Source organism: Myodes glareolus, chromosome 14 (genome assembly GCF_982192425.1).
Source record: "Myodes glareolus chromosome 14, mMyoGla1.1, whole genome shotgun sequence".
Lineage (NCBI taxonomy): Eukaryota > Metazoa > Chordata > Mammalia > Rodentia > Cricetidae > Myodes > Myodes glareolus.
The window spans coordinates 67573319-67645407 of NC_142039.1; the positions used below are offsets into that span (position 1 = coordinate 67573319).

At 47.5% G+C, this 72089-nt stretch overlaps 2 long non-coding RNA genes across 2 annotated transcripts; one reads left to right on the forward strand and one right to left on the reverse strand.

The window, feature by feature from the left end:
* Positions 1–14210: 14210 nt before the first annotated feature.
* LOC148119907 (uncharacterized) lies at positions 14211–15361 on the reverse strand. Its single transcript, XR_015734948.1, has 2 exons — positions 15082–15361; positions 14211–14536 (listed from the first exon to the last, which is right to left on the reverse strand). It is a non-coding gene; the product is annotated as an uncharacterized LOC148119907 (long non-coding RNA).
* Positions 15362–18625: 3264 nt separating this feature from the next.
* Positions 18626–40732, forward strand: LOC146892085 (uncharacterized). The gene is made up of 5 exons (XR_015004980.2): positions 18626–18737; positions 19386–19614; positions 21932–22017; positions 36528–36822; positions 38269–40732. It is a non-coding gene; the product is annotated as an uncharacterized LOC146892085 (long non-coding RNA).
* Positions 40733–72089: the final 31357 nt, after the last annotated feature.

The following is a 72089-nucleotide window of genomic DNA, read 5'->3' on the forward strand; positions in this document are numbered from 1 at the left end:
GCTGTGGTTGCTGTGCACAGGTGTTTTGACCACTGACACATCCTGCATTATATGGAAGAGGGGAAAGGATACCAATTTTGTCTCTCTAGTTCTATCACAGCTCATTTCTTCCTTCAGTTCTTTGCCTGTGCAGAGAACATAGGCAACTTTCCTGCATCGTTCTTAATGGCCACAGTTCCAAAAGGATGTATTATTTGTGTGTGTGACATCTGGGTACCTGTGTGAGTGTATGTGCATTGCGTGTATGAGTGTGCCTGCAGCGCATGTGCATGTGCAGAGGCCAGAAGAAAGCAACTCCCTCAGAGCTGGAGTTACAAATGTTTGCTAGGCTTGTTCCATGGGTGCTGGGTCCCATCGCTAGTCCTCATGGTTGGGCAGCAAGCACTCTGGAATATCTCTCCAGCCCTGTTGACTATGCTTTGGTGACCACAGAGCAGTCCAGGAGGAGGGGTTCTCTAGGAGGTTTTCCTTCCAACTGTATTACTAGATCATTAAGTTGGTTTGTGGCATCTGATCAGCCTTCGATAAAATAATGGCACAGGATGGTGTTGTGGTTTGAGTATGAAATGTTCTCACGTGGACATGTGTTTGAATACGTGGTTCCTAGCTGGTGGTTCTATTTGGGGGAGATTGTGGAACCTTTTGAAGGTGGAGCCTTTCTGAAGGAAGTGGATTGTTATTGATGGGCCCTGGAATTTTACAGACCAGTCCAACTTCCCGTCCTGTCTCTGTTTCCTAGTCTTTCTAGCTATGAGCAGACAGCCCCATGCCCCTGCTCCCAAACCCTCCTCAGCACAATGATCGTAAAACTCTTCAAACCATCAACCTAAATAAATCTTCCTCCATTAAACTGTATTTTGAGGGGTATTTGAACACAGCAATTAGAAAAGAACACAGCTGGAGATGGGAATGGGGGATTGCATTTACTCCTATGTTGGTTGTCCATCTCATTTAAACTAAGTCCAGGATGGCACGCGTCCCCACCAGGCCTAGATGGTCAGGATGGGACAGCCTAGCCTCTCCCGCCTGCACCATATCTCAGCTCCGAATCCAGCCCTCACTCAAAGCCTTCTGCTTCCCATATCATGAGGCGCCTTCATCGCTGTGTCTGACTTTGTAGAGCTTTTCTGCCTCCCAACTTCCTATGTCTCTTATTCTGTGGTTTATCTCAGGTATCATCTCAGAAGTCTCTCTCCACCCCAGCCCTCTGCTTGGACCCTGGAGTCCTGCTCTGTTGTTCTCTGAGGCACTCAGCTTTACAGGACTGAACACTATCCCTTGCCTTACTTGGCTATGACTCTCCCCCGGCCCCTGAGGCTGTTTCCTTCACTGAGCAGGGACATCCTCAGGTGGAGTGTTTGCTATCTAGAACTGACTGCTGTTCAGTCATATGCAGTAAATATGCATTGTCAGTAAAGAAGTAAGGGGAGCATGAGATTAGCCACTGTCCTCACGTCACCGAGTGGTAGTGACATCAGGGAACTGAACCCAGTGCTCAGGCCAAAGTGAGCACCAGCAATTACCAGCTACCATACTGCTTCCAAGTCCATGAAATCTCAGGCTATTCCTTACTTTCTGAAATGTCTTTCTGACAGAGAAACTCATCCTGTGTTTCAAACTGAGCTGGTGTTTCTGAGGAGGAATCCTGGTGCTTTTGACAGCTGAAACTGGAAATGTGTTTCTCTGCGAGCAGCTGTGTGGATGAGCTGGGAAGGGAATCTGCAACCGTGCTCAGCCGGCGAGCCGTGAGAGGACTGTGCAGGTGGCAGCCCCTGCGTGTCCTTGTGGTCACAGGATCCTACGTTTCAGAGTTCAGGGTTCCTTTCCTGTACCTCATGGGAGAGGCATCTCAAACATGGCTGGATAGTTTCCAAACCATGCATTCTTTGGGATCCCCTCAGCTCATTTTTAGAGCTTTCCTATTTAGGGTGGATCTGGGCACAGGAGTTCCTGCATGCCAGGAGCAGCTGTGTGTCACGGGGGAAATATTTATCTCTTGTCAGTTTAATAATAGAAGCCCTGCACATTCACAGAACTGGCTGCTAAACTTAGCTGGTGTTCTCACAGCTCGCTCCTGGAAGATGAGGTTGTCCACCTGGAAGGGGCCAAGGCAGAAACCCAGGCATCCGAAGAATGTACTTAGGGAGCTCTGGAACACTCCAGCAGAACCAGAGATTTGTTTCCACGCGGCAGGGCAAAAGCAGAGTTCAACTAAGCAGGCAGCAGTAGCTCCCTTCAACTTGGTGTAGTGAATTTTACTGGCCAAGAGAGGAAATAGTTCTCAGCATCACCACCCCCGCCCCCGGATATGTGCTCCAAACAAACTTCTGAACAAAATACCAAAGTTGAAGACAGCTCAAGAAAGAAATTGGCTGCATCATGTAAATATCAGAAGGATGGCCCATCTGTGCACATCTACAGAGGTGTGTGTGTGTGTGTGTGTGTGTGTGAGAGAGAGAGAGAGAGAGAGAGAGAGAGAGAGAGAGAGAGAGAGAGAGAGATCAGTCATTTTGTTTCTTCCATTTTAACCAACTGGGTCTTTTGGAAAACTTGGTTAGCATTTATAAAATGCGCCACCCCTTTCCTCCGCTCTGCTCTGCAGGATTCAGGACCTCTTTCACTCCGTTTCCCAGGTCTCACGTCTGCTCAGTATCCAGAGGTTCCTGGGAACCCAAATCTGTACTCTTGTTTCCTTGGTTGTAGCAGTTTATCCCACAGGGTGGGTATGGAACTTTCTACAGACACGAGGAGGGATGTCTGCGCACTCTTCCACACCAAGACAAAGAGAATCAGTTTTCCAGCCTGGGTCCCTCTTACTCCTAGGAACATGTTTGTGGCTGTGCTTCTGCAGAGTCCTTCTGGCTAAGGGAGCTGGGCAGCCCTGCAGTACCTTGTGACTGGTCTAAACCAACAACTAAACCTATTTTCAGGACACAATGTCATGACCACCGGGGATAGTTAGTTATTGTTCTTTTCTTCCTCTTCATCCTTTTGTCTTCTTCTCCTGCCTTTCCTCTTTGGCTTTTTGACTGGTCTGTCTGCAGGACTAGACATGGGAGCTGTCAAGGCCCTTGATCCAATAGATCGATAGTAGCATCTAGGCCTGGGGTTCAGGGACCCTTAAGGGCAGATGCCCAGGCAGATTTCAGTACGGCACAGCCCTTGGGCATGGACGAAGCTCTCTGATTGCAGCTCCCATTTCAAAAGCCTCACAGCTGTCGCTTGCATGGGGATTTTGCTTACAGACCTTTTAGACGGTCCCTCTGCACCTGAGAATCATGGGAGGAGCCATCGAGCAGAGCTTTTCATAGATGACAAAGTCCAGAGTCTCTGATGTCATAAACTAACCCAAGTGTGACCCTCGAGTTCAACATCAGTAGAGACAATGAGATGTCAAGGGTTTGGGTGAATTTGTGGCCCAGGTGAGCTGGGAAGAAGTGGGTACCATAGGTGCACAGCATTTTCCTATGCTCTGGTTAGCAGTGACTCTTGGCACACCTTGCTATACTTGGCTAGGAACTGGGTAAGAGGAGACAGAGGCCAGAGCACATTTCTTAAAAAGTCGTTTCCTTCAGAGTTTCAATAGACAAGCTTCCTCTAAGGACTCAGGTTTATCGTGTAAAGAGAAGATATAACATTCCCACCCGGAAAACATCAGAGCACCAGTGGCTCTGACAGTGACTGTCTTCCATTGTGGACGCTGGCTCTGCATGCCCTCACCTGCATGTCCCCTCCCGTGCAGCAGCCGTATGCCTGCCATCCTTATCACCCCTTCACAGTAGGAAAAGTGGCTTCACCCTGTCTGAGTGGGGCCCAAGTGCCTGTCTCCGCTGCATGCTGTGACCTCCTACTCAGAGCCTCTTCTCTCCCGGGCGAGCTTGTCCTCTGAGCCTCAGGAAGGAGGAGGGAGTGTCTGCCCTTTGTCTCCCTGACAGAAACCACGAACAGGGAATCCTGTCCCGGTCTAACCTGGAAACACCCACTTGGGTGGAGTGCACAGGAGAAGGGCAGGGCGAGGCCTCACTTCTCGTAGCCAGGTGACGACACTTCCGTGTCTGGCTGGCAGACAGTCCCTGCAGAAGCAGCCCCTGACGTTGCTGCTCTTCCGACTCTCAATCTGTTTTTGTGAAGAGCCGTTATCCTGGCTTTCTTTCCTATTTCTATGAACATAATATAAGCCCGTGCTTGAAAAACGAGGGAGAAAAGTAACGGTGGAACAGGGAGGCTTCACCTCCTCTGCCTTTCCCACGCTCACAACCTCCCAGAGGCAGTGTCTTAGAAGTCTTCCACTGTTGACCTCCCATGATCCCCTCCCCCGCTTTCTGACAGTCACACCACCATCTTGGTTTGTATTTGAAGACTCATTCTCAGGCTGGAGTGAGATAGCCCAGTCGGCTAAAGTGTTTGCTGTGCAGGCAGAAGGGCCCAAGTTCTATCCCCAGAAGCCACGTGGAAAAGGCCAGATGAGTGTGAACTTGTGATCCCAGGTCTGGGAAGGCAGAGAGAGGTGGATCTCTGTGGCCTGCTGGTCAGCCAGTCTAGCCCACTTGCTAAGTCCGTAGAAAGACTCGGTGTCTAAAAGAAAATTGATAGTGACTGAGGAATGACATCCAAAGTTGACCTCTGGCCTCCACACTCATGTGCACTTATGTGCACTCTGTCTCTCGCACACACACCCTATAAACACACACACACTCACATGTACATGAGATACTACTCGTCAAACTGCGGAATACACCCCTCTCCATCTATTTCAAGTCTCCTACTCTTGTTTCAGTCTTGTTCTCAAGAGGCAAGCATTGATGTTTATGCCTGGGATGTGTGAGTGCCCTTGTCGGTCATGCTGGTTAGTGTGTTCACGCTGGTCCCGATCCACACAGAAACAGAACATGTATGCATTGTGCTCTTCCCTTCCCCACTTCCTTGGTAAGGCCAGTGGCTCTCTTTTGTGGTTTCAGTTACCCAGGGTCAATTGAGGACGAACAATATTAATTGGAAAATTTTAGAAATCAAGCCTGGAGAGAGAGCATTTACTGCTCCTGCAGTAAGCCTGAGTTCAGTTCCCAGTACCTGTGTCAGGTGGCTCGCAACCCACCGCCTGCAATTCCAGTTCTGGATTCCTCTGGATTCTGTGACCTTGCACACAGGTGCCATAAACACATAGACACAATTAAAACAAAAATCTGAAAAGATTTTAGAAATGAAGAATTCATGTTTTAGATGCCGTGCTCTCCTGAGTAGAATGACGAACTCTTATGTGGTCTTGTTCCATTCTGTCCAGCACTGAAATCATTCTTTCCCCAGTGTGTTCCCGTAGTATCTACTACCTACTCATTACAATAAAATTTCTAACCATTAAAAAAGGATGGGAGGAAGGATATAGGGGTGCACACACACATTCACACACCCACCCCTAAAATGTCGTGTGTGACCCCTTTCCACTGTAAAGCGCTCCGGCACGGTGCTCTTATTCTCCTGAAACGTAAGCACATAAAGCAGACTAGGCTCTCCCTCCTAGGACTGCTCCATGCTGTCCCAACTCCCACTGCTTTGTGGTGATGTTTCCTACTACAGCGGATGGGACCTGGCTCAGTACTCAGGGCAAGGACACTTCAAGGACACTGACAGTGAGCCCTGGCAGTGACTTCAGGCCTGAGGTTCATGGCTGCTTGGCAATCAGCTCACTGGCACTGCACAGTTCTCCCTGCTCATCTTCCTGGGTCCTCTCATTTCGTTAACGAACAACCATTTTCAATCTTCAAAATAAACGGGAAGAAGAGCAAACTGTTGCTTAGTTACAAAGAACAGATTCTCCCATCAGCACCTGGGGCCAGACTGCACTCTCCAGCCAGGCAGAATCGGCAGGGGCTTCCTGCACAGCTGTGGGTGAGAGCCCTTGTCTTGTCTGGGGCATTGGTGAGAAGACAGGAGGCACTGAGAGGCAGTGGGAGGATTGTGGGGCAGGAAGGACGAAGGGCTCGGGCTGACTCATCCACTCTCTGTGGTCCTTCTGTCTGCGGAGGGTGTGGATGAGCGCTCTGTGATGGACATCACCAAGTCTTCATTCTGAAGGAAATGGACATTTCTGCCGCTTTTGTGAACGAGCTGGTCCTTTGTCACACACACGAGGAGCACTGTAGCATGGTCAGGCATGAATGGGATGCATTTTATGATTAATAATATGGAATCTTTGTTAAGTTTTCTGAGCAGGAAAATAGATCTGTTCCCCAGAGTGATCAGAAATAAAGGAAAAGGGGACTTGAGTAACTGTGAGGGAAACTGGGCCCGGGCGATGGGGAAGAACCTGTGCTCTGTATTTCCCGTTACACTTGGCTGGCTGACAGCCGTGGATACACAAAGCCCAAGGCAGGGCAAGCTAGCACCTAGCAGGGGGAGTTCTGGGACCCTGGAGAGCAAACAGACCTAAGAAGATGGGATGGGTGGTATTGTCACTGTGGCAAACGCTTGGGTTTACTCAGCTTAAAGCGGGAGGTTAACTTTGGTTTCAGCCATTCATTTCAGAGGCTTCAATCCATGGCTTCTTGGATCTTATGCTTCCCGGGCTGAGGAAGAAGGCAATGGGGAGGAGTGTGTAGGAGACCAAAGCTTTTCACCTTATGAGGGAGGGAGGGAGAGAGAGAGAGAGAAACAGAGACCAAGACAGAGAGACATAGTGAGGCACACACAGAGTTATAGTGACACAGAGACAGAGAAACAGAGACTGAGATGGAGAGACACAGTGACACAGAGAGAGACAGAGACAAATCAGAGCCCAATATCCCCAGTACATCCCAGTGACCTAACTTCCTCCCATCGGGACCTACCTCCTAAAGGTTTCATCCTCTTCCAATTGCTCCACAGACTGACCAGCACATCTTTTACTGTAAGCCTTTCTGGGACATTCTACACCTAAACTATAGCAGGATGATGGTTTGGTTATCATTTACCAAAGTAGAGCTTGTTGGGTACTGGCACCCTACACTAGTGTGTGTGTGTGTGTGTGTGAAGATGTGGAAGGGAGGGCAGGTCTGGGCTGCACTGGAGTCTATGTCACTATCACTGCCCAATCATCAGCAAGGAGGCTGTAGGGAAACAACCTCCCTGTATCTCCTGGGTCAATTTAAGATCCTCGGAGACTATGCTAACTCAACGCTAACAAGCCTTGCTTGGTACTTTTTAACCACTGAGCCGTCTTTCCAGTCCCATTTCTTGGTACTTCTGTCATGAGGGGAAGGTCAGGAGAGAGTGTCTAGACAGACACCTGGAGGCAGGACCCTGCCTTCAGATCCCAGAGGGCTTAGGTTTATGCTTTAGCTTCTTGGGTCTCTTTCATGGCCTGCTGCCAACAATGCAGCCATCCATCTTGCAGCTGCTGGGTTGCTGCTACTGTGAACTCGTGAGAACAGATTTTGCTTAGGGGCTGAGGCTTCCAGGTGGAGTCCTGCAGACGTCCCCCATCACGGGCTTTGAATTGCATCAGGAAGTCACCCTGACACCTGGTGAGGGGGGCACCCTGACACTGTCTCACTGAGGAGACAGAGTCCTGTCTTCCCTCTGCAATTTAAACCCAGGTCAAAGGTCGCTGGCACTTCCCTTTCCTGTTCAGTCGCCTATCTCTTCCTGTTGGGTCAGTCTAATTGGTTCCTGCTTGTGTGTTTTATCTTTGCTTATCAGGTCTAGAATAAGAACTTTGCTCAGCTAACCGGCTATCCTTTTACACTCTGCTGGGAAGTGTGTTGGGGGAGATAAAAAGAGTCCCACTGGGAGTTAGAAGGGCCTCGCTGAGAGGGAAGACAGGACCACCGTACTCCATCATTTCCAGATGACTGCTGTACATGGTGGGACAGAGGCAGATGGTTGCCTGTGTTGTTTTCTAATCTCTGCAGAGAGGTCAATTTCTTACTGATGAAAATGACTTCTCTTGTTTCATTTCCCTGCTCCCCTGTGGTTTTCTTCCCTATCTCCGTTTCTCCAGGCTCATTTCATTCTGTTCCATTGGCCACATCCTTCTCTTCTGCAGACTTTGAACCACTTGGCTGGCAGTGGGGTGCTTGCCCCTGCCTTGGAGACTGACCGCTACTCACCCGAGATGACTATCAGCCCCCTCTCCCACAGTGTCACGGTTGCTTCTGTAAACACTCTGATATTTCTTCTGTCACCCTCCCCTGCATGGTCACAATGAACTAGAGAGAAGAAAGATGCAGCCAGCCATTAGTATCTGCACAGGATTCCTGAGGATCCATGTGGACCCCAGAATCCTCAGATACTGCACATCCTCTCCTGTGCACTAAGCCATGCCTGGGTTGCTTATAATATTTAATACAAAGTAAATACTATGTGGATGGTTATGCTCTACTATTTAGGGAGCAATAGCAAAGAAAAGGTCTACATGTATAAAATAGAGATGTATATACTCTCTATCTCTCTCTCTTCCTGAGACAAGGTCTCACTGTGCAGCCCTGGCTGGTAAGGAACAGACTATAGATCCAAGCTAGCCACAAACTCCCAGAGACCAGCCTGCCTCGGCCTCCTGAGTACTTGGATTAAAAATTTGGACCACCACTCTAGACACAACTTTCTTCTTCTGTGTGTTCCATCTATGGTGAGCCAACTCCATGTCTATGAAAGCTGTGGGCAAGGAAGGAGGGCAGTGTTTGTGCAAAGCACGTGGTTACCAACAGCTGTCAATCACTCAGAGATAAGATGCTGTGTGTGAGAGAGATCACACTGTCTGGGAGAATGCTGTTGGTCAAGCCTCATACTTGCCATCCCAGTATCTGAGAGGCCAGCCTGGGTTCCACAAGAAGACCCCGCCTCAGCAACAAAATGAGACAGAAAGACTACTCCCTGCTCCAGATTTCCCTAGTCACTTTATGTCCTACCACTCAAGCGAGATTGTGGCCGCCATCTTTAATATCTGCCTTTGAGGACATATGATCCATCAGGGCAGGGGAATTTTGGGTAGGCAGACATGTGACCTTCAAAGGCATGGTGATGGTATGCACACACAGGCTGCAAAGGCCACAGGAAGGGCTGAGTCCAGGGGCAGGACACAGGTCTGGTTATCCATGCTGCGTCCTTGGCACAAGTGATTTCAGAAGAAGGGGTGACCACTGTGGTCATACCCCTCCATGGGGTTGGGTTTCTGGGGGCCCCAGCCACCCAACATCCCTCACTAACGCACACTTCCTTCCCTAACTTTTCCTTCCCTCCTTCCCTTTGCTTGCTTGTTTCCTTCCTTCCTCCCTTCCTTTTCCTTCCTTCTTCTCCGCCCCTCCCCTCCTCTCCTCACTCCTCCTTTCTCCTCTTTTTCTTTTTTTCTCTCAGTGTAGTCCAGGCTGGCCTTGAACTCATGACCCTCCTGCGCTTTCCTCTGCAATGCTCAGATTGTAAGACATGTACTGTTTCTCTCTACTCTGACCCACCATTCACCACTCATTTCTGACACCAGCCGAGACCCCCCTCCCTCACACCTCACAATCAGTTCAGTGGCAGAGACGCCAGCTGGGGATCTTCTAACTGGTTCTGTTTTGACACTATCTCATCCCGAAAGCCGAGGCTCGCCCTTCAGCACTGCCCCCTTCCTATGCCCATCCCAGCTCCAGTGGTTTGCCCTGGGCTCCTGACCTCCAGCCATAAGTGGGAGCTCCTGTGATACCCTGGGGTCAAATACTTTCTGCATCATTGCACCCAAGTCAGGGAAACAGGCATGGCAGTTTGTCATAAAAACAATAGGTAGAGAGAGGAGCAGGACAACTCTGGAGACTCCCCTGGCCTCTCTGAGCAGCTACCTGGTAAGGAGCTTATTTGGTACGAATCTTATCCCTTTGTGGTTCCAAGGAAGCTTCACCACATGGATGAGGTGGGGGTGCGTTGGTGGGCACTGGTGGTCAACACAGCCTCTAGTCGCTTTTCTCTCCCTGGAGGTAGAAAATGGCGGTTTCTAATCCTTCCCGTGCTTTCCTGTGACCAACCCCAGTTCGGAAGCTGCCATCGCTCCACCAGCACACGATACAGTCTGGAGATGCCAAGGGTTTCGGGAACTGGGGACAAGAAGGTGTACAATGCTTCCCATGACATTACCTTCCCACCTTCCCCATCAAGCATTCTTTTACTTTTGCATATGTGAGCATTTACATGTGTGCATATGTGGAGGTGAGAGACTGATGTAGAGAGTCCACCTCAGTCCCTCTCCACCTTACTTTTGGAGGTCACTAATCTAGTTGGACTGACTGTTCGCATGAGACAGGGATCCTCCAGTCTCTGCCTCCTCAAATCAGGGATCACAGACACATAGCATTTCAAATCCTGGGTATTGTGCTCAGGTTTTCATGCTTGCATGGGAAACATGTATGTACTCCTGCACCACTTGCATGTTTTAGGATTTTTTAGCTCCCTGGCCACTTGCATGTTTTAGGATTCAAGCTGAGCCGTCTATAGACCATCCACTGCAGAGAGAGGTCAAGCTCCCGCATGCCCCAGTGACCTGTCTGAGCGTCAGCAGCTGCACCCAGGACTCCCGAGGGAGAAGGTAGGTGAGCACTCTCTCTGGAGTTCTTCCAGAGTATGGTCTATCAGAGTATGACCTCACACCCTCCACAGGAGCCCCGGGTGTGGCTGCTCTTTTCCTCTGTGGAGTTTTTCCAGGCTTTGCCAAAAAGAAAAAAACAATCATGAAGCAAGTTCCTGTATTAAGACTGCTTGGAAAATACACGGATTTGTTTTTTTTTTAAAGAGAAAAGTTTCTAGGTTTTTTTTTTTTCTTTTCCTAAATAAGGAAATAAAATTCAGATGATTAATTCAGGGATGGTCTCAACCAACCTTTGAAATTAATTCTTTCCAACCTTTCTTTATTTGGTAGTACTGTGTCCTTGGCACTGGTATGAACTCAGGATTGAATTCTTCTGGCTCTGTCCCCTGCTAAACAAAGGGTTCACATGGCCTCTAAACACCTTTCTACCCGGGTAAAGAAAATAATTGGACTGAATGATGTGGGGTCCCTTTGTGCCGTGGTTCTCATAGTGCTAGGACCGAGGACAGACTACACGGCCATACCCTTGGGTCCTTTATCTTCTACAGAACCTGAGCTGAGTCTTGGCATCTGTACCATTGGGACACCCCATGTCCTCCTAGCTCCCACAGTGCTACAGCCGAGTCCCTGTGGCCATATCATTAGTCATGCTCCTGAATGCAGAGGTAGTCAAGGATTTAGGCAAGGATCTAGCTATGTCTTGTATCCCAGACACAATGTGGTGTCCCAGGTAGGGAAACCTTCTAACACCTCCTCTCCCATATGGAGCTTGGAAACTTTTTTTTTCTACTAGTTTAGATGAAAACATTAAGATATCATGTTTTTATTGGCTTGTATCTGAGTCCAGGGAATTTCTACTGAGATTTCCAGGTTACTGTGCCCTGGGACAAAGAATCAAACCAGGGTTGCATAGACAGTGATAAAAATAGAGACCAGTTTATTAGGAGAGAGGAAAGCACTCCTGAGGATGGAAGTGGGCCAGAGGGCTGGCCATGATGAGGAGTCATAGCCTTTATAGACCATTTGATTTGCATAGTGCCTGCCTTCTCCTACACGGATGGTTTGCATATTGTCCACCTCCTTTGGCATCTGGAGCCCTGGATCACAGGGCTTTTTGCAAGCATTCTCTGCTTTGTGTGCAGCCCATGTCCTGAAAGGGTTCCAGTCTCTTTTACCATTGGTGCCTTTCATGTACACATCATGATGCTTTGCAGCCTCCTTCTGCCCCCAACCTTGTTCCTTAATGTCACTTTGTTGTGATGAGATCTCTGGTCACGCTGGTCTTCGAGATAGTTGGATTGGGACAGAGGATAGAGCTGGCATTGCCCCAGTGAGGCACAACCTCATCCAGCTGTCCTGATGCTAAGATCCCCATGAAACCAAGAGAAGTAAACTTGTGGCTTCGGTGGCCTCTAACACTAACCCTTAGAAGTCATGTTGCTAGGCAATATTCTTTTATTCACTTTGCCATTGGCAACCCCTCTCACTGATGGGGATTGAAAGTAAAGGTTGCCTAATTGCTCTTCAGGAACTCAGGTAGTTCAAGCTGAGTGAAGCCACTGTCCATTTCCTTAGGCTTGTGCAAATGTCTAATGGGTAACCTTTGAACATCAGAGTGCACCAAACTACACCCTCCAAGCACACATGTGCTGCCTGCACCCAGTGCAAAGCCTTGGCCTGGCACGTGCTGACCACTGGTCACAGTGGTCTTCCTTACCACTGCCTCAGACCCCCACGTCTCTATCCCGTAACAACGCTGACCCCATCCTCAGCCCTGGAGGCTGGAGGCTCCTGCCGTCCCATGCTGACCTCACGAGTGGATGATCTTTCTCTTCTATGAAGCTGGTCACTGCTGTGATTGGCGTGCTGTGATCTGGTGATTCTCATTGGCATCCTTCATGCTAGCCAGGACTTACAGATGCATGTAGCATCCTGCATCTTCTTTTATTGATGTTTTTTGATCCCGAACTTATTTCTAGTTAACTGTGAAAGGAGAAGTCTACTTAGAGTGGAGATACAGGGACCTGATTCCCCTGAACTCCTCCCCTTTCAACTGCCTGAGATAGCTCCCGCAAGATCATAGAGATTATTCTCATCATTTCAGATGTCTTAATTGTGAGGTGCTTGACGCATTCCAGTGGCTGTGTATGCCGATGAGTGTGTAAATGTACATGTTCATACAGGTCTTACACACCTGACACAAATGCCATCAGGGAGGCACAGTAGATCTGAAGCAGGAACATTTTGCAGCCTACTTCAAGAAGTCTTCTCTGCTCCTGCTTGGTTCTAGTGCCCTAATGCTACATCACATTCTAACCTGTCTGCAATGTCTTCTTTCAACACCACTGTGCAAGTTTCATCAATGGCTGTAACCTGGGGGGGAAATAAGGATGTTCCAGAGCAGCGGTTCTCAGCCTTCCTGATGCTGTGACCTTTTAATACTTGTCATGGCGACCCCCAAACGTAAAAATTATTTTCATGCTTCTTCCTAACTGCAATTTTGGTACTGTTATGAATTCTAATATAAGTATCTGATATGCAGGATGCCATATATGGGCCCCACAAAGGGGTCACAGCCCACAGGTTGAGAATCACTGTCCTAGAGGCACTCTTTTGTCTCTCAGTCTGATCATCAGATGATGGCAACAACGGACCCCAAAGAAACGGGAATTTCCCCTGGCATCTCAGGCTGTGAGACGGGGAAGGGTGCCAACCAGATGGTAGTGTTTATCTTGGAATTTCACACAGTTCTCACCACTTCTCATACCGCCTTATCGGATGAGACTGAAGCCCAGACAATGGTGGCTTCATGGTGGACAGGACCACACCTTCACCAGAACAGCTTAGATGTGCATATACCTGGCCGTTATTTTAAATTTGAATCCCAGTTCAGAAACACAAGAATGGGCATGAGGCAGAGTTCCTGGATCTTTGTCCCTCTTCCCAAAGTGGCCTCACTGAATAAATCTCCCCTTTTTGCTTTTTACTGCTAATCGGGATGTTCTAATTAGATTTTCAGGGATGTGTGACTAACTTATCTTTTTAGGGTATGATCCCTAACTTGCTAATAAAACTACATTTTGTCTGGACCATCAGCTGGTCCATCTACCCACCTATCTCACATTTGCTGCTCCATTGCTGATTCCTCTTGATTCCATCCTATCACGTGCAGAATAACGCCGGTCTGGACAGACCCTGCTGGTCGGCCTTCCCTCCGCTCCTGCCCCTGGCTTCTTTGCTGCTGTTGGCAGTGATGGCCGCGAGACCTCCCCCTTGGAGTGCAGGATCCTGCCACAGGTCTTCCTAAGGTGCCTTTGACACTTTGCTCTACCCGTCCCTGAAGTCACATTCCTCACACGGCTGCTTCAGGGACACCTTTCCTGGAATCCCCCCCACAGGAAGACACTCCGCAGAGCTGGCTCCCAGGGCCTGTTTCTGCTGCCTTCATCTACTCCATGTCAAGGCCTGACCCAGAGGAGGTGGGCAGCACAGCCTTAGGGGTGAATGTCTGAGGAGAAGCAGAGACACCCAGGATTTCGGGGCCATGCTAGTAATGCCTGTGTAGCACGCAATGCAGAGCACCCCTGGCTTGTAGCAAGCCCTGGACATGCGCTTTGTGGTGGGGGAGGGAGGAAAGGCACTGATAGCTCACAGTCAGACGCTGTTTGGCCTTCAGAGCTACGTTTTTGTCTCATTAAAGGCTTGTTTATTTATTTTTTATACGTGTGCACGTATACATGGTACACATAGAGGTCACACTCCCTGATGAAACTCAGGTCACCAGGCTGTGCAGCAAGGACCTTGGACTGTTGAGCGGTCTCACCAGCCCTTTCAAGAGATTTTAAGAGCAAGGTCCTCCCCTCTTCTGGGTTCACCACTGTACTCTTGCCTGCTTGCGCCTGCTCTGATCAGCCACACTGCCATGCTCAAGGTATGACCGTCAGCCTGTGTTCATCCTCTCGTTCTTTGCTTCTTCTTTCATGATGAGAACTCATATTTTTCTGTCTAAAAAACAAATACATGTTTGCATTAGTGTGTGTAGTGTGGAGACACAAAAGTATAGGCTGAATATGATCAAGACACATTATAACATTATAGAGTGTCACAACAAAACTATTATGTACAACTAATAGAATGCTAACAAAACTCATTTATCACTATGTGTGTGTGTGTGTGTGTGTGTGTGTGTGTATGAGAGAGAGAGGGAGAGAGGGAGAGAGAGAGAGAGAGAGAGAGAGAGAGAGAGAGAGAGAGATTGAGAGTGATGGTATGATCATGTCACAGTGCGGAGTGACGGCCATAGGACAACTTTGAGAAGCCAGTCCTCTCCTTCCTTCCCCCTTTACACACGTTCCAGGGATCAAATTTAGGTCACCAGATTTGGGTGACAAGCACTTTTACTCACCGAATCTCCTCATCAGCACCCCCCCCCCCAAAAAAAACCCTTCACAACAAAGAAGAGAGCAGAGAGAACTCTCTTGGTCTCCCAGCCCACCACAGAAAGAAATGACTAAAACCCACCATCTGCAGTTCAGAAAGTGGGGCCTCACCTGAGCCCAGTCACACCACTCTCTTGACCTGGATGATAGCCTTCAGGACTGAAGAAAAGTAAATGCTCACTACTTAAGCTCCAGGCTGTGGTATCCTGCTGGGATAGTCACGGGTGGCAAACCTAGCCTCATTCTAGGAGTGAGGACAGAATCTCGGGGCACAGGGTGCCAAGCCTTGCGTTCTGAACGCCTCTATTTCAGCATCCGTTCATGAACCATCTTGTGAATGGAGACAGCAGGCGGCATGAATAGAACACAGCGCTACCTTTTATGCCCAGGCTGTGTCCACTGGTGCTGTACCTGCTGGCAGCTCGCTGCACATGGCCACACATTCGCAGACACCCTGGGAATGGTGCCCTAGAAACAGTCTTCCCCACAGAGCTCTGCCCTATTTTTGAGAATAACCGTGATGATGCCGGGGGCAGAACTTCAGTCCTCCAGAGCGGAGGAGAAATCAAAGGGCTGCGGCATGGCCTCCTCGGTGGGCCTGTGACTCTGGTCAATGCTCATGTATGCTGTCTGAGGTGGTGTTTCATAGGGCAGCGCAGTGTGAGGACCCTTGTTCAGGGACAATAACATGTCTGAATTCCTCCTCTGACATCATGAGCTCAGTTCGGACTCAGTAAAGCACTATTATAAAAAAATTCTTAAAAATTCAAGACTCTACTTCCACATAGTCCAGGGTCTATTAGGACTATGGGGCAGGCAGGACATCGACCACTGTGGAGATGGCAACTCAGGGTGTCAATGCAGAATTTTCTTTTCTACCTCTTTCCTATTCCTTGTCTTTAGAAGAAAAACTAGCTCAGTTCTATAATCTCATATACTTGGAAGGCCGAGGCAGAGAATCACAAGTTTGTGACCGGCCTGGGTAAAGAAGAGAGAGTCTGTTTCAAGTTTCCAAAAGCTAAAAGGGGCTGAGGGTATTTCTCAGTGGAAAAAAAGTGTTTGCCGTACAAGTGTGAGGACCTGAGTTCAAATCCCCAGAACCCATGTAAAAGCCAGAAAAGGAGTGTAGGAATCTGTAGTCCCAGTGTTCTGCCCCAGTGACAGGGGAGGCAGAGACATGAGCATCCTCAGAATACATAGGATAGATAACTTGACACACTTGGGGGAAGAACAACGAAGAGATCTTGTATCAAATGAGGTGCTTGAGGTGGTACTGTGCCTGCATATGTACACACGCACATGTACACATGTGTACATGCATGTGCACACTCACACACAGAGGTTAAGGGTTTTTTTTTAATTAAAAAGTGGGCTGAGGGTGTAGCTTGTCCAGCATAGGTGAGGCCTGATTTAATCCCAAGTACTACAAGAAAAATGAAGAAAGGAAGAAGAATGAAATATGCTGGGGATGCTCACATTTGATTGGATGCGAGAGATTTTGAATGGGAACACATATTTTTCTACATTTTAGATGTTGCTTTGTTATTATTTTTTTTATAATGATGACCATATTTCCCACGGTCTTTGGGCTTTCTGTTTCTAGGACAATATCCGGACACTCTTATTTGCAGGCACCAGAGGCCCTGCCTTCGCTGACCTGGCAATGCCTTACTTTTCAGAGCATGTCATGTTCAAGCGACCGGCCACTGCGTAGCCAGCACCTGGTGCTGGCTGCCGTCCACACAGTCATCATTGTGTACTCTTGGTCATACAAAGCATGAGGTAGTTCTGAGCGATAAGAGACCGAATTAGCACTCAGTCATGACTGGGTCTCAGTGTCATTCTGTTTTACTAGTCATTGGGAACACGGCCAAGACATTTGCTGGCGGTGTCACTTCTGCCTCTGGGAGCAGCTGTCTGGAACATTACACCGGGTAGTGGCGGTGTGTAAGCAGACTGTGGTTTGTCAGGAAGCCTCAGAGAGGCTGTCAGGTCTGCAGGCCTTTAACCTCACCCCTCCAGACAGTGTGGGCAAGTGCTGTGCCTGCGCAGAGCAGCACCCAGCCCACTGGCCCGTCTATGTTTCCGACTACGTCTTGAGAGTTTCACCCCTGGGTGCATGGTCTCAACCATAGTGGGACATGAGGACAGGACTGCTCAACTCCTTGGAGCCTGTCCTGTCTGCTCACCTGAAGCCTACCTGTGCTATGGACAGAGGCCTCCAGGAACTCAGTAGCCACCACCACCTGGAGTTTCATTCTTTAACTCTTCCTTGACTGAGTCCAAGTCAAAATCGTGTGTGTGTATGTGTGTGTTTGCGTGTATAAGTATGTACATGTAGCTGCACGCACATGTACCAAAGACCAAGGGCATAAACATGTGCATCTTTACCACACAAACTACACATCACAAAGATACCTCACACACACACACAACATTCACATATCATAGTCATCATATAGATCCCCACACATGCTACAACATCTGACACACAATAAGCACTTCCACACAGGCCACACAAAACATCACAAACAGTGATGATTATGAGTACATCAGTATTCATATACCGTACACATTCACACACAAAAAATGAAACACACAGCACACACGCACCCCAGACCGTTTCCTTAGGCACACCCCACTTTCCACACACATCATGTGCCACACTCAGGAACCACACGTGCACACAGACAGTCTGCGTTCAGATCCCTCCACTTGGTCAATATTTTCTTGACTCCAGGTTTGACCCTAGGAGGGATTTCAGACTAAGCTTTGTATAGAGAGGACACGAGAGACGACAGGGTCCTTTAGCCCTGGCCACTGACATGTTTTCACTCAGCATATCTTCCGGCATCCATAGCACAAGCCCTGTATAAGGCAGAGTGAGGGCGTCCCGGGAAGACAGAGGGGATACCCCTGCTTTCATGAAGCTTAGGGGTCTGTACAGAGGAGATACAAATAAGAAATGGGCATACCAGCGAATACCATGGCCCAGCTGACAGGCAGGAAACAACCCAGGAGGAGCGAAGCTGATAGCTGATGGCCGGAGACCCTTCCAGGAGAGAGGCAGAGTGGAGTCTCTGAGTCGGGGGGAGCAGGATAGAGGACCCTGCTGCTCTTGCATGTCATGTAGGTCTTCCCCCTGTGAAAGATGCTCACAAAAGGGTTTGTGGGGGCACCAGAGGCTCTGCACCTACAAGCAAACATGTACCCATAGAGCTCATAGCAGGGGCAGGAAGCCCTGGGGCAGGTGGGGGTGTGAAGGAGAAAAATGGGGCTGGGTTGTGGGGGAGGGGCAGCTCAACTGTCAAGAGGGGGAGGGAGGACCAGCGTCTCAGGGTCATTTCTCATCATTACATTATGAAAATACTTTTTAATTTGTGGAAGTACTGAAGAACAGAGCTTGCAGGTGTGTGTGTGTGTGTGTGTGTGTGTGTGTGTGTGTGTGTGTGTTTGCACGGAGACTTCACCCAGCTTTCCTCAGTGTCGAGACATCTCGCTCAAAACTGTGTGCTTTGCTTTCTCAGCTGCTGGGCCTGCTTGTACAAGACTTGAACAAATTGAGCCCTTCAGCATTCCATCCTGGAGGGGGAGGGGCTTACAAGGCCCAACCCCTCCCCAACGGTCTAAAGGCATTTACCTTACAGTTGGGAGAGAGAGAGAGAGAGAGAGAGAGAGAGAGAGAGAGAGAGAGAGAGATTTTCTTCAGTGCTGTAGCCCCCAAGTAAACTGCTTGTGCTCTGTAAATAATTCTCGCCCACGCTACTGTAAGTAACCCTCATTAAACTCTCTGGTTCACTAGAAACAAACAAATCCCCGTGGAAGTAGAGGGGGGACTATTTGGGAAAAGGGGATCAGTGGGAGAGGAAAAGGGGGGGTGATTATGATCAAAATATGTTATATACATGTATGAAAATCTCATAGTGAAGCCCATGACAATATATAATTAATATATGCTAATATAAACTTCAAAAAAAAGAGGCTAGAGGAGTACCTCAGTTGGTCAGGTGTTTGCCTGGAGAGGCTGAGGATCTGATTTTGGTCTCTAGTGCCACATAAGAAAAGCCAGGTGCTGTGTGTCATTTCCTGGGATACACTGCCCAGCTAGACTAACCTAATTGGTGAGCTTCAGGTGACTGAAAGATCCTGTGGCAAAGGAGTTGGCACCCAACATTGTCCTCGGCCCTCCACATACATGTGCACCCGCATGCATGTGCACACATGAAACCAAACCAAGGTAAATGTCTGAGGATTTTCTAGTTGGGAAATCCTACAGACTGAACTGCAAACTCTTTTGAGGTTTTCCGTTTGCTTGCCCTAAAGGCTTCCATACTTGCAGTAGGTCATCTCGAGGCTGGGGTCTCGACCAGTCTGCAGCAGGGCAAAGTGTTTTCTCTTCTCTTCCATACCCTTAGCACTGTGGAGAAAGTTCTGGCCCGTGGTTCTGTGAGATTCCATTCCAGACGAGCATGCTTGGCAGTTTCTCAGACTGAGTTGCACTTGTGGATTTGGGGAGAGGACCGCAGACACGGGCCCTCTCTCTAGTTCACCCTCGGAGCAGGTGGAAGAGCCAGCTGACTTCTTGGCAGTCTTCACCTCCCTCTCTTGGTTCGGTGGCTGTCTGCTCAGCTTCTCTGCTGCCAGGTGATTATATTTATCGTTTCACAGATCTCTCAGAAGTGTTCAGAAATTCATGCCCACCCTGAAGGGCAGGGGCAGATTCCACTTCCTGGGTGGGAGAACTGAGGGGTTTGAGTGGTGTGTTGCACCTTCCTAGCAAGCAGGAAATGTTACTCTCATCACATGTTGGATTATCATAAACTCACCCTAGCCGTCTTTTCTGTCTGTGGGAAGGTGTCCACCTATGACAATCTGGTGGACAAGGGCTGCCTGCTGTCCAGCCAAAGTCTCAGGGGAGGCTTCTAACTAAACCATGGGAGGTTTGGATTGGCAAAACCCCAAGGAAAGTCCAGGTAGGGAGAGACTGGTGAACTACACTACTTATAGCTTGCAGAGCCCCAAAGGCCCATTTACTGTTTATTTGCTTTCTTATTATTTATTATTTTATTTTTTCCAAGATTTTTTTATTTAAATAACATTTTTGTTTGTTTATTATTTATTATTTATTTTTTTTCCAGGAATTTAAAAAATTTAAATAGCATTTTTTCATTTGTTTTACATACTAACCAGTTTCTCCCCCCTCTTTTCCTCCTGTCCCGCTCCTCTTACCCATCTACCCCCTCCCCATCTGCTCCTCCTCCATGTCCATTCAGAAAGGGGCAGGCCTCACATAAGGCCCATGTATTTAAAGGGGTTTGGTCCCCTCATAGCTTCATTCTGGAGTGTTAGTACCTTTAGGAGATAGAGCCCTTTGGAAGGAAAGCTGTCACTTGGTCATGTGTCCTTTAAGGGAGATCCTGGGCTTCTCTGGCCCCTCCTCTTTCTCTATGACACAGACTACCACCATGGTGCACTGTGCTGTAGCATGTAGGGCCTGCTTGTTTGTGTTTTCTGTCCCCACCAGGTACCCCACAGCCAGCAGGCCCCAGAGAAAATCAACCACACAGATCTCTATAAGTTATAATGCTGATTGGCCCATTAGGTCAGGCTACTTATTAGCTAACTCTCACATCTTGAGTTAAGATTGGTTAAGAGCTAACCCATTTTTCTGATCTATTTTAGCCATGTGGCTCAGTACCTTTTTCAGCGGGGCAGATCACATCCTGCTGCTCAGTGGTATGGACAGGAGTGGGAGGAATCAACTTCCTCCTCCCTAGAATTCTCCTGCTGTCCTTGCATCATTTCCACTTCCTGTCTGTTTTTCCTGCCTATATCTCCTGCCTGGCCAATCAGCATTTATTTAAAACATGATTGACAGAATACAGACAATTCTCCCACACCACTTCCCCCTCTTTTTTTTTTTTTTTTTTTAAAAAAAGGAAAATATCCATAGTCCATTTTTTGGGAATGTGGGTGTAGTATTCCAGCTACTTCCAGCTGGTTGGGGGCGCTGATAATCTTATGGGGACCTAAAGAAAATTTAGAGTTATGATCAAGTCCTGACTGAAGTATCCTGTGAGTCTTGATCATCTCAGGCAGCAGTCTTGAACCTGTTCTGGATGAAGAACTCAGACATCTGGGCCATTTGTTCCTACCGGAGATTGCTCAGGTGGTCTCCCTTGGTCAAAGATGATTTTTCTTAACTCTGAATAAATCCAGAGCCTCTCATTTTCTGTGGAAACAAAAGTAAAATCTCTTCTCCAAAGTAACATACCTTTTGACTTCAATTTTGAAGCCAAGGTATTTTCAAAATACCTATCTTGGATTAATTCTGCAGCATTTATAAACAGATATCTTTTAGCAGCTGTTGCTCCTTCCTCAGCATTTAAACAATTCAAAGAGAGCATAACAGTATACAGTATCAAGATTCTCTGTGTATTTTCCATCTTTACATGGTTATATTTTAACCTCTAGTGGTTGTGTATCTCTCCAGTGCCCTCTGAACTTGGTGTGTATATGTTCAAGCGTGCCTTCTGTAAGGACAGGAATCACATTGAGGGCCCTGCCAGGTGACCCCTTCTTCACTAACTGCACATGCAGTGACCCCACTCTGATTGTAGCCGTCTTCTGACACATTAGGGTTAGGACTTTAATTTTGAGAATTGATGTGGAGGGCACCATTCAGCCTATATGTAGTGACATTTACCCGTATGTAGGTGGGACAGCAAATAGGTTGAGAACAGTGGATAAAGAGCTGGCTCTCACTATGTCCATACAGTAGCCAGGCCTCCCTGCCTTCTCCTGGGAGGATACTGGAAAGATAACAGTCCCCAGCAACAATGGGCTGCCATCAGATGCCTCCTCACCAGAACCTGGGTCTCTTTCTAGCGGTCTAGAAGCCTAGCCCTGATGCCTACCTGTTCCGGTTCTGAATAATGTTTAATACTTCTCTTTGAACTAGGAATGTACAGCTGAGGGCCACTAGATGCCTGGAGAACATCTCTTCGAAAACTAAGACTTAGAATGACAAATCTAAAGGCAAAGCAGGTATGTCATAGAAGAGAAGTAAGCAGGGGCCAGAGACCTAGAAAACGTGGTTTTAGAGGTCCGATGGCAATGTACCCACAGGGAAAGAACAGTATGAGGGTAAAGGAGAATTGCTAGGTGTTGGTCAAGACTATATATATTCATATTCTCCTTTACTCTTCTCTGAGTTTCTCTGTGTAATAGTCCAGGCTGTCCTGGAACTTGCTTTGTAGACCAGGCTGGCCTTGAACTCAGAGATCCAGCTGCCTCTGCCTTCCAAGTGCTGGCTTTAAAGGCATGAGCCACCACCCTGCTAAGATAATATATTTTTAAGCATGAAAATAATACCTACTCTCATCCTTCTAGCCTTCATCTATTTATATATCAATCACCTACCATCTATTTACCTATTATCTCTCATTCATAATCTATCTATGACATATCTATCAAAATCAATCTATCTACCATTTATCTATCATCAAACTATGTTCTTTTTATCTTTCCCATGAAATCTTCCTTTTAAATTAATGTGTAATATACTGTAATAAAACAAGGAAGAAACTGTAAAATCAAATCCCTGAAGGAGAGGCCCAAACCCACGTGGGGCGAGGAAGGATCACAAATCTCCAACAGAAAGAAAAGATATTTGAACACTTGGAAAGTTTTTTAGGCATTTAACAACCATGTTAACTTTTTGAAATGTGAGCAGGAAATGCATGGAAAACTGAATGAATGAAAATATAAGAGCGCTCTTGAGTCCTGGAAAAACAAACCAGTATGAAGGCTGTGTGAGACAGGGGGCATGCTGGTAGCAGGACCCTGGGCTCAGCATGAACAATCTGCCTCAGTTTACCAGTGCAGACTCTGCGGGAAGAGGGTACAGGGAGATGGGGGAACGTGAGAGCACAACTCCCCTACCCTAGCAGAAACTACGCTATTATGTTTCCTAATCAGAGAGTGTAGAATAGCACACTACACAGATTTACAGAAATAAGTACCAGAAAGTAATCTTTTAAAGTAGACAATGACTTCCTCTATGATGTAGGGAAGGTTTGGGCACCAGGCCCATGAGTTTTAAGCTACTTAAAGATCTTTGATTTCACTGTGTGGTTGTACTTAGCTAAAATTAGAAGCATAATTTCATAGCCGAAGCGCGGGCTGGGGAATGCATTCACACAGTGCAGGCTTCCTGGCGGGAGAGTATATTGACTTTCGTGTGGCGAGGCGGCCTTGGGGTTTTCTGTGCCTGCTGTCAATGCTGCAAGGAAGTGTCTGGCTCCTGGAGCCCTGCCACTCCATCCATCACTGTCCCTGTGAAAGGGCCTTTGTGACAGGACGCTTCCCACATTTACACTTCGCCCTACTTGTTCCTGTGGCAGATGACAGCTCTGCTGTCCCATCCAGGCGTGCACGGGTGAGAGAATCCAGCTGCTTGCTGCTGGTGTCAGCAGAGCCTCCACTCTTCATGAGGACACTTAACAGCAGCTGTTCTAACTCAAGCTCTTGGGAGAGCTGATAGCGTGGTAGCTCCTGGAAGATGCGCACAGCTTCTTTGCTGAGCCCACCCGCCTCCCATCCTCTTGTCTGCCTGGACTGGCTCTCCAGATCCCCCTGATGGCCTTCTCTGTCATGACATCCTTTGACCTCTTACCAAGGTCAGAGGCAATGGAGCTGGGGCCAGAGGGACATTTAGTGGGGGAATGTTGGGTCTCCACTTGCAGGTTATTCAGCTTCCCTACCAATCATCCTTTGGGAAGTGGGGCTGATGTAGAACAGTAACACGCAGAGAAGGTAATTTGGTGAGGAAAACGTGAACAGGGAGTGAATGTTGCTGCTGTTTGGTTGGACTGGACAGGTTGGAGGCTCAAAAGAGACCTGAGTGGGCCCCATGCAGCCGCGACACTTAGTACCACATGGTGGAACCTATAATCGGCAGTTACTCCTCTATGTAACTGCTGTTGGGAATTTTCTCTTCTCATGGGTACTTCAAGATGAGAGACCATCTGGATAAAGCAGCCACGTCTGGAGAGGTCAAGGTGGAAGTGACCACACACCAGAGGGGCCAGCAGCGACTCCAAGGCTCTGAAAGTTGTCTTAGTGCAAATTTTACAACCCCAGCCCAAAAAAGTGTCTGGGCTGGGGTTGTAGGAACGGTTACTGTACAGTGCTCATGCCGGGGATCTCTGCACTGGAATCGTGACGGCAGTAGGATTAAGATCTCAAGGTCACCCTTAGCTATCAAAGTGAGTTCGAGACCAGCCCAGGCTACATGAGACCATGTTTCAAAAGAAAGAAATCCAGGCAATAAAGAGACCCTGCAGGGATGCAACCACCCAGAACGTCCGCATCATCACTGATGTGTGCAGACAGGCCTGACTTCAGGTGTCTTGACTGTCTTGGGGGCGAGAGGCAGGGTTTGCTGTCAGCTCTGGCCTTTGGACCCATCGGGTCATTTGTTATACTTGTGAGGTCAACAGTCTTGCTCCTGCATAAGCAAAGGCTCCCAGGCTAGGGCTTAACAAAGCCACGGATTTATCATCGACAGGTGTTCAGTGCCACCAAGATGCTCTAGAGCGGGGTAGGGAAGGAGAAGCTGAGCCACCTCCCTCCTGGCCATCCGTCTGTCCAGTGCCTGTTTTCACAAAACCTCCACAAAGCCAGAACACTCTGAATTTAATTACGTGCCCCAATACCACTTCATTCATGATGATGCCAATTGAATGGGGGACACAGTAACTGCTTTTGTGTCCTGGTTGGGTGGGATATTATCCTGAGTCCAGTCACCTGGGACCACAAGTCCTTCTTTCTGGAATAGAGAGCGTGTAGGACCACTAAAGGCTCGCCCAGGTGCATACAGTTGGTCACAACTATCCAGGCCGTACATCTGTCTCCTTCTTTGAAGGCTCCTGAGGATCCATCCATGGCACAGGACAGTGGTGGAGTGCTTTCACACTCTGCTGATTGCCACTGGAACTTCTGTTTGCAGGACTATGGTACAGGGAAGAGATGGCCAGCAGCAGTGCCTACTCTCTGGAAGTCACAGCTCTGTCTCATTCCACTTGTCCCTAAAGCCAGGTGCTTCCTCTGCTTTGGAGAGACCAGCACCCTTCTCTTTCAGGTGCCACCTTTTCCTGTGTTTCCAATAAGATGAGTGGGGTGGACTGATGATCTGGTGTCGTTAGGCGTATATTCCTTCAGATAGTGAGCCATGGCATGAAACCTGGACAGGCAGACTTCAGACAACCAGATATGGGTCTGCACCAGACTCCTGTATAGGTTGATGATCATTCATTCATTAATAATTGCTTCTTGCATGTCTAATATATGCAAGGAAAAGACAAATGACCACAGAAACCTAGTTCTGGCCACATGGAGTGTGGCTTCTCAGGTAGAAAGTTGGTTCAATTAGCAGTTTTCTTCTCCCTCCCTTTCCTCCCTCCCTCTGTTCCTTTATCTCTTTTATCTTCTTCCTTTCTTCCTCCCTCCCTCCCTCCCTCCCCCCTCCCTTCCTCCCTCCCTCCCTTCTTTCCTTCCTTTTTTTCTTAGTTTCTTTTTTGGAGAGAAGGTCTTTCACCAACATGTAAGTTCACAGAATGTTCAGATTAGCTGGTTAGTGATTCCCAGGGATCCTCCTGTCTCCGCTTGCCCTCACACTGGTGCTACAGATATGTGCTGCCATGCTCCGCTTTTAGGTAGGCACTGAGAATCTGTGAACTTGTGCTTGTTTAGCAAACGCTGTACTGGCTAAAATGCCCCCCCAGTAGTCTATCTGTCTGTCTGTCTGTCTGTCTGTCTATCTATCTATCTATCTATCTATCTATCTATCTATCTATCTATCTATCTATCTATCTATCTATCTATCTATCGTTTTGGGACAGAGTCTCACAATGTAGCTCTGACAGGTCCTGAACTCATAAAGACCCTCCTGCGCTGTCTCTTGAGGGTTGGGGTGGCAGGCCTGCACTACCACAGTCAATTCAAAAGTACTTTAATAAAAATGTTTGTTCACATGAAATGGATGTAGCTTCCCCGGAATGCCCAGTTTGCTACTTTTATGCTCGCAGCACAAAGAAATCTTGAGAGAGAAAGCTCATACCAGAGAAAGCTGGTATGACTCTTGCACCTCTATACACATCAGAAATGAGAGCCTGCTATACCAGGTCATGGGCTAGAGGCTACAGAAGGGGTGGCCAGCTCAGAAGTTGGGGACAGGCATTCTTACCTTCTCCCTTCTCTGCTCTCTAGTCTCCAGGATGCTTGAAGGGGAAGGCTTTGTTGACTCAGGACCCAGAGGTCATAGGTTCAAGCCTCATAAAAAGAGCTCAAACAGGAGTGTTGCCAAAGAGATGGAAGTTGCGGTCTTTCCAAAACAGCAGGGCTGTGGGTAGATTCTTCCTTTTTTTCTCTCATCAAACACTGTGGGGGGAGGGGAAGCGAGAATTTCCAACAGAAATACTCCTGGCTCCATTCAGCAACAGTGTAAACACCATGTTTTAGTGGGAAACATGATCAACATGGAGCAGCTGTGGAGGTGATGTGGGATTCCCCTCTGTATGATATGAGTATGTTTTATTACCATTGGTTAATTAAGAAGCTGCTTTGGCCTATGGCAGGACAGAAAAGAGCAAGGTGGAAAAACTAAACTGAATGCAGGGAGAAAGAAGGTGGAGTCAGAAAGGTGCCATGTAGCTGCCAAAGGAGAAAGATGCCTGAACCTTAATAGAAATGGGTTAATTTAAGATTTAAGAGCTAGCTAGAAATACACTTGAATCATTGGCCAAACAGTATTGTAATTAATATAGTTTTTATGTTATTACTTGGGTCTGGGTGGTCAGGAAACATAAGCACAGTCTCCAACTACAAAATGATGCCCAATGTGGGGCTGTGAACTTGCAGCCATGCCGGTCACCTTCCCTGTCCATATAACTGAGGCCATGGATGAGTCTGATTTCACTAAGAAAAATCCCATCTTACTGGGATTGCAATACCATGCACTCTAGCTAGATTTGTATGAGATGGGATTCTTAGTTGTTAAAGCATGTGGAGTCAGCCCTTCACTGTCACGGGATATTTAGTTGAACTGTGAAATCCTGAGACAATGTTGAATTAGGGGTGAAGCTAGCAACTAGTTGGCAGGAATTAGCCATAGAGAGGACAGAGGAGCCAGGGAGACAGATACAGAGACACATAGCACGGAGTAGGAAGGGATTTGAAGTTTTTGTGATCTTTTTGGTTCAGGATGGCTGGAGAAACAGTCGCTTGCGGAGTCTCCAGACTAAAAAGGAAGGTCAGCTGGTTGCTTCTTGGCCCCTCTGAGCTAGTAGGTTTTCACCCCAACATCTAACTCCCAAGTATTTATTTGTAAATAGAACCATAGAGACTTAGTTAAAAACTTTGTTTGGTGGCAGTAAAACCACCAGGCTGTGGTGTGAGTGGTGGGGTGCTGACTGCACAGATCAATATCAATAGATTTAGGTGCAGCTAATAAACCCACAACAAAGCAAAGTTTCAGCCCAGGGAGACAGCACTCACTGGTTGTGGCTCTTGCAGAGACTTGTGACAGTTGTTATTATCAGGCACATGTGCGTGAGCTCATCTATTCCACACCTCCTGTCTTTGGCTTTACAGTAGTCTCTCTCATCCTTACCTCCCTCATTTACAAATGCCAGTCACTGTGTCCTTTCCAGACATGCGCAGGGGACCAAACATGTGCCGCCTACCTCTCTGCCCATCACTGCAAAGAGTGGTCACTAGACAGCCTACAATAAGACCTTCAGTATATTAGCCCTTATTGAGGTTGCCTTGTGAGGACTGAGGTCAACAGCGAGGAACATTCTGAGCATCTCTGTGTGATTATGGGTCCAAGTCTCTCAGAGCCATAGAAGTCACACATCTGGGCATGGAGGAAAAAAGTAGAGGGAGGAAGAGGAGGAGGACCCTTGGAGAACTTGGTTACATGCTCAATCAAGTAGCTTCATCTAATTTCAGGGACACTAGGTAAGGTCAATGACTTCCCCTCATAGACAGGAGACAAGGGGCTCAGAGAACTCAGGGTGTTGCTTCCAGTCCCCAAGGAAGTGATGTTTGTGGTCTGGTTTGCCTTAGCCCCATGGCTCCCACAGCCATTATTTATGGGACATAGCTGACAAACAGCTCACTGGTGAAGTGCTACTCTGCTCCAGTTTCTGGGACCGAGCTCTCAGAAATAGGCAGGACACCAACCATTTTTTTCTATGGCTTAGTGTGTCCAGGATCAAGAGCTACTGATTAGAGCTTAGTTTAGAAACTGTGAATGTTGGTCTGCCTGGGGAGTGGGAGGGCTGAGACGCTAGGGGATAAGCATGTATGATCCCTAGGATCCAGGCAGGGTGGGGCAGTCTGTCAGCACTGCTCAACCTCTTGTAACCTTTGCACAGACGTGTTCCCATGCCACCTTGTGCCGGTACAACTGCTTTTATTCATTATACTACTATGACAAAATCCCACAAGATGGCTTCTAGACAACAAAATTGTACTTATTTAGTTTTCCTGATTGTGTATGTGTATGCATGTATTCCTAATAGCCTATGCATGCAGATGTACAAGCACATGTGTGAACATGGATGTGGAAACCAGAGGGCAACCTCAGGTCTCTTTCCTGAGGGTCCTCCACCTCTGCTTTTCTTTGCTGTTTGTTTGGCTTGGTTTTTGGGTCAGGTTTCTCACCGAACCTGGAATTCACTGGCTAGGACAAACTGGCTGACCAGCACCAGCCCCCAGCCTGATTCCACCTACCCAACCTGGGGATTACAAGCCTGTACCTCCATGCCAAACTTTTTATGCAGGTTGGAGAGTGTGACTGCAGGCCCTCGTGCTTGCGTGGCAGGCACTTGATTTGTCTTCCCAGCCTGCATTTCTCACAGTTCAGGAAGTTGGAAGTCAGAAATTAAGGCTACGATTGGCTTGGTAGTTGGCTCCTTCTCATTTGTGCGCTACAAGGGTAGAAACATCTCATGGTTTTGAGACTGAGTCTTGCTGTATAGCCCAGGCTTGCTATGAACTTCTGATCTCCCTTGCTGAGCCTCCCTAGTGTTGGAATTGCAGCCCCACACCACCAGACCTAATGATCTGAGATCTCCTACAGAGGCCCTTATCTCAGTCACGAAAGCTCTGTCTTCTCATCCTAGTCCTAACCACGTATCTGGCAGCTCTTTTTTCTGGAAGAGAGTATGGGAAATTAGTATCATGTCTTCCTTAGATGTTTCTTGGCATTTGTTGGTGAAACTATCTGAGCTAGGTGGTCTTTGTAATTTTTCACTTGTTTTTTTCAAGGAACTGAATAATATTTCAGGTGAGGGACCACTTGTGTTGTCTAGTTCTCTTTGAGTGATTTTGTGTCCTTTAAGGAATTGTTGAACCCTTGCAGGAGCCTGCACAAGCTTTAGGAATTTGAAGCTGCCGGAGGACTTAGCTTGTCTTCCTGGGAACTCAGCAACTGGAGAGAATGTCCCTTTGAACTGCCACACTTTCTGGAGCCTGCACAGACCTCAGAAATATGCCTTCTCCATCTGGGCTCAGTGAGGACTCCTAGAATGTGAACTGATGGACAAAGATGGGCATGGTGTGAGGGAAATGGATCCAGGAAGGAAGGAGCAATCTCCATCACAGAGTGGTCTTGGAATTAATTTAATTGGTCTACCTGGGATCATTTAAGAGCTTTGAGAAGGGGGTCAAGATTTCCTTGCTCTTGTCATTTCTTGAAAAAATTCTGTCCTTCCTGATAGTTAAGTGCTTTTTGAACCTCTTTCCTCTCCTGGTAGGCTCTGTGGACTCAGAACCGAGCTGCCTCTGGTTGGCTATTCTCAGGATGAGTGTCAGTGGGCCCTCCCAGCTGTGGCTTATGGTTTGAGGGTGCAGTCTATTATGGTGAGGAAGGCATGGTGACAGGAGTGTGAGGTGACTGGTCACAATGCATTCACCATCAGTGATGAGGGAGAAGTGAGTGGTGGGGGAGGAAGAGAGAGGACAGAGAGGAGAGGAAGAAGAAGAGGAGATAGAGGAAAGAAGGAGAAGGGAGAGGCGGAGAGGAGGGGAGAGAGAAATCTGGTCCTTTTCAAGCAGTGTGTGATGCCAGCCGCAGAATGATGCTGCCCTCCTTTAGGGTAATCTTCTTACCTCAACTCAGTCTCGAAGCTCCCTCACAGGCACGCCCAGAGGCATGTCTCCTAGGAGACTCTGAATTCTGTCAGCTTCACAACATTAGCCATCACAGCCTTGCAGGGCCTACCCTTCCCTCTTCACTGCCTGCTGAATGAAGAGCTGTTTCTTCTGACCTAAAGCCAGCTCCTGGACTCTCCCACACACTTTGGCTCCCTTGTCTTACCTTTGCAGGACTTTTACCTTGCCCACCGTCTCTTTTCCTTCCTGCTTGGTCTCTCCCTCCCTCTACTGGGTTCCTGCCATGATTTATGAAATATGATAAGTCTCTCTTACAAAATTAAAATGTGGCAGACATATGAACCTCTGCATGCCTGCCTGTCCTTCACTCTGCAGGTGCAGGGGTTCCCACAGGGGCTGCCCGCACTTGTCTCCAGTCTTCTACTTCACTGTCACTTGGCCGTCACTGTAATCTAGCTTCTGCTGGCACTGTGCCACTAAAACACCCATGGTTCAGGTGACTAATGGCCTCTCTGCTCTGCATGAATGCTCTGTGGAGTCCTGTATAGATGAGAGCAGCAGGTGAAGCCTGATCTGCCCTCAGCTCCTGGTTCCTCCTATGCTTTGGCCACACCTCAGTCCCCTGGCAGGTTCAACCTGTAAGACCACCATTAAACTAGGGCCTTCTCTTTTCCTACCTCTGAGTTTTCACCTGAAATGAAGCAATTTCCTTTATGGCCACTTCCGTATTTGTCCTTGTCAAGGTTCCAGATTGGTTCATCCTTTCACGTAACTTGGCAACCAGCCCTAGGGGTACAAACCAGTCAGTCAGATGGGAACATCCCTTCATGGGTTCCAACTTCCTCTGCTGTGTGGCTTTTCTGGACTTTGTTCCTCGTTCTTGATAAGAGAGACCTTAGGGACTTCTGACCTCCTTTTATTGATTTTGACCAGAGACAGGGCTCCTAGACCTCTGTAGAACCATTGCTACTTTAGCACCCTACAAATTTAGTCAAGATGTTGAGGGTGATTCCCAAGAAGGGTGGGTTGACTGTGTCATAGTGGGATGAGTCACCCTTTAATGACTCTAAAGCCTGCTTCTTCTTTGGTGAGATAGTGAATTCTTTCATTGTTGACCTCAATTTAGGTTGAAGTTTTGGTTATGGGCAGATATGATTGTGTTCTTTTGGCTCCACACACCTCTTATTTGCAAATAGACCCATATTTCTATAATCATGCTGGGATCTTAAGAGCTTCAAATTTGTATAACTTATGACTGGCTGGCTTAGAGTCATACCTTAGTTATTTTGAAGACCCTCTCATTCCTGGAAGCCAAGTCATAATCTGTCCCCTTGGCCTCCCATTCATCCATAGTCTCTCTTGAGTTGGCAGTGTTATACATGTCTAGTTATGCATACAGGAAGCCATAAGCCTCCCACCCAAATTATTTTGCCTCAGTCTTTTAGTCAATCCCAGTAAATATCTTACTAGCTAAATTTCTCTCTTCATTGCCTCGTCTGAAATGCTCTCACTCTGACCTTTGACACATATGTTCTTAGTACTATCTTTTCACTTACAGAGCATTTGCCCTTTGCTGTGTTCCATTTCCACATGCCACAGAACAATGCTGCTACCTGGAAGACTCCAATTAACGCACATGTTTCCTGGCATATGGTGCTTTTCAAAAGCTATTTCTTTCATCTGATTTCAAGATGGAGTAAAAAGCAATAGACAACCAGGAGAAACCCTCCTTAGGCTTTAATTTGTGTATTTTCAGAGATACCGATACTCTATATGGCCCTTTCTGTGATACTGGCCAGAGGCAGTGAGCTGTGGCTTCTTGGTGGTTCTGTAACTATGAGGAGACCAACCGATGCCCTGTTACCCCATGACACAGTGCTGTTTTGGGGCAACGGAGACTTAACCTTATCACAAACTGAAGAGCATCAGTCCTTGAGGAAACAATGGATCTGTTTTTCTACAGATGAGATTTAGACCTCTAGCTGAGTTCTATTATTTGAAGTGTTCCAGGAAGGACTGAGCAGCCCTGGTGCTTCTCGGTCTGGAATTCAGCCATTGGTTGTTCTCTGAGTGGGGCCAATTCAGAGTCTTTCCAATGGTTTTTCTTGGAGGAGAAGTCTAGAAAGCTCTAGAGGAGCATAGTTCATTTTTAAAAAAATTTTTTTTTTTTTTTGAGACAGGGTTTCTCTGTGTAGCCATGGCTGTCCTGGAACTCACTCTGTAGACCATGCTCTGTGCAAGAGAAAGACTGAGGTCTACACTGCTTGTAGTCTTCAGGAAATGAGGTCAGGTTACTCTCACTGAGGCAGGACGCTAGGAGAGAAGAGAGAGATCCTCACTTACAGAGAAGGGCAGCAAAGAGTGAGGAAGACCTCAGAAAGACTCTGGGGACAAAAAAGCTCTCAGAGACTTCCCATCTGGAAGAGCCCCGGAGTATCTTTGGGAAAGCTCCAGCATCTCATCCAGATACGAGGGAAGACACGAGGAGGCAGCGGGGACACCGGAGAATGGAGACAGACATAGGGAAGAGTCATAGGTGCCGTGATGAAAGAGAAAGTGATGAAGGGGACGCACTGAGGTCCAGGCCATGTGCCGGGGTACAAACCAGAACCATTAGGTCTTTAGTCTGGGGAGGCAGCTTAGTGGGTAGCAAACTCACAACTCAAGTGTAAGGGCCTGCGTTTGGACCACCAGGATCCACATAAAGTCTTGAAGCGGCAGTAGGTATTTGTTAGAGCAGTGCTTATGTGTTCAGACAGGAGAGACAGGAGGGTCCCCTGAAGCTCTCAGGCCGGTCAGCCTGGTGAGCGTAGTGCTGACGGTATAGCAAGACAGTCTGCCTCAGACAAGGTGTGGATGGTGAGGGCTAACAACCAAGGTTGTCCTCTGATATCACATGTCTCATGGCTCTTGCACACCTGTACTCACAAGCATGAATATGCGTACAAATGCTTGTATGCAAGTGCATGTACATACATATACATGCACATGTATACACTCATGCACTTATACATACACGGCCATGCACACACACATACACACATCATACACATACACACAGAACATAAAACACGAAGCGACTCCTAGGGCTTTGGAAAGGAAAGGAAGTTGGAGCCCGAACCAGAACACCCCCTTTCCTCTCAGACTTTGCAGAGCACAGCAGACACTCCTGTGAGGAAGATGGTGCCCACTCCTAGTGAAGCGGCGCTGACAGGGCCCAAGGGTTTGTGCTCTGACCAAAGTGTTCCCAGAACAGGAGTGGGCTGAGCCATTCTTAACTCAGGCCAGTACAAAATGTCTCTCCTGTTGCTAACAGCATGGGCCCTTGACTACACACGGCATACTTGTGCTGCCTGGAGGCACTTAGGGTGCTCCTCCTCCCCTTTTTTTCTTGCTGCCAGAAGAGGAAATGACAGGTACTCAGGCGGTATTCTCCTGGGCGCTGCAGCTTGCTCTCTGGCTGTGGCTAAGCAGCAGGTCTGAGGGATGTTTGTCAAGCAGGCCTCTGAGGGGAACTGTCTCTTCTGCTTTTCCTACAAAACCAGTGAGTGAATCCCAATTCCACTTCACACTGCAAGCCCCCTGGGTGCAGCCTGCCCTAGTGCGCAGGTGACGCTCTGGATGCCGCCCCGCTTTGGCAAGTAGCGGATCCACAGAGCCCCTTCTGCACTCTCGTGTCTCTGGTTTTTTGGACTAATCACGGGATGAATCATTCCTGGGAAAGGACTGGTGGGTGGAGACATGAGACACCCTGGAGGATGTGACTGGCCTGCAGGCTGGACCCTACGCAGTGTGTTCCCCTCCACAGAACTTGCTTCCAGTGGGAGGCACTGGGGTAAGGGTGTTCCCTCCCAAAAGACTTCTCGGCTCTACTTGGCAAATGTTACAGTGTGCTACCATGGGCTGCGTTAATTCAAAATATATTCTTTGGTCTTCTGATCTAGTGGCTCAACTGTGTTGTAGGGGAGCCCTGAGCCCCTGAGTGGAGCAATGTACTGCATCTAAATTAGAGAGGCAAAGATAGGGAAGGGGGCTACTATGTGGCCCTAACTGTCTGCCAGGCTCATGTGTTTGAATATTTGGTCCTCATGTGGAGGTGCTGCTTGGTAGGTTGTGGATCCTTTAGGAAGTAGATCCCGGCTAGAGGAAATGAGTCACCAGGGGCAGGCTTTTGAGCTCTTATAACACAGCACCGCTTCCTGTTGAGACTCTGTTCTCCACATTCTGAGCAGCTGGCTTCCTGTCCCTACTACCATGCCTTCCCTGCCTCCTACTGTGACTTCCTCACAGTCATGGCCTGTATCCCCTCAAACTGGGAGCCAAAATAAACCTCCTTGCATGAGGCATTTTGTCACAGCATGAAGGAACAGAGCATGCACAGACACAGTGTTGTTGAGGGAGGTATCTTGGCAATGCAATTCACCAAAATCTGTACGGTTACCACGTCATTTATGGGCGGCGTTTTGGGACCCACAAATCTGAACCTTGGGCAAGTATGTCTTCCCTATGACAGAGGCATTCCTGCTTAAGAAGTCTCCAGAGCCTCTTCTTACATTGGACCCGGTTGCTGTTCTGAACACAATTCTCCACTGGGCAGCAAAGGCCTTCATTCTCCCACATGGGCTCTATGCTGGTAGGATCCAGGTGCAGCGGTCGAACAACTTCTCCATCACTTACTGACATAAATTTGGGGTTCATGGGATCCTGCCTGGTGAAAAGCCATGTTCCTTGGGGGTTGTTGGCAGTTGCTCAGAATAGCAAACAATTAGTGACAAAGGACAAAAGACCAGGGCTTTGAGGTGACGTGTACACTAGGGGGAAGCCTGGCTAGAGAAAAATTCTATTGTGTAAGTTAGCTTCCAGTGCAAAGGAGCAGGGTCTGTCCCCAGAACTGTGAGAATGGAGCCTCCACTTCCTGTCTTGTCCTCTCTGGAGAAGGTCAAGGACACTGGAGACAAGATGGGGACCACTCTGTGTGCTCTGTTTTGTCAAGCGCCCAGGCACCTGGCAAGAGTCTGATGAGTACCACTTGTGGGTAGGAGATCTGTCCCTTTAAATTGGGGATGGCTCAGAACTTGAGTGTCAAAGCCATGAGCAGCTGAGAGCCCACTTTAGGGGAGCTGATAATCACAGTGGGTACTGCAAGGGCAGGACGACCAAGTGCTGTGAGAAGCAGGGGCTGGGAGGCTACACTTGGCTAGCCCCGGCTCAGAGGCTAGCCCCAGGCAGGACTAGAACTGGGGCCCGACTCTTCTGCAGACACTTGCTGAGTTTCATTTGACCTTGTGTTCCTATAGTATCAGGTCAAGTGGGCTCACCCAATCAACTTTCTTTAATCATGAAAGCAGCAAAACCCAGCTACTTGTGTGTGTGGATTGTTCCAACCCCATTGTGCAAGGTTTTGACTCAACGCCAGTGTCTTTCTGATGCTTGTCTTTAGGGGGGCTGAGAGTGCTGCTAAGTATCCCTATTCCTTGCAGGGGGTAAACTGGAATGGGGATGGGTCCCTAGGATTATCCCCAGGCCAATGCAAGTGTTGTTTCTTAATTCATGCTTTCTGACCCAGTGAAGAGGCCAACACTATGGCGCCAGCTGTCTTATTGAACTCAGTGGGGCCTGAAGCAATGCCTGTCCTGGGAATAGAGAGTTTAAGAAACAGACATTTTCTCCACCCCCAGGCATCAGGAACCACACACAGGCTACTGTCCTCTGACTCAGCAACTCATGATCCCCAGTGGAAAGCCATATCAAGCAGAAATCGGCACTATGGATGAGCTAGGAGAACCCTCAACTAACCTGTTTTCACTGCTGATGGAAGTTTTAGTCCCGACTCTTTGATCATGGCCAGTGTACACATGGAACTGATTTTCCCATTTGTCTAAAGCACAAGCAACTTCAGATTTCATGTTTTGGGAAAATCAAGTGGTCTGGCTGTTACAGAGGCAACTGTGTAGGATTCTGTGGGTAAAGAATTTGAGAGGAGCAAGCCAAGAGCCCACCTGTCTCTTGGAGATAGTGCCAGCAAGTCTCACACCCATGGTAGATCTACACTCCTGTAGATCTGCTACCCGACTGCCTGCAAGTATATTGCAATGGCTCAGGGCATCTCACCCAGCCTCCCTCGAGTCACTGGTATAGATCAAATATAGAATATCTCATCCAGCCCAAGTATTGAAAAATTGGTGTTGTCTGTACCAACTTGATGCTCTTTGGATGTGGGGAGTTCTTGGGGGTTGGGGGTCCAGTGAGAGATTTTGGAGTCATTGAGGGAGTTCTCTGGACAAGAACTGTAGAATCCCAATGTTTCATGTGATCTCTCTCTCCCCCCACCTCTCTCCCTCTCTCTCTCTTCCTTTTGTTTCCTGGTTGTGAAGTCAAGTGACTCTGCTTTGCTGTATGCCCTGGCCACAATGTTTCACTCCAGTCCCCAAGCACTGGAAAGAGTGGAGCATGAGCTGAAGCCTCTGAAACCGTGAGCCCGAAGAAATCTCCTCTGCCAGCAAGCTGAGTTTGGAGATTTGTTCAAGTGATGGTGGCTGACTGACAATGTATCTTGTCTGCCTTGAGGAAGGCACAGAAAATGACTCCCTGGGGCCAGAGCAATCCTAGCATCAAATACCACTGAGAAACCTTGAGATGCTTGAAGCCCACAGCAGACCTCCCAGAAAGGTGAGATCTTTGCTGGAACCCATAGATGGGGGATGAAGTCAGTGTTCAAATGATGACACTTTGTGACTTGGAAGTGGCCATAAAAGTCACCAATGGCCAGATGTTGGAAGAGGTTGGCTGCACACATTCTTATTTAGCACGGGAGATTTTGGAGGACCCAGGGAACATCAACACATGGAGTCTTGGCATACTAATTTACACTATGGTCTCTAGGTTTGCATTTTCCAAGGCACTGAACCCTTCAGATCTGCACTAGCTGATCAGACACTCGAGGCCACCAAGCATGTAAAAAACTGGAAAATCCTTATATTTTACTTGCCCGATGTAGGTTCTGGGGGCAAGATAACCACAGGCCAACTTATGAGGCACCTATGGCTATATTTCAGTGACAAAGCTTTGCCACCAGCCCCCCCCACAGAAATCATCCCAATAATTCCAGTCACCAAGATTGTGGAAGCCATGGGCACCATGAGCTCTAAAGTCCAAGAAGTCATGGAGCCTGTAGGAAAAAGAAAACCTAATGATGTCCTAGGAGCATTCACTATACTGAAATACTGATTAAGCCTTGGGCACACAGGAAAGTTTGTGAAGTGCCATTCAAACATGAGCCCTACAAGTACCCTCACCAACTTCTCCCTCTTAATTTCATCTTGTCTTGGAAGAGCCAACTGCAAGAGGTGAATGAGAAAGGATGGAGCAGGGATTCCTCAAGATCTAACTTACCTGCCCTCCTATGCTGCTGGCCTTATAACCTAGCCCATGGATGCCAACAGCACCCATAGCACTAAGGGGATTAGCATTGATTGGAGATTCAGTGGGACATCACCTGATGATATAGCCTCCATGGACCCTCCCCAGGATGGGAAAATCAAAAATGAAAATGACAGGGGTGGATCCCTTGAGGAACCATCACTGGGTCCTATCATCAGTGATCACCAGCCGTAGGTGGCACCCCTAGCCTCCAACACGACTAGAAAGAGCTGAAAAGAGGCGTCATACTCAATGCTGTTGCCTCTTTATTTCATAGAAAAAGTGCACATTTCCCAGGTAAGAGACAACAAGGAGAGGAAAATGTCTCACAGGAAATGCAGCCTAGGTGTGACCTCCAACATTCACTTGTGCACTTGATCGTTGTTTTTTAAAGGCCCCTTTCCACTGGCAGGCTGCACCCATGCAAAGGTGCACAGACCCTAAGATGACCCTTAGAAGGAACTTTCTCTCTGCATCCCCCTTATGTGGATCCTGGGCAAGTTGTGCCAGCAGCAGACAGCAGAGACTGTGACCAGGGGCTGCGGAGGGTGGGAGAAGGGCTTGGCGAAATGGAGCGTAGGTTCTGGAGTGAGGAGTGGGGTGGAGGGCTATGTATGGTACAGCGGGCTAGTTCGGTGCTATAGTCCATTCGGTGTCAATGTCCTAACAGAGTCCTTTGCCTGTGTCTCCTTTCAGGGGGTGAAAACAGCCCCAGGTCTGTGGTCATCAAGCCACAGGGCTGGCTGGGTCAGCCTGATCTGGACTGAGAGCTACAAGAGGGAGACAGGCCCGAACTCCAGGAGGCTGTCTGTTCAAATACCGATTACCGGTCAGCCGCCCCTGGGAATCAGGGCGCAAGCTCCTCCACCCCTCCTCTAGCTGTTGGGTCTGAGCTAACAGTTCCTCCTCCTTTAGTTCTCTGTGTCTCCGGTACTGTTGTCCAGAGAAGGGTGTGGTTCACATGGCTTCCACCTATGAACCTACGCTTCTCCAGCCTCTGCAGTGTGTTGGGGATGAAACACCCACAGTGAGAGAGCCGAGTGTCTCACTGGACTCAGGGACCTTCCCCAGCTTGTCGCCTCATTCTCACTGATATCACTAACGATGGCAGAAACTGTGTAAGCCTAGCAGAAAGATGGTCGGCTTTAAAGGGAGGAGAGAGGAGAGAGGGACAGATGGGATGTGGGGAAGGCAGAAAAGGAAGAATGCTGGATGGGGAAGGGCATGGGGCACAGGAAGGAAAGAAGGGGACTGTCTGTTCAGAGGAGATTCCAGTTAGGCAGCTTGGAGGAAAGGGATGAGTGTTTTCGGTGGGGACAGGGGCCACGAACAAGCAGGAACAAACTTCCCCAGAAGAGGAGAGTTTGTGGGTGCAGGGGATGAGTACCTGACAGGGTTCCTGTGAGCACTTTGGTCCTCATGCCCTCTATAGGTATCCATGAGGAGAGGAGAGTTTCTTCCTGGTGGGTTCCCACGTGTGCCGGGTTCATCAGCAGGATGCTCTTTGCAAACCTGCTCCTATCCTGGGGTGCAAAGGCAGGGTGGGGCTGTAGAGAAGGGAAGCTCTCCTGTGCTCTTGGGGAGGCAGAATTAACATAGTAAAAATGGCAGTCTTAACAAGAGCAATCTACAGATTCAACGCAATGCCCATCAAAATCCCAGCAAAATTCTTCACAGGCCTCGAAAGAACGGTGCTCAACTTCATAAGGAAAAGCAAAAAACCCAGAATAGCCAAAATAATCCTGTACAATAAAAGAACTTCTGGAGGCATCACAATCCCTGACTTCAAACTCTACTACAGAGCTACCATACTGAAAACAGCCTGGTATTGGCACAAGAACAGATAGGAGGAACAAAATAAAAGACCTGGATATCAATCCACACATCTTCGAACATCTGATTTTTGACAAAAAAAGCAAAAAATATCAAATGAAAAAAAGAAAGCATATTTAACAAGCATAACTGGATAACAACATGTAGAAGAATGAGAATAGACCCATATCTATCACCATGAACAAAACTCAAGTCCAAATGGATCAAAGACCTCAACATAAAGCCAGCCACACTGAACCTTATAGAAGAGAAAGTGGGAAGTACACTTGAACGCTTTGGCACAGGGAACCACTTCCTAAATAGAACCCCAGCAGCACAGACACTGAGAGAAACAATTAATAAACGGGACCTCCTGAAACTGAAAAGCTTCTGTAAAGCAAAGAACATGGTCAGCAAGACAAAATGACAGCCTACAGAATGGGAAAAGATCTTCACTAACCCCACATCAGACAGAGATCTGATCTTCAAAATATACAAAGAACTCAAGAAATTGGACACCAAAAGAACACATAATCCAATAAAAAAAAATGAAATACAGACCTGAACAGAGAACTTTCAACAGAGGAGTCTAAAATGGCTGAAAGACACTTAAGGAAATGTTCAACATCCTTAGTCATCAGAGAAATGCAAAGCAAAACAACTCTGAGATTCCATCTTACACCTGTAAGAATGACCAAGATCAAAAACACTGAAGACAACTTATGCTGAACAGGTTGTGGGGAAAAGGAAACACTTCTGCATTGCTGGTGGGAATACAAACTGGTACAACCCATTTGGATGTCAGTGTGGTGATTTCTCAGAAAATTAGGAAACAACTTTCCTCGAGACCCAATAATACCACTTTTGGGTATATATCCCAAAGGATGCTCAATCGTACCATAAGGATATGTGCTCAACTATTTTCATAGCAGCTTTGTTTGTCATAACCAGAACCTGTAAACAACCAAATGCCCCTCAACTGAAGAATGGTTAAGAAAAACATGGTACATTTACACAATGGAGTACTACACAGCAGAAAAAATAATGACATCTTGAATTTTGCAGGAAAATGGATGGATTTAGAAAACATTATTTTGAGTGAGGTAACCCAGACACAAAATGACAATTATCGCATGTACTCATTCATAGGTGGTTTTTAAACATAAAGCGAAGAAAGTCAGCCTACAAACCACAGTACCAGAGAACTTAGACAACAATGAGAACACTAAGAGAGACTTACATAGATCCAATCTACATGGGAAGTAGAAAAAGACAAGATCTCCTGAGTAAATTGGGTGCATGGATACCTTGGGGGAGGGTTGAAGCAGGGAGGGGAGAGGAGCAGAGAAAAATGTAGAGCTCAATAAAAATTAATTTTAAAAAAGTGAAAAATATTTTACTCACACGAGAGAGAGAGAGAGAGAGAGAGAGAGAGAGAGAGAGAAGAGAGAGAGAGAAGACTCATTCTTTGCTGGTGCCCCCGACACCTTCTGCTTGACCCAACCTTGGGGTGATCTGGTAAGATGTCTTTGTTTGCACAGTTTCCTTCCTCTAAGCACCAAAGGTGCTAGTCCCCTGTCCCAGGATTCTGGAAACAGCTAGAATGTTTCTATCCTACCGAGGGATTTCTTGGCCGTCATTTTGACTAGCCTTTTGAGATTTTTCTGCAACACCGAGGCAAGGTAAGTAGGTGGGACCTACAGACCTGGGGCCCAGCATTGCTTCCACAAGGCCAGCAGCTGTGGGACTACTTTGTGCCCAATGCCATAGGGATCAAGCTTATTGGTCACCATGTGGCTGCAGACGTCAGTCAGGGGTGCTGTATAGATCCTTGCTGGGTGGGGTGCTGGGTGAGGTGTCTGTAGTGTTCTCCTGGGCACCTTCTAGGCAGGAATCAGCTACCTGAGTCAGCAATGGCGTTCATCTGTGGAGATCACGCCACTGAATGGAATGGTAATTCTGCTATGTGCCTGCTTCTGGTAGCAGATGTGTTTTTTGAAGCCTCCTCCTGACTCAGCTTCTGCCTAAGAGAAGAGAAGAGAAGGGGAGGTGAGGTGGCTGAAGTCATCCTCCCCAAACCAGAGGGAAAGGCGACACTGGATTTCTTTTCTGAAGGGCAAAGGGTGGCCAAGGAACTGCTGAGGTGTGGTTAGGTGTATTCTGTGCTGGGTAGCAGGTCTTGACTCCAGATCACCGTGGAGCTGAGAGTCATTCTGAGAGTGGTCAAATAATCTTCCAACTGCTATGGCGTGGAGGCCATGGTATCACCTGCCAGCCACTGCACGGCAACACACTCCTGAACCTGACCACCGTGTGATTCTCATATGGCCTCACATGGGACACATGGCCTGTGACACTGACCATCTTGCTTGTGGGGTCACCTAATTCTCTCATTTTGGGTGTGTGAGTGTTCACTGGGGCAGGCCTTTTCTTCTGCTTCAGATTCATAAAGCCAGGGCTGGGAAGTGGGTGGGTTCCATTGCCCTCTTTGGATTGAGTGAGGGGAATCCAGGAGCAAGTCCTGGAAGGGAGAGAGGGCCATTTTCTGGGGTGCATGGAAGTGCTCTCCAGGGGGTTGGCATGCTTTGTCTCATCACGACCCTGGACATGCTTTGCTGCAGTTGAGGAACATCAGGAACCATCTGCTGCGAAAGAACGTAGAATTTGAGTTCACACCCCTCTGGCCTCCTCAATAGGTCTTCACATTCCTCCTCCCACTCTCACAGGACATTGGCATGCCATCGGACACTCTTATGTCAATGGCTGCTGTTACCCAACTTTCTGACCCCGGGAGAAGGGTCCCTTGTTCAGTGGATGGCACTCAGCCCATGGCCACAGCCTCAGGATGGAGCCTTCTTTGGGTTTGGGTTAGACGCAGTTCTCAGGTGTGAAGGCAGACAGCAGATTCCATCAATTATTTCTCCCTTTCTCTGTAAGGATCGTTCTCCCAACTTGCAGAGGACAGAGGAGCCCAGGGGCGCATAAACTGTATGCACCTTTGGCTTGCTACCCGAGAGCAGAGAATTAGGTGAGGAATGACCCCCCAAACCTGCGCACTCACTCGTGGCGTGTCTGTACTTCCTCACCCCCCCAGCCAACGCCCGTGTGGTCCCTAGCTGCAGTGGCTGGGTATCAGAGTCACACCCGCTGTCCCAGTGTATCCCGCAGACTGCAGGTGAGGTCCGCTGTGCTAAGCAACAGATCTTTACTCTGAACTTCACTCTCCAGACTGCGTCACACTGAAGGGAGTGGCAGAATCGCCCTCCACCGTCGGATGGAGAAACATTGTGGACCTCCTCAGAAGCACTGAATAGCTTGTTCTTGGGGAAAGAACAAGTTTGGTCTGTCGCTGTGTAATCCCCGGGCCAGGCATGTGGCCCTAGTCATGATGTCCTCTGTGGCCCCAGGCTGGGTTGGGAGTTCCTTTGTCAGCTCCAGAGATCCATCACGGTCTCCCTTTCTGGTCTTGGCTCTGCTGGTTCTATTTGATGTGTTCAGCAATGAAACTCTTCGCTCTGTCTCGGCTGGACGATGTAAGGGAGATGGGGGAGTGGGAGGACAGGGTTCCAGGGTGACGTGTTGGTGGTCAGAGTTTGCTGCAAGGAGAAAGACCAGGGCCAGCCAGGCCAAGTCCAGCCCTGGAGTCAGAGGCCATAGTTGGTGTCCCTACCCAGGGGAAGTCACAAAGGAAGGAGGCAGACTTTGTACCTGCCTCTCTCTAGCCTCTGACACCAATGGAAATGAACTTGCTGTTCTCTGCAGAGGCTGTGGCCTTGGTTCTGGGGAACATGGGACTTTGTACCAGGCTGTCCGTTTGCCTGGAATGTTCTTCCTCTTTCACAGCCTATTGGCCAAACTTTGCAACCTGTAGCCAGGGCTTCCTTGATCTGGTGGCAGCCTGCACTGTCCAGCACTGGTTGCAATGGGCCATCTAGCTTCTCTTACTGTGGAGTCTTGACACTTGGTTTCCTGGGTACTCTGGAACATGATCCAGCCTCACAGGGGCCTGCAAGACCGGGGCTTGCTGTGAAGGGGACAGAACAATTTCTCTCTAGTCATGAATTACTATAGCCTCTCTCCTAGATAAGATCTGGAATTTTGAAAGAGGATCCCCTTGGGCAGCATCGCATGGGGGTCTGACTATTAAAAACTCTCTCCATCTCTGCTTGCCTTGTCATGGAGCTGAAGGGTCACCCATGTCTTTTCTTCCACACAGCTTCTCCAGACAACCTTGAAAGGATTTAAGAACGTGTCCCCCGCTGAGTTCTGCCCTCTTAACAGAATCACGGGGGTGAGGGCAGCGTTTCTCTGCCTCCTGTCCCAGGTCACTGCTAATGTGAACATGAGGAACTTGAGAATGTCTACATGGACAATCTCATTGGCTTTAAAGGGCTTGGTTCACCCCGAAGGAGCCACAGCTCAATTAAGCTGCATTTGAGATCACAAGTTCTAACCAAACAGAGACCTCAACGACCGACACATGCTGTTGGTGGCTCCCCGGATGGTTTAGAAGGCTTTATAATTTAACTCCAAGGGCTCTCCTGCCCATGAGTACAAAGACAAATCAAGCAAATAATGAGGTGGGGAAAGATTTAATACCCGCAGCAGGTACTGAGTTGCTGGGAATCCTTTGGAAGTTGATGTCCTCCTCTGTGGAGAGCATGGGATTTTACCTAGGGAGCGTAAGCATGTTCACGAATGAGTAGTCCATTCATAAACATGCTTGGTGACAGAGGGCATACATTCACAACCATGCACAGTTTAATGCTACAGAGCACTCTCTAAGTGATGTTAAGAAAAGCCACTGAGAAAAGGGGCTGTCCTGCTTGTGGCTGACAGCACCCCTGTGGGTACTTGGGTTCATGAAGCCGCCACTGGGCACAGGACTTACAGGCAGTCAGAACTGCTAGGGGCCTGTTTCTACATCACTCAGGGAAGCTGGGAGCAGAATGCTGTTAAGACACACCAGGAAGTTTATCTGGAAAAAGTATACCAGATTTGTTTGTGTCCCTTCAGGCCTTAAGACTCAGGCTCCTCATTTCTCTCTTGTTGTTCTTGCAGGGATAATGACAGTTCTTTTGTGATGGCCGCTGTAACCCTTTGTTCTCATTCCACAGGAAGAGGCCTGATGTCAGGAATGGCTCACAGTGGAGCCCTCAGAGTCGGCACCTGCGCAGTCTAAGCATGACAGCGCATGGCGGTTTCCATGTACTGCTTCACTGAGCACAGAGGTGTCCAGGTGGCACTAACTATCCCCACACATTCCCAGGCTCCGTTCTGCTGCTACAGGACACCCTGTGCTGGTGGATGTTCTATCAGGCTTCAAGTTTCTTCCCACCATGGAATGCCCGCAAACCAAACAGAAAACAGTAGCATCATTAGAAATGCCAAACTCTTGACTCTTCTCAATGTAGGCTTTGTAGCGTCTCCTCTTTTTCTTTGGAGTCAGACACCTCCATTTCCTTAACAAAGCTTTCCCAGAGTAAAAACACCCTTTGTCCTAAGGAATACAGACAATGAAGTGGAAACATGAGGTGTCCCTGTCTTCTGTGGGTCTCCTCCAGGAGCCCTATGAGTCACAGGGTTCCCCTGTCTCCACACTGCTGCGTGCACACAGTTCTTAGTCATCCTGTCCCACAGTGTCCTCTGATGCAGCCTTCCCATAATCTAGTGAGGAATGGCTGCAGCTCGGGCCACAGAGCACACAGGCCTTTCTTGTGCCTTTGGAAGCACACATGAGAGGCGCCAATCCATTCGATCGTGCTGATAGGTGTTAACTCTTCCATGGTTATAAATTGAATATCTCTGGATTTGAAGGAAGGCTGATTGACATACTTGTCTCCTTGGAGGAAGGCATTTTATCACATACCCCTTCAAATCGCTGGGGGAAGAAACTCTGGTGCAAACTCAGAGAAGATGTTTAGACTGCAGAGCCTTCTGCAGGCTGTGCAGACAGCCCAGGTCTGCGGTCTTTGTGAACTGTCACCCACGTTCGGGTGGGCTTTCCAGCGATAGAAATGTCTTTTTTCCCTTAGAGTCATTGCTATACCTTGGGCATAGCCCCTCACAATATTCCTGATAGTAACCCCAATAAAACTTTATTGTCTCACCAAACGGAACATTTGTGTAATTGTGTGTTCATTAATTTGGTGTCTCATGGACTTCCTTTCTGGAGCCGACAAAGGTATTTGTATTGTGTCTGTCTGGAAAAGGTCTGTTGTATGACATTTTGCGCCCTAATAGGGACACGACGGAATTGGAGTTGGAGAGGACCATTGCCTGGGTGGCGCTATGGCTGTCCTGCAACAGAGGCTGAGCAGCTGGACGTTGGAGCTGAGATTGCAAAGTGGCTACAGAGGTTGCCTGGCCACGGCTATGTGTAGTAAGAAATGCGTCTGAGGCCCAAGTGGCAGTCCAACAGAAGCTTGTTTTCTGTAAGGCAGAAACTGGAGTGGGACAGGGAAGTAGCGCCTAGTATCGTCCATGGTCCCTTTTCATGGTAGCCTCTGCTCTGGCCAGTAAGTTAGGGAAATTAGAGAATGAGATAGAGATGTTGCCTTGCATGTCTTTGGCTTGGAAGCCAAAAGGAAAAGGAGAAAACAGGTTGGATCCATGCTGAAAGGCCTTTCCTGGGATCCGAGACCTTTGAACCCATGGGAAGAACCAGAGAGTAGGGAGAATGTGGTAGAAACAATAAGAAGATACCCACGCCCTTTGACAGAAAAACAAAAGAATCGATCTAACATCCAATCTGAACAATGGTTCAGTACCAGAGAAGACTCGCCCCTGAACTGATAGAACTGGGAAAGTCCTGTACACAAGCAGTGAAAAAGACAGTCACATTCTGGCTTGTGAGGCTGTGAGGCGTGGACGTGCACTGCATCAGCCTGACTGCTGTTGAGGCAGAAAAGATGAATAGTATTACTACCCACCCCTCAATGTGCAGACTGCGTCCTAAGACTGTGAGGGAGAATAGTTCCTGATAGCCGGGCTTATCAGAGCTGTTAGGGCACTTGGTTATCTCCGTAGGAAGTCCCTGTCAACTGTCCAAGAGTGGAAAACAATAGGGGGGGGTGAGAGGCTTTGCTACCAGACCTAGGAATATGAGGAACTGGGTTTGGTGCTCAGCAAAAGCTCTTTCAGTGTAATTGCTAAGATTGGTATGGGGCCGTGGTGGCTTTATTGAGTTTCATGGTGATGCACGGTCTAGTCGGAGAGGCTTTGGCAAAAATCTGAACAATCTAGGCCAGTGTGTGAGTCAGGTTTGTAAAGGGCTAGCGCTCTTGGGAGGAGATGAGGAGAGGAGTAAGCAGACAATGAATCTCGTCTGAACTACCCAGAGGCAAACATGACAAGAACGGCGTCCAGCTAGGATTCCTAGGGAAATTAGAAGAAGGCCAAATCCGTGCTTGTGGGTCTTTGGGAGGCCTTAACTCCTGACCAGTAGCTCAGCAAACCAGAAAGGAAATAGAAGACAGGGAGGTGCAGGTGGTTCTCACCGCACCTCCCATGCAAGATATTCCAGAGGGGAAGCCACCCAACACATTTCCACGCTGGGGTAGCTGAGGTTACCTGTCAGTGAGAGACACACACAGTGACCTGAGGCCTCAGGTTGAATTGCAGATTTATTGATTCCCCCACTAATGTTTTAAATGTTTGGACTTTGGTGGATATTGGAGGTGAGTATACCTCAATTCATGGCAAAAGCACCAGGGGCAACGGGCCACAGTGGGCAGATACAGGGACATGCCAGGACAGGTAAAGGACTTGCTTGTTCTTGGGGCGAGGAGGTATTCCAGCCCAGTACTGTGTGCTTTCTCCACTGCAAGAGAACATTCTTGGGGTAGATATACTGTTGGGCCACACCCCGTGTATAACTGTTGGAGAGCTTTGCCTAGGAATGCAGATGATGAAGCCAGCTATGCGTGGTTGGGCAAGACGGGAACCTGCAAAATTGCCTAATGCGAGTAAGAGTGGCAGAGGCCAAACAGTCTAGACTACCCGGGAGGCCAAGGTGAAATTACAGAAACTATTAGGGAATTGTAAGGGGCAACGGTTATTTATCCAGCTCAGAGGCCCTCTCAATAACTCAGTATGACCCATCAAAAAGCCACGACTGCTGGAGAATGACTGAAGTATAGTTAAGTCAGGTAGTTCTCCCACCCATGTCTCTATAAAATAGTTCCCCCTTGACTGGACAGCGGGTACAAATGATGAGGTGTTTCCATGCTGTGCCAGGCCTTGCCATTGTTTGGTATTCATTTAGCTGCTGGATCCCAAGACTCATTTGTATTCACATGGAATGGTCACCAGTGGATGTCCACAGTACTTCCCCAAGGTCAACTTCACAGTACTCACTGTTTGTCATGATTTGCTATTGTGTCTCCCTCTGTCGAAAGGATTCATTATATTAATGACATAATGCTCCACACCGAGTGCCTTCCAGATCAAGAAGGACATAGATGTGTACCTGAGGGAGCAGAGTCTCTAAAGGACACAGCGGTGCACCCGAGTGACATCTAAAGAACATGGTGTCTCTGAGAGAAGAGCATGTAAAGGAATGGTGATGGGAGATGACCCCACCACACGAGATGCAAGCCCATGTACAGCTGTAGAATTCCTAGGAGGGTTAGAGTGTCACGCCCACCTTGACCAGCAAGGAAGATGCAACACCTGACTCTTCTCACTGCACTTTATTCAGGAACCTTGAACAATCTTCTGACCCCGGGGAAAGCCAACACACAGCTTAAATAGCCTTTGGGTAGCCAACCCCAGCATGCTACGTGGGAAATGCAGATAGGTTCAGAAACGCGCGGAAGCAAGCCAGATCTTTAGCCTTAGCCATATAAGGAATTGTTTACAATGGAGAGCACTCACCATCGGGGAGGTGGAAGGCAGAAACCAGCGCCATCTTTAAGGTGCGACATTAGGCAGCTCTCCACATTAGAGTACTGTAAGACACACTTGATAGCTCACCAATCATTGAAAAGACTCCACAAGCCAGGCGGTGGTGGCATACACCTTCAATCCCAGCACCTGGAAGGCAGAGGCACGCAGATCTATGTGAATTTGAGGCCAGTCTGGTCTATAAGAGCTAGTTCCAGGATAGGCTCCAAAGCTACAGAGAAACTCTATCTCAAAAAACCAAAAAAAAAAAAAAAAAGAAAAGAAAAGGAAAGACCCCTACAACAGCCAGTGTCTGTCAATGCAAAGGAGTTGTAGGTCTTGGGGTTCCAGGTTATTGGAGGAGTCTCACAGCCTACCTTGCTCAGCTGCTAATCTTCTGTGTAGTTTGATAAATTCCAAACAGAATTGGAAGCTTGAAAGCTCAAAATGATTTTGAACAGACTAAGACCCTTGTGGGGCAGGCTAAATACTTGTGTACCCCATCACCCCAGTGGTGTCCCTTCATGGTAGAAACCACCAGAAACTCAGAAGGGCCACAGCAGAAACAACCCAAGCAAGCAGTTCCAACAGGGTTTTGGTCCCAGGTATGGAAGGTGTCAGAAGCTTGGTATAGAGTACAGGAATAGCAATGGCTACCTGCATATAAAGCGTCACAATGGGCAGAATCCATCACTGGCCCCATCCCAGTCACCATCCAAAGAGCTCATGCAACAATGGATTGGACCGAAAGCCTTCTGGCCAAGCCTTTCTGGGGTGGCACAGAATCAAATCTTCTAAGTGTGGTGGTATATTCACAGCAATGTGGTGAGGTGTGCGCGCTAACCCTGACACCAACGCCATAGAGGCTGTACTGCGAACAGTGCCCTTTCACGACACTGAGCCCCTTCCAAAAATTTAACCAGCAGCTAAGCCAGACAAAAGGTCAGATCTCCATCCCTGCAGATGCCTGGTACACAGAGACTGGAAGTAGGAGAAGTAAATGCACATCCCTGCTGATGTCAGCCCCAGCTTGTCATAAAGACAACAAATGTTCAACCCCTCCCCGCCAAGGATGGTATAGAATTAAGACTAATAATTAGTGAAGTTCTCGGTGAAGCTCCCGAGAACAAGGGACTTGATTAGGGGCCAGTTCTTAGCCACAGATAGGCACCTGTATCACTTCTTCGCAGACTCGGGGAAGCCTGTGAAAGAGGGGGTTGGATAGAATCGAAAAGCAGAGGAGGAAGTGGGCTGTTGTATAATGCTTTCCTCCTAAATACAGCATTCTCTCCAAACCCAAACATGCCCATGCCAAGGGCAGGGAAGGTCCCGAGCCTCTAGAGGTAAACCACAGGTCAAGTAACTGAGAAAACAGAACATTGGACTATTCTTGAAGGCTTTGGGACGGAAGTATGAGAAAGAATACGCAGTTGGTAGGAGAAGGGACTCTGACCAACCAACTTCAAGGAAAAATAGATATTGTGGCTGTGGAGCTGCCTGCAAGATGCAGAGAGCTCCGGGGCTGCAGCTTTCCTGGGCTGCCATCTGCTTTGAAGTGGGCTTTCCAGTAACGATGTTTAGGTTTTTGGTTTATTTGCCTATTTTCATTTTGTTTTTGAGTCGACCCTGCTCCTTGTAAGAAACTCCTCACCCATCCATACTTCTGTACTGCTGTTATTGGTATACTCATTACTTTGGTCTGGCATAGATTTCTTTTCCGGGGGAAGTGATTATGTGTGCGTGTGCCGGTTAGTTTTAACTGTCAAGCGGACACAGCCTAGAGTCATATTAGAAGAGTCTTAATGAAGAATCAGCAAAATTAAGCTGACTTCCCAGTGTGTCTTTAGGGATTATCTTGTTAGTTGATGTAGGAAGCCCGACACGGGTGGCACCCTTCCCTAGGCCTGGGGTCTTGAACAACGTAAGAGAGGAGAAAAACTAGCTGAAAGCAAGTCAGGAAACGCCAGACACCCCCCCAGCTCTGCTTTACCAGCGTTGGAATGACAACCAACTGTGCCTGGATTTTCCCTCGGCTGCTGGGGATCGGAATTCAGAGCCTTGCGTTTGTAAAATAAGGACTTCCCTGACTGAAAAGTGAAGTGATCCTCCAGAATCAAGGCTTATCTTGTCATTTTTGACAAAGAGTGGGATTGGTGCGGTCAGTGTCCCTGCAGTGTGGCCAACGTCTTTGCCCTGGGATCAGTCTCCCTGCTCTGAGTTCAGCTGTCTGCCACGTGGCCAGAATTCCTGCTAGGAGGCAGGTGTCCCACCCAGCTCATCCCTTCCCACTGCCTCTTCCCTGCTCCATGTGTGCAGATGGGGAGCCCCTTCACGTCACACTGCACTGGAGTTCCTCTCTGTTCTGCCGCACAGTTGCTGTCTCGGGGTCCTTTTCTCCCTTTCCAGGCTTCAGACTGAGTACACCGCCACAGCACATCACAAGATGCCTGGATCTCATGAAGATTCTGCCTTTGGTCCTGACGTGGAGTCTGGAGAGCTTGCAGAAGCTACAGCAATCAAGGAAGCAGATCAGACCAAGGCAAGTCTTAAAGGAACTGCAGTGCTGGCCAGAACCGAGACTGAAGCCTGGGGCTAATCCCAAATCAGAGACAAACAGCCATACCCAGCCTGCTCCTTGGCCACAGAACCCCTGTGATAATAAATGCTTCCCGGTTTCCGTGACTTAAGCTCCAGAAATCTGTCCTACGCAGCAACAGACAATGAGTCCAATCCCAGTGGGATATTTCCCCAGCTTTCCAGGTCTGTACATTAACATGGTCCCAGCCTGGGCCTTACTTAAAAGTAATCAGAGATTCTAGTTGATGAACCTGAAATGAGCAGGAAAATACTTTTTTTTTTTTTTTTGTTAACCACCATCATAGGTTTCTGATCAATCAGGAGGTTAAAAACAAGAAAGACTGTCACAGAACCAGCTGGAATCAAGCAGGGCTTGATTATCATCCTTTCTTTTTTTTCTCAGAGGACCGAGGACAGAGAGCATGCTACCGATGACCCATGGGTATTATTTCGAGAGTGACTACCAGGTACTGCGGTACCAGGCCTCATGCTAGAGGTTTGCTGTCTAAGAAAGGCTGCAGCGTACTCTGCTGCCCTGGACCCGTACATGCACAGTGGTCTTAGGACAGTCATCCCCAGGAGGGAGACTCTAAAGGCCACCCCCACCCCCTTCATCTCCCTACCCAGCACGCAAATACAGATACACCCAGGAATCTTGGCTGTCTTCTGATACAGTGGACTTATCACAGCGGCGCTTCTAAAGCAGGCAACAGTACTCTCTGGAGATCTGACTTGAAGTGAGTCAGGCTCCATGCAAGAAGCTTATAGCCTTGAGACTCTGAGATGGTGGTTGAGCAGCTGAACCCTATGGCCATGCCACTCCCTGTCTGTGAGTGAGCCATCTCACAGGGCCAGCCTACAGAGTCCTCTGTTACGGCTCCATGCAAAGACCTAAAGTAGGCTCTTCCCGCCAGCCCCTCTGAGTTCCTCATTTACAGATCCTTAGTAAAGTTAAGTGGTAATTCTCAGTAAATAAATGCTGGGATCTTTGGTGTCCCAGCTATAAGAAAGCCCCTGAGGTGAGAGAGAGCGGGGGGTGGGGGTGGGGGCAGGATTTCTGTGCTCAGCTTCATGACTGCAATCAAGGAAGAGAATAAAAGCTTCAGGAAGGAAAGATAAAGCGAGCTGTTCTAAACGATTCACAGCTTTGCTTCTCATGGACAGGCAGTCTCATCTGTGACACACATAGCTCTAAGGCGAGAAGAAAATGAGACCGTAAGTACGGGAGAGACCTTGACGTTAGAGCTGACGCTTGAAGACAGACAGAAGCTTGCTGGACTCCTGAATGCTGGGAAGCAAACCCTGGTGTAAACATTCTGAGCAGCTCCTCTGCAGTGCAAAGTTCAAGAAATGAGAAAGGGGCTGGCAAACAAGAGGTTCGTCCTGCAATGCCAGGCGGAAGCCTGCCTGCTTGATCCTGCCCTCACCGGGTGAGCCCCCTAGAGGTTTCGGGATGTGTATCCCGAGATGATGGAAATGCCCTTTTGTTTATGAAAACGAAAGCAAGGGCTCTGTGAATCGACGCAGTGGAAAAAGAACTTCCCACATGTTGAGCATTCTAGTGACAGCCTGTACTTCCCCAGGGCTCAGCCTCGGATCACACATCTTCAGCATGGCTGAAAACCCATGATCCCTCCATAAACACCAGCAGCTGCTAGATTGTAGGCTACTAGGGAACTGATGAGGCCATAGACACAGAATGTGCATAAGCCTCTTAGAGAAAGAGACCAGATAGGCTAGAGATAGGTTTATGGTTACCTGAGCCCTCTATAATCCAGCTTTCTAGAAAAGCTCAGACTCTGGGCAGCCCAGAGGTCAGGAGGCCAGAAGCAGGGGAAACAGTGAGGGAGGTCGTTCTGCTCTGGAGAACAGGCTGCACACGGAGAGGACCGAAGTCACTAAGTCAACACAGAAAGGCTCTGGCTGTGGAGGAAACTGCTCTCCTCTCCAGGGGTAAAAGAGACAGCAAAACCCAAGCCCTGCACCAGGAGCCGTCAGAGTGAGTGAGCAGCCAGAGGTCCAGAGGCAGAAGAGAAGTCAGGGCCATGGCAGGGCCAGGGGCTCACAGAGGGGCATAAGGTCTGAGCTAAGTATAAATGGAGGCCACAGAGGGGTGCTTTGAACTGCATATCACACAACTCCCCCAAGCTCTGCTACTTGCTGACTTTGTGCAGGGCAGGAGGTGGGCTGGTGGGTCCCAGACCTTGTTATTGCAGGCAGTGCTCATGAACATTAGAATAAGAAAATCTCAGATGGGAAAGGTTGACTCCTCAGCCTTCCTTTCCCTTGCCCTTTTGAAGGCTGAGAGTGCCACTGTCTTCTAAGTGTGGTTTGAAACCCACAAGAACATCCCTAGACTGATACTCAACACAGGACCTTGGGAATGGCAGATGTAGCTCATTGATAGAGTTAGTTTTCCAGGCCTGAACAACCCATAGCAAACCCAAACACAACCAACTCTTCCAATGAACATCGGTGTTCTTGATGCCTTACCCACCCCGTTTAGCCAAGTAAAGGACTCATCTGGCTATGCTACTCAGAGTGGGGGAAGGCTACTAGATGGTTTCTATTCTCCACCTCTTCTTCCTTGTGAGCAATAGAGACAGTGAGGTGGAATTCTAGATGTTCCTGCAACAAAAATGAGGTCACGTCAGGCAGGCCTTCCCTGAGAGAGGGTGCAGTGACCGCCCTGATGAGCACTCATTTCAGCTCACAGACAGGTCTAGTGAGAAGAACCCAGCCGACATGAGATGAACAGCTGACCACCAGAGGCCTGGCCTGGCCCCATGGTGGTCCTTTCTTCTGCTGCTGCTTCCTCATCAATTGGGTCCAGGTACCTCCAGGGAATCTTCCAATTTCCCCGGTGACAACACTTGCATGTGCTGTCCTAGAGACTGGAGCCCATTTTCTTCTGTTTGGAAAGGTAGACCAGATGGACCAGATGACATTGACATTGTCTATAACAGGAAGCACTGACCTCGTCCCAGAAGAAAGTGGGAAGCAGACACGGCATCAGACTGGATACTCCATGGAGAGCACAGCTGTGCCCACACCTTCTGCAGAGTGAACAGAATCCTCGGGGAAGTGAGGCAGCTGCCTGGATGGAAGTAGAGATGGCCTACCTGCCGGATCTTCAGGGGGAAGGGCTGGAAATCTCCAGGCAGAGAGGACATGTGGCTGCCCCACATAAGAAACTGAGCAAGAGAAAAACCATTCTAAATTGCTGCAGAACAGCTAGTTTGGGGCATTAGAAGCAGAAAAGACAGGGCACAAAACAACAGGTTTCTGAGAGCCTGCTGGGAGTTCCCAGGGAAGGCTGAGGAGTGGCCTTTCTGAGGCTCAGGAACCATAGGGCCATTTGATAGCAGGAAGGAGATGGAGCAAGAGCTATTGGTAGCCTGGTCCTAGCCCCATGACTGGAGTTTCCCTGTGGCCTGAACAAAGACCCAGGAGTGAATGAGAATTCTGCTCTGGATCTCTTTCCTAGTCCCCTGGCAAATCTTCTGCAAGCTTTCCCTTGACACCTATAATTATATATATATATGTATATATATATACATATATATATATATATATTTTAAAAAAAAAGTCAAGGACTTAGGTCAGAATAAAGCCATTAGGATGTAGGTGATCTGGCCACAAGGTTCTTCCAATCATTAGAAAGTGTTATATTTAAAATATATTAGTCAAGGGTCTCTAGAGGAACAGGACTGATAGCAGGAATATCATCTATCTATATTATCTATCTATCTATCTATCTATCTATCTATCTATCTATCTATCTATCTATCTATTGATCTATTATCTAGCCATCATCTAGCTATCATCTATCTCTATCACTACCTATAGATCTTTATCTCTACACACACACACACACACACACACACACACACACACATCCCGACTTTATTAGGTTGACTCATAGGGACTTGATAGCCTAGCAATGCCTATTTGCCCACAGAAGAGGCTGAGAACCCTGAGACCACTCAGTTCATGAGGCCAGCTAGATGCCTCTTCAGTCCCAGACTGGAGCTGAAGGCCCAAAGATTTCTGGAGGGTCATTCATCTTTCAGTCCAGTTTGGAAGGTCCAATGTTACTGAAAGCTTGTATAAGCAAAAAGAGGACACAGGCATTCAGCAGTAAGAAGCTAAGGTGGGCAATCAGGTCATTCTGCATTTTCCTGGGTCCTTCCTACATTTGGGCCACAGCTGGATGGTGCTCCCTACTGTGTGTGTGTGGGGGTGCTCTCCCCTCAGTAAAGCTTCCCTGGAATGTCTCCATGGTTTCTTCTTGTGCTTCAGATAAGCCATCTGACAGACAGATAATCGCCTCTCATGCCACTGCCATCTCCACCATAGACCCTTGTCCCAGCTTCTGCCACACTGAAGAGCATCTGTTTCTCTATGAGAGCTCGAAGAGCACACACTCATCTCTACACTGGAAACCTTGCATGTCTGAGTGCTGTAGTCCTTTGGTGCTGTTAATCCAGTTAACGTGGCATCCTAGGAAGTTGAAAGCCTTGTAAGCCCACTAGTGCTCTATGCCTGCATCGTGTTTATCCCAAAGCACCTTGACACAAAAACATTTGGTCTTTTGCCAGGATGGGAAGCATTCCTCTCCTGCTGGGATCAATTGTTTACTCTGTTGTTAGCCTCCGGGTACTTTTTGATTTACAGTTTCTGTTGAAGCCATGCTACCCCAAAAGAGTGAAACAATTGCTTACTCTCTGTCTATAATGAACTCTCAGAATCCAAAGTTGCCAAACCCCTGCCAGGGTGTTAGCGGTTCCTGTCTCCTGTTCTTCCAAGCAACCATCATTACTGATAGTGGAGTACAGACGAGTGCATTACTGCTAGGAAAGCGCATTGAGACCGTCAGTAAGTGAGACGGTGGTACACTGCACCAAGATGCTTGGGCAGGATGCTTGGACATGGGAAAAATGTGATTCCTCTAGGAACAGCAGTGAACGCTTAAAGTTTATGCTAGGCAAGCATAAGGTGATCTAAGGCTGGGCAGAGTGGGTGGTCAGGAAGAGTAAGATCAAGGAGAGAGAAAAGAAAGGGTCAGCCACTCAGTCACACAGCCAGACACAGAATAAGAAGAAAAGGAAAGATATACAGAAATAGAGAAATGTAAAAGCCCAGAGGCCAAAGGTAGATGGGTTGATTTAAGTTAAGAAAAACTGGTAAGAAACAAGTCAAGCTAAGAATGGGCATTCATAAGAAAGATTAAGCCTCAGTGTGATTTCTTTGAGAGCTGGGTGGTGGGCCCCCCAAAGACACAAAGAGTAAAAGAGTAAACACCACCACCAACAACTTTCTGCTTCCTGCTTCCTCCATGCTCCTACAACATTGTCTCTTCCACTCCATTGCTCCACAAATTCCTAAAAATGATTCCTATCCCACGGAGAGCTTAATCAACTTTCATGTTGACTGAACTTCTGAGATCTCTCTGCTACACTGTGGAGCTACAAATGCCAGCCAGTGGTGCTGTGCGGAACGCTGATCACTGTGGTTTCTGTAGTCTCCTGGGCACCTTCCGAGCTGACAGAGGATGCAGAGAGCCATTCGCTGTGGACCGTAGCCCTGAAGATAGAGCTATGTCCACTGCGTGTCTGCTTGTGGTAGAAGATGGGTTTCTGAAACTGGCTCAAGTGGACAAATGGCAAACATGGGTTGGCTTGTGCAGCCCGCCTCGCTCCCAGAGAGAAAGGTGCCGTTGGCTTGCTTTAATGAAGAGCAATGGGAGACAGCGCCCAAGCGACTGCTGGTGTGTGATTAGAGAGGAGTCATCTTCTCTGTTGTGCTTGGTGGCAGCTCTCCACTCTGACCCTCTGTCCCAAGACCATAATAAAGTATCACAATGAGGGGTGTGGCCAAATCACTATCCCACTAGTGTTCTGTGAAGGCTGCCATCACTGATCAGTCACTGTGTGGCATCTGGCTCTAGAACCCTGGCTACAAGGTGAGTCCCATGTGGCCCCACGTGAGAAACACAGACAGAGACCCTGGGCATCTTGTTTATGTGGCCAGAGGAGTGAGTGTGTAGGTGTCCACAGGGGTAGACATTTGGTTCTGCTGCAGACTGGTGATGCCAGGGCTGGAAGGGGTGTGGGTTCTAGTGATCAAAAAGAAAAGAAAAAGCCCAAAACATATTTTAAAAAACTGGGCTCTGCAACCTAGAGAGATAGCTTAGTAGGTAAAGTCAGTTACCACACAACCAGATGTCCTGCGTTCAACTCCTGAAGCCCATGTCAAAGGTAGGATGACAGAAACAACTCCATAAAGCTGTCCCCTGACCTCCATACACATGCTGTGGCGTGAACTCACTCACACGGATGAATCATACACATGCATAATGATAAACATGCATTTTAAAACCCGGGTGCTGTAGTGTCCACCTGGAATCTCAACACTTAGAAGTAGAGACGAGAAGGATCCTTTTTAGGGTCCTTTCTTGGTATGTGAATGAGTTGGAGACCAGCCTGGGATATATGAAATCCTGTCTCAAAAACAACAGCAAAATAAATAATGGTAATCAAAAGAGTATGTGTCAGACATAAGAATGGACATATGTACCAGAGGACAGACAGACCAAGAAAGAAAATTAACCATGAGTATGGCCAGTTGATCTTTAAGAATTGCACCATGTCCATTCACAGTGGGGAGAATATTATTTTCAGAGGTAGTGTCTGGACACCAGCATGGCCGCATGCAGAAAGATAAAGTTGTCACCGGCCTCACAGCATGAGCAAAATTTATCTCCAAGTGTATCAGTCACCCAAGCATAAGCTAAGAAAAACAGAAGAAAATACAAGGGCAGGTCTGTATGACCTTTGATAGAGTAAGGGATTTGGGGACATGACATATGTCACGTATGACAGTGAGAGAGTGGAGAAGCCTTCTGTGTTGGTAAAAGGATGAAGGCCTCAGTTCTAGAATAAAAACCCTGGTGTGGCACTGCACCATTATAACCCACGGTGAAGACAAGCCAGTCTCCGAGGTTCACTGGCCAGCCATTGTAGCTTACTTGGCGAGTTCCAAGTCAGCAAACAATCCTGTCACAAAAATAAAGACAGGTGAAAGGTGCCTGAGAAATGATATCTGAGGTGATCTTATGACCTCTACATGTATGCACAGTACATGCACACACATATACATGCTTACACATATATGCACTATTGCATAGGTAACAGAAAAACTTCTATGTATCAAAATATATTCTCAAAGTAATGAAAAGAGCCCAGAGAATTAGAGAAAATATCTGTATGCTGTAGTATGCCCTATAGAAGCTACTACCCAGACTATAAAATACCAGCTCAATAACAAAGAGGCAGAGAGGGAAAGTTAAATCAGACTTTACTGTAATATCCAGCGACTCTTTTGTGTTTACGATTTTTATTTATGTAATGTGTGTGCAGGAGCTCTCAGAAGTCAGCAGGGTCGGGGTTGTAGATCACTGTGAGCTGCCTGTCGTGGGTGTTTGGAACAGAATTTAGGTCCTCTGCAAAAGCAGCAAGCATTCTTAAACACAGAACTTTCTTTCTGGCCCCTCAGCCATCCTCCCAGGTATGTCCCCAAGGAATTGAAAGAGGGGACTGCACAGGTACTGTGTAACGGTTCTTATTGTAGCACCTTCACAACAGCCAAAATGGGGAAGAGCCCTGGCACTGAGGACTGGTGAGAAACCCCAACACCAAAATGTGAATAAACGGGTTAACATCCAGCCACAAGTTGGACACCGTTCTGCAGTGTCCAACAAGGTGGATGGATCCTGACAGCAAAGAGGTGAAGGAAATGAGCCTAACATGGGGAGAATGACGGATGGCGCTAACATGAACTGTCTAGACGATGGCGCTAACATGAACTGTCTAGACGATGGCGCTAACATGAACTGTCTAGACGATGGTGCTAACATGAGCTGTCTAGACGATGGCGCTAACATGAGCTGTCTAGACGATGGCGCTAACATGAACTATCTAGGACACGTAAACACATAGAGATGGAGAGTGGCTCAGAGACCACCTGATCCTGGTGAGTAGGCATGGGACTGATTACTTAAGGGACACAGGGCTTCTGCCTTGGATAATGAAAATGTTTTGTAAATAGACAATAAATAAAGACAGTTGCTCAACCCTGAATACAGCCAGGGCTACCAAACTGCAAACTTAGACATGGCTAAGAGCCTGCTTTAGTCACTTTCCCTGTTACATTATCGCCATCCCTCAGTCTTGAGTGATCATGGCTCCACCTCTCTCTCCACACATTTGCTGTTCTGGAACCATTCCAAGACGATTTAGAGAGACAGCCTGTGGGTTTTGGTGAAGGTTCTTCCTTATCCTGTTTTTCAATTCTCATCTGCATTACAGTAATGGCCCTTCATTCTTCTTAGTGGTCATGTAACACTCCTTTGTATGGGCATACCACTATTTACTTAGCTCATGAACAGCTGGATTGCTTCTCCTTTGGTCTATCACAAACAAGGCTGCTGGGAACTTTCATGTGTAAGTTCTTCTGTGGAAGTTGTTCCAATTTCTCAAAGGACCCACAGGGTGTGGCCTGGCCTCTTATGATGATAACTCTGCTCAACTCAGCACTGTCTAAGGTGGAACACGAATTGCATCTCACCAGGGTCCCAGACTCTGCTTCAGACTGTGCTTGCCATAAGGACCACTTAGGAAAACAGATGGGAACAAGCAGAGTCAGCCTACGACTCAGCAGCCCTTACAGGAAGTGCTTAGGGTGGGAACTAAACAGCTGTGCACACAAAGGCCTGTGGGGGAAGATCAATAAAGCATTATTCGCCATGGCCAATGGGAAAGACTCTCGTGTGTTCACAGGGCCACCGATGCAGGTTCCTTTTCCAGGAACTTCTCGAATAGTTAAAGCCAGAGAGGGAAAGTGGACTGGCGATTGCTTGAGTTGGGGGATGGGCAGAAGGGACCATTCAGGGGCAATTTTCCTGGTGGGGCAGGGCGGGAGGGTGGTGGAAACGGTCTAAAATTAGAGCGAGGCTAGTGCCACAAAGCTTTGTAAATACACTAAAAACCACTGGGCCGTGCTCTTTAAATGGGTGAACTGTATGCTGTGCCAACTATACACCTATTTAGAGAGGGAGAGTTAAGTTCTGTTTCATTGTTCCATTATAATGCTTCTCCCTACACACATGCTGAGGTTTGGTTTGCTGCCCTCCCTTCCTTCATCCCTCTCTCCCTCTCACACAACTGCCTCTGTCTCCCTTTTCATTTTTAGGACAGGAAAAGGTTTCTCCAATTCCAGTCCACTAGGGGACCCTGCACTCAACGTTCCTCCCCTACTTCCCCAGTTTGCACCATGACTTTATCCATTATTGGTGAGAATGATGTTTTCCTTATTGTGGGACATGAAGGAGAAAGAAGGTGAAAGCTGCAGAAATAGAAAAAAAGTCTGGTCTTTTCCATATCCCTGTTATCTGTTTTTAAAGGCCATAATAACTTACTCTGAGAATAAATGTACTTCCCTAAGTTTCTTTCCAGTTCCATCCGTTTATGTTCATTTATAATTACTTAGATAATTAATTTTACCTAAAGAGACAGTATCTTACAGTGTCTTAGTTTTGTTAACTTGGCCTGGGTCCCCAGCATTTCTTCCACTCACATAACAAATCATGTTTTAACAGCCATGGACTGTAACACTCAGAAAACAGAAAATTTACGTAGATAGTGTATCACACACAGCCAAGTTCCTTTCTTTCTTAATGTGATGAAATACTCTGAAAAAACCCAGCGAGTTAGGCGAGAAAGGTGTTCTTTTAGCTCTAATTCCCAGGCTACAGCTGACCTTTGCCGCGTCGAGGTGGAAGGAACTTAAAATAGCTGTGGCATCACTCCCACGGTTAAGACGGAGAGGAAGGAGTGAGTACATGCTCGCCTGTGCTCGACCTCCCTACACAGTCCAGGACCCAAATCCACGGAGTAGCTGTCAACAGCTGGAGAAGTCTTCACCCTCACTTCATATAAGACAATCTTCCCATAGACGTGCCCACAAGCCCACCTGATCTAGACAATCCCCAGGCTTTCCTAGAATGTGCAATAAAAAAAACCTATCTTGGTATGTATGTATGTGTGTGTATGTGTGCATGTGTTTATGTACAGGTGTGCACATACGTGCTGACCTAAGGGGGATGTGTTTTGCTTTATCCATCTCTACTTTATTCCTCTGGAATGGGCTCTCTCTGAACCTGGAGCTCCCCATTTAAGCTAGGTGCTGGGCAGCAGTGGCCTCACATGCATGCATGACTATGCCCAACTTTTTACAGGAGTTATGGGAATTTGAACTTTCCCTGACATTCTAGACCTTTTCATCCTTTCTCTGAAGCCTCCCTCCCCTTTCACCATGTGGCTTTTTATGTCAATCTCTATTGCAAAGACCATGGTTTTCTCTTCCCCATATCCCTTGTGTTTGAGGAAACCAGAGGGCACTGCGTCCTCTGGAGCTGGAGTTACAAATAGTTAAGCACCATGTGGGTGATGGAAACTGAATCTAGGTCCTCTGCAGGAGCATTAAATGCATTTAAAAACTGAGCCTCTTTTCTAGCCCCCTGAATTCTTTTATTGAGGAGACTCAAAAAGGGACCCTCAGCTTCCCTGAAGAAAGATTTACAACATGTGCAGTGACCTTGCAGGAGAGACTTCGAGCACTTACAGGGCAGGAGTCACCCTTGCTGGGCTGTTGAGCAATGCATGTATTGATATCCTAGTCCAAAAAATTGAATTGTGGGACTTGAATCCCTTTCCCCTCTTCCTGGGGTTGGCACACTGAATAAATCTCCTTTGTCTACTTTTTTTGCTATTAATTTGGCTCCTTTAATTGACTTATTGAGGAATCTGGCTTGTTGGGGCACAGGCTGTGCTCCTAAGTCTGGTAACACATACAGTGTTCCCTTCACCTGATGTGGGATGATGTCCTTCTGTATGTGTTGCTTTTCTTGGTTGATGAATAAAACGGTTTTGGCCAGTGGTTTGGCAGAGTAAAGCCAGGTGGGAAATCAGAACTGAAATATGTAGAGTAGGCAGAGTCAAGGAGATGCCATGTAGTTGCTGAAGGAGAAAAATGCCAGAACATTACCAGTAAGTCACAGCCTCATGGTGGTACTTAGTTTAATAGAAATGGGTTAATTTAAGATGTAAGAGTTAGCTAGGAATATGCTGGAGCCATTGGCCAGACAGTGTTACAATTGATATAGTCTCTGTGTGATTATTCGGATCTGGGTGGCTGGGAAATGAAAGCGCAGGCTATGCTTACATTCACGCTTCCCAGGACTTCCACTGCCATCAAGTCCTGATACTGCCCACATTATAACCACCTGTGAAGTCTTGCTCAGCTTGGGCCTCAGGTAGCTGCCCTTCACTGAAAAGCATCATTCAGCATGACTAAGTGGTTTTGTTTGAGGTGAGCTACAGGTCTCCAATGGAAAGTATTCTAAATGGCTCAGTCCTCTGTTGTCCTGTGAGTCAGGCAATGGCTTGAAGACAGAACAATAAAAATTTGCCCCACATGATGTAGAATGTTGTCCTCTGAGCAAGATATGATCTGCTTTTGAAGTGAGTTTGGTCCATTGATGTTCCACTGTGGAGAGGGGTTCATGAGGACCCACCCTCTCTGTGGATAGCTGAAAGTGTAACAGTGATGGGAGAAAATAATAGTGTAAGCTATCCAACGTCCTGTAAGTCACTGTCTAGAATTTCTTTCTTTTTCCTTTTTCTTTTTCTTTTTCTTTTTCTTTTTTTCTTTTCTTTTCTTTTTTCTTCTTCTTCTTCTTCCTCTTCCTCTTCCTCTTCCTCTTCTTCTTCTTCTTCTTCTTCTTCTTCTTCCTCTTCTTCTTCTTCTTCTTTTAAGAGGCGATATGACCATTGCGACTGTTATAAAAAAAAAAAACATTTAAGTGAAGGGTCTTGCTTCCAGTTTCAGAGCTTCCATCCATTAACATCATAACAAGGAGCATGGCGGCAGAGGTGGTACTGGAGCTGAGAGTGCTACATCTTGCAGGCAACAGGAAGTCGACTGACAGCCACGCTGAGGGAAGCTTGAGCAAAATAGACCTCAAAGCCCGCCCCACAATGACACACTTCCTCCAACAAGGCTACCCTCCTAACAGTGCTACTCCCTTTGGGGGCCATCTTCTTTCAAACAACCAGAGTCGTCATCCTTCCCCATGCTCTTGTAAGTAATTCCAGTTAAACTCGTTGCATCTCCAAACAAGATTTGAAGGGAGGCTCACGCAGGACCCAGAAAGAGCACGAAGTTACACATACAACATCCTACCAAGGTGTCCCATAAAAACAAGTCTAATGAGTGAAATACACGAGAAGTCTCTGACCCTCAAGATCATGATCTTTAAAGAGAAATAAGTGAGGAGACCTAAATGGCTCAACTGGTGTGCCCGGTTAACCCAGCAACAGTGGAGTAAAGAAGAGAGGATGACAAGCTCCAGTTTTTCCGAGGCTTTATAGCAAGAGACCTTGTCTCAGAAGAGAAAAAGAAAGTAGCTAATGAGAGTTAGGTTCCCCAGTTCATTTGAAGTTGGAAAATGAAAGTTCTAATATTACCCACTACAAACAGCTTGTGCTTGGCACTGGATCCCTTTCATAACTTCATTTTTCTGTCATTCCAAAGCTGTGCGTCTGAAGAGTACCCTGTCTATCAACCAAACCCATGTCCCCTCCTGATACCAATCCACTCCAGCGGATCTTTTCTAGGTCATCTGCCACTCCCCAAAGCATAAGCAGCTGACACTGTCCAAAATATCTCCCAGTAATCAAAGGCACCGCCCCCATCAGCTTTCTTGCATACTGGGGCTTTGGAATCATCCTCGCTCACTGCCTCTGGGCTCCTAAAGATACAGCTACATAGGCTGAGCACAAATACTCCTCGCCCCAGGAGCACTCCTAATCCCGGGAGCACTCCTAACCCCAGGAGCACTCCTCGCCCCAGGAGCACTCCTCGCCCCAGGAGCACTCCTAACCCCGGGAGTACTCCTAACCCCAGGCATACTCCCGACAGGCATCTGTAACTGCTGCCTTGAAGCCAAAACCCATCCACCTTCCATCTTCTAAAACCTCAGGCTTGACACGCCCTGGAGTCACTCCAGGTTGCGGGAAAGACAGCCTTTACATTAAAACATGAAGAGATTAAAAACTCAGAGTTCTTCCTGTACAATTAGTGAACCCTTGAAGAGACCATTTAAGATGTGACTTCTTTTAAATATCTTGATTAAGCTTTGAAGTACCCGAATTGATTCTTGGAGTTCAGTTTCAGTGAGAGTAGTAAGCAATTTTATTCATAGAGACATCTTTCCAGCCCCTCATTATCTTTAAGTTGAACAAAAAAAGAGGTGTGAGTGAGGCCAAGAGCATTAAATAGGAGAGCAGAGGCTGGGTAAATTGCCTGCTGCCCAGCTGTGGAGGCCTGAGTTCGAGCCACAGCCCACATCTCAAGGCTGGTCATGTGCGTTTGTCCTGGGAAGGTGTAGACACGTAGATTCCAGCGGCTCACTGGGCAGTCAGCCTCGCCCAAATAGGGATCCCCAGCCTTCAGTGAGACCCTGGCTCAAGAAGCAAGATGGGTGGGTACTGAGGACTGACATTTGAGATTGACTTCTGGCCTCTACATGCACAAGCACGCACATGCAGGCACATTAACATGCACTGTCATGCACAGGCATGCATACAAACATGCACACATATGCAAAAGTGTGTGTGTGTGTGTGTGTGTGTGTGTATGAGAGAGAGAGAGAGAGAGAGAGAGAGAGAGAGAGAGGGGCAGGGGGAAGGGAGGGAGAGAGAGAGTGAGCAGCAAGGAATAACAAGTGAAAATGTACACTCTACAACTCACTGGCATGGTGTAGATGCTCATTTGCACAAATGACGTCATTTCTCTGAGCACTTGTGTGACAGAGGAAGTCAAGGACAGTTTTGGATGAGACAACCAACCTTGAGGACTGTGAGGTCCTCTTTGCTCATTACTCATCAGTTCATACATCAGTTGACAGGCACCTGAACTGGCTCCACTTCCTGGCTATTGTGAGTAGATCATCAATAGAGATGAGTGTGGATGCATCTCTGTGGCAGAATAGAGAGGCCTCTGAGGACATGCCCAAGAGTGGTACAGCTAGCTGGCTGATGTCAGAGTACTACTGTTAATTTTTAAGGTACAGCCCACATGGATTTTCATCATGACTGCATTAATTTATACCCTGCCAGCAGAGGATAAGGATTCCTCTTTCCCACAGTCTCCCACAGTCTCGCCAGCATTGTTGTCATTTGTTTCTGGTGGCAGCCATTCTGAATGCGTGAGATAGACTCTTAGTGTAGTCTGATTTTCATATCTCCAATGACTATATAGTAAATGGTACTTACTTTTAAAATACACACACACACACATAATGTGGGATTCCCCTCTGTATGCTGTGAATATGTTTTATTGCTATTGTTTAATAAAGAAGTTGTTTTGGCTTGTGGCAGGATGAATAGAATTAAGTGGGAAAACTGAATTAAATGCAGAGAGGAAGAAGGTGGAATCAGGCAGATGTCAGTTATATCCACTGGAGAAACAAGACACATAGAAAATAAGGGAATGCTATGGTCACATGGCAATACATAGACTAATAGAAATGGGTTAATTTAAGATGTAAGAGCTAGCTAGAAATACACCTGAGCTGTTCACACACACATTATATATAATGTTATATAATATATAATTACATATTATAGTCTGTGGCTGCTCCTTCACTCTGATGATCATTTGCTTTGCTGTGTATAAGCTTTTGTTTTCATTCAGTCCTACTTATCAATTCTTAGGATTATTTCCTGAATTATTAGAGCCTTTTTATTATTTATTTAAAAATTTATTTGGTGTGTGGTGTGTGTGCGCGCGCACATGAGTACAGGCACCTACAGAGGCCAGAAGAGGGCACCAGACCTCCCACAGCTGGAATGATAGGCAGCTGTGAACTGCCAGCATGATATTGGAACTGAAGTTGGGTCCTCTGAAGGAACAGCAAGTGCTCTGAACATCTCTCCAGCCCCTTTGAGTCCTCTCAGAAAAGCCTTGCCTTTGTCAGCATTTTGAAGTGACTTGGGATACATCATTCACGGCCCAGTTCACTTTCTTGAGCATAAATATCCTCTTCCACCTTTTCCTTCTGTTTTCCTCTTTGAAACATAACCCAGACACCCAGTGAATCAAACTACGGCTGCTATCATTGGAGGAAAATATCTTCCCTTACATATTGGCCATCCAATATGTCTAGCCCTTGGCTCTGGGCTACACTCAGCTTGGGCTGGGTCAGTGGTGACTCCATTCATCCCTTCAGGATCACAGAGTCTTGGAGATGCTCTAGGTGAGTCATTGGAGCAGTTTCCACCAGGCAGCAGCTCGGGGTTATTTTTAGATTTTTAGTAGCCACACCTTGACTTAAGCAGCTTTGAAATGAGAATGAAGTGGGCAGCACAGAGCTGTCTGCTGTGAGGTTGGGGTTTTCTCTTCTAGGCTGAAACAGACTGTGGGGTGTATGAGACCGGGTGCAGACGTCTGAAAGTAGCCCCAATACCGACAGTCGACTCTAGGCCGGGTTAGAAGAGACCATGTTTACCATGTTTACTGTCTTCCCTCCTTCCTGAAACACAGAAGGCTTACTTTACTGCAAATAATAATAATAATAATAATAATCTAGTTACATAAAATCCATATTCTCCCCCCCCATCTCTGTTTCACTAGGAACTGAACCCCAGGCTCAAAGCATCAAGCAAGCTAGTTGAGCATTTGGCCTTGGCTTCCATCACAGCTGGTTCTGGTTGTGGCTCAGTGCTGGCTGCAGAAGTGTAAGCAGCCGGAACAAGTGCTTCAGATGCACCTTAGACGAGAGCCACACAGCTCATTTCTCTGTGATCTTTGACCTTCTCTCTGTGGAATGCACCCACGATGACTGGGCACCAGTCGTCACCCTAAACCATGAGGTTGCTTCCTTGGAAGCCGTTCACTAAGGATGCTGGAACAGAGCTTCTGAAGCAGCCCAGGACTGCCTTCTTAGGACTTGTTTATGTGAGATAAAAATATTCCCTACCTTCTTTAACCTGCTGTCATGGCACTTCTGTTTGAACTGGGTGAATCTAATCCTAGCCGATTAACGCCACTTCACTCAAATATACAAAATATCATATTCTTGCCCTTATAACAATACATTTTGAGTCTCACCAAACTGATAAGAAATCCAGTCTCATTTCATGTGAGGGTGCTGATGGTAATTTCTGGGCTTCACACTGTGCTGAGGATGAGTGGTAAATGTTTCTCTGTTACTGTAACAAAATACCAACATGACAGGCTTCTGGGGAGAAAAGGTTATGCTGAGCTCATGTTTTGGCAGGGCCCACTCCACCAGCACAAGGCAGAGAGCCCTGAAGCCTAAGGAGCAAGAAGAGAAAGACTAGATGGGTGGGGTCCCACAGTCCCCAGCAGCGCCAAGCCCCTCAGTGATTCAATATCTCTTGGCTGGTCTCCTCCTAAAAGCCCTGTTATATGAGACTTCTGGGGGAGAGGTGTGCTCTTCTCAGGAGCTGAGTGAGAGAGAGGCCTCTCACAGGAACACGGGTAACTCAAAGGCAGCTGCAGCACTGGGAAGCCCACCACAGCGTGGCTGACAAATTACAAATGTGGCATGTCCGGATCTCTGCACAACTTGCAGGCGGTCTCCCCAGCAGCGGCTTACTGCAGCTACAAAGCTGGGGAGGGACCTTGGGATTCTTGTATTTTTCTGCGTTCCCAGATGCGGGAAGTGTATTTACTTCATGGGTCTCATGGTCCTCCTCACAAGCCTCCTAGGGATGTTTCCATTTAGAGAAATTACTGTACGACCCGCCTGCTGCAACTTCGGGTCCCTTTTGTTACATGGACGCTAGGGGAACTGTGAGATCCAAACTTCTGTCTTTGGGCCTGTGGTGTTTCTACAATAAATGGTAGTAAAGATGTATACTCGCAGGAATGGAGCCAACTGGAGTGCCAGGCTTCACATGGGCACCACGATCTTTGTCCATACATTACTTGTCCACACCGGGTCCTTTGGGCTCCAGCCCTTTTCTCTATCTATCCTAACTCAGGAGTGGTTCTCTTTACCAGAGCCCCAACAGCCCCTCTGCCTCCATGCCCCCTACTTCTCCTGTCCACTTACCCAATCAACTTTTGGTTTGAGGGCAGACGGAGACAGAATAAGGAGTACTCAATTGGCCAGAACACCTGACTCTGCCCTTCCCCCACATCTCCACAGGCCAACAAAGGCCTGTGAGTTCTCGACCTGTTGTTGAAAACCAGTGGTTCTCAACCTGTTGGTCAAGACCCCTCCGGGTCGGCATATCATATATCCTGTGTATCAGATTTTTGCACTACTATTCATAGCAGTAACAAGATTACAGTTCTGAAGTAACGATGAAAATTATTTTATGTTTGGGGGTCACCACACAACTCGAGGAACTGTATCAAAGGGTTGCAGCATTAGGAAGGTTGAGAACCAGTGGCCTAGATGAATAGCAAGGCAGGAACATAGACGAGGCTCTCAGTGTTGGCAAGGATTATCCCTGCCAGAGAGATATTTAGCAGTTTTTAGAGGTTAAAAGGAGAAGAAACTCTTTGCTTAGGACTTTACTGAAACCTCTAGCTTTTACTCAAAGAGCAGGTAACCAAAAGCATTCCATAGCTTATGTACTGATTTGAAAGAAAATGGATTCCAAAGGGAGTGGCACTATTAGGAAGTGTGGCTTTGTCGGACTGGATGAATCTATTTCCTCTGTCGTACCTTCAATGCCTGAGATTCTTTCTTCCACGCCTGAGATTCTTTCTTCCATCTTGTATTCTGTTGGTGATGCCTGTATCTTTAGTTCTTGTTGTTTTCCCCAGATTTTCCATTTCCAGAATTTCCTCAGATTGTGTTTTCTTTATTGTTTCTGTATCAATTTTCAAATTTTAAACTGTTTCCTTCACCTGTTTGATTGTTTTTTTTTTTCTTGGCTTACTTAAGGGATTTATTGATTTCTCGCATTTTTTTGTTTGTCTTTCCTCAATTTCCTTAAGGGATTTTTTTTTATTTCCTCTTTGAAGGCCTCTATTATCTTCATAAAGTTATTCTGTGTTTCAGCTGCCTTGGAATGTTCAAGTCTTGCTGCTGTAGGATTACTGGGTTCTGGTGGTGTCCTATTGTTCTTTTGGTCACAGAATATATTCTCCCACTGGTGTTTACTCATCTGTTCCTCCAGCTGGTGTGGGTTGTGCCCAGGCCTTTGTAGTATGTCCTTCCAACTGGTGTGGGTTGTGTGTGTGGTTTGCATCTGTGCCTATGTAGTCTGCTGTGGTTGCCAGGGAGGGCCGGCCATGGGGAGGATGCTCAAGAGAATGGGGTTGGGGGGGGCGGATTTGGGACTATGGATTAGAAAAGCAGCTGAGCAATTCAACTGCTGCTGCATGGGCCTTCCTGGTAGGAGCATGGAAGACAGCGGTGGTGGGAGGGATTAGGACGGTGGAGGCCTGGGTCCAAGGTTTCAGAGGAGAATTTGAATATGCGGCCTAGAGATCCTTCTTATGATGTGTTGGTGAAGAATGTGGCTGCTAGTTGCCCTTGTCACTAGAGTCTGCCTGCAGCTAACATGAAGAGTTTGGATTAATTATGTTGGCAGAGGAAATCTCAAAACAGCCTAATATAGACTCTGGCAAGTGGTTATTTGTGGCAACTCTAATGAAGATCTGTAATGAAAAGGAGTAAGAAAATGTAATATTGGAGGAGAAAAGGAGTACCAGGAAGGAGCTAAGTCCTGTGTTCAAGGAGTAAACAGATTAAGAAATGGAATAAAAGGAGAGGTGACCTCAGGGCAAGATCCCACCCAGCTAAATTTACAATTTGTGAAAAGGAATTTAGCTGGGTGTGGTGGTGAACAACTTTAATCCAGCACTCTGGAGGCAGATGCTGGCTAATCTCTGAGTTCAAGACCAGCTTGGTCTACAAAACAAGCTCCAGAATAGCCAAGCTTAGGCAGTAAAGGAAATCAGGGAAAACAGAAAGCTGGTGAAGAAAGCTGATCTAATTAAACGAGGGGTTCATGTTCCAGACCCAGCAAGCAACAGAACTTGTCAGTTTCAGTTACGTGGTTCTGGCTTTAGAGTCAAGGACAAAGGAAAGGGGCTGTGGAATATTCTTCCATGAATAAGGAAAGTGGCCAAGGCCAGGCATGTGTCAGGGAAGTCCCTGAAAGGAGGCCCAGAAGGGCCATTGTGTGAAGCTGTGAAGGTGAAGCCTGGATTGCCATGGAGACCCCAGGATATTAGAGATGGCAGAATCATGGGACACCTGCTGAGGAGAGCTGCTAACTGGGAGGGGAACCAGCCCAAGAGGAAGAAGTGTGTTATAGTCAGTCAACAAAGCTGAAAGGAGTTGGAGATCTAAAGAGGGTTTTGAGATCAGACATGGAGATGAAGAGTTTGGAGTTAGCCCAAATGGCTTTTTGGTCTTGCTTTGGTCCAGTGTTTCCTCACTATGCTCCCTTCCCTATGTTTTGGAATGCTAATGTCCATCCTGTGTCATTATATATTGAAAGTGTGTGATCTGGTTTTTGATTTTGATTTTGCAGGGGATTACAGTTAAGAGATTGCATGAATCTCAGAAGAGACTTTGAACTTTGGACTTTTAAACATTGTTGAGACTGTGACAGACTATGGGGACATTTGAAGTTGGACTCAATGCAGTTTTGCATTAGGATATAGCTATAACACTATGGGGACCAGGAAGGGAAATGTGGTGGTTTGAAAGAAAATGAACCCCAAAGGGAGTGGCACTATCAGGAAGTGTGTCTCAGTTCACTTCCTTTGCCTTTGGATTAAGATACAGAATTCTCCAGCACCGTATCTGCTGACACGCTGCCATACTCCCAGCTGCCATGCTCCCTGCAGTGATGATAACGAACTGAACCTCTAAAACTGTCAGCTGCCTCCTCAGTTAAAGGTTTCTGTTGTAAGAGTTGCTGTGGTTATGATGTTTCTCCACAGCAATACCTACGTAAGACGGCTTATATAGGGTTAGACATAGTCACTTTCTTGTTTACAGGACATGGGTATCCATGGTCCCTTATCAAGGCTGGCGAGAAGATATCTGATTTTTCAGAAAAAGGGGAAGGGGCAAGCAGGCTCACAAAAGCAGAAGTCTTACAAAAGCTAAGCAGTTTAGTTTAGCTCTGTTGTCTTAGATTAGATGCAGAGTTCCTTTTTCTGTTTTCTGATTCCTGTGTAACCTAGGGTTTCCTAAATAAGTGCTTGCTAATACAGTTATTCTATCCATCTTTTATTAAAACCCTGTTAATATCTTTTCCTTACCAATTGCCCTCGTTGAGAACATCACTGATTGTCATTTCAAAATCTGATTAGACCTGCCCTGTTCCTGCGGGCACAGGATGCTTACAGAAGTTCACAGCTTGGAGAATTAAGAGAAAAAACAAAGGCAGATGGAAGGGCAAAGAAGAAAGTCAAGGGAACTGAAAACAGGCTCTCCAGTGTCAGCGGTATTGGTCTCGAAGAAAGTACAGTGATGGCTTGCCTTCCACACCCAACCAAGTTAAAGACAGTGCCATTTTCCCTGTGTCCCAGTTAGATGGAAAAAGTAGACACATGTACCACTGAAGCGGAACTCTTATCTCCTGCAGTCTAAAGTCTAGGACTGGAGGGTGCTGGCAACGAGTTAGTGCTTCCAAAATTCTCATGTGTATACACACTATGTGCATTTATGTATATGTGTGTACACACACACACACACACACACACACACACACACACACACACACACTTATGTGCATGCAGAGGCCAGAGGTTAATGTCAGGAGTCCTCCTCAGTCACTTTACACCTAAGTTTTTGAGACAGGGTTTCTCCCCGAACCCACAGCTCACAAATTTGCTAGGCCAGGTGGCCAGTTAATCGGCCTGTCTCCTCTTCCCCAGCGCTGGGATCACAAGTGAGCACTATCATGTCCAGCTTTCCCTGGGTGGTGGAGCTCAAACTCCTGTCCTCAATTTGCATAGCAAATGCTTTACTAATTTAGCCCCCCTTCACCCACCCCAGCCCCTGCAGAATTCTATTACTAGTTTTTAAGTTCATGTTGAGAAAGATATTTCACTCCTCAAAGACTTCATTATTTTATTTTTGAATCAGGGCTTCACAGGGTAGCCCAGGCTGACCT